General features: G+C 41.0%; 2 protein-coding genes across 2 annotated transcripts; both read left to right on the forward strand.

Moving 5' to 3' along the window:
• Positions 1-34,818: 34,818 nt before the first annotated feature.
• On the forward strand, positions 34,819-51,911 carry FERMT1 (FERM domain containing kindlin 1). The gene is made up of 14 exons (XM_054383543.1): positions 34,819-34,969; positions 35,742-35,975; positions 38,059-38,205; positions 38,785-38,998; positions 39,994-40,096; positions 41,633-41,740; positions 42,647-42,778; positions 42,919-42,968; positions 45,345-45,469; positions 46,759-46,865; positions 47,473-47,694; positions 48,353-48,477; positions 50,359-50,500; positions 51,738-51,911. The coding sequence occupies exons 1-14, from the start codon at positions 34,819-34,821 to the stop codon at positions 51,909-51,911; spliced, it is 2,034 nt and encodes a 677-aa protein (XP_054239518.1).
• Positions 51,912-58,867: 6,956 nt separating this feature from the next.
• Positions 58,868-64,935, forward strand: LRRN4 (leucine rich repeat neuronal 4). Its single transcript, XM_054383791.1, has 4 exons — positions 58,868-59,579; positions 60,734-60,938; positions 62,565-62,702; positions 63,609-64,935. Exons 1-4 carry the CDS (start codon positions 58,886-58,888, stop codon positions 64,933-64,935), a joined length of 2,364 nt encoding a protein of 787 aa, XP_054239766.1. The 5' UTR covers positions 58,868-58,885.
• Positions 64,936-72,089: the final 7,154 nt, after the last annotated feature.

Genomic DNA, 72,089 nt, shown 5'->3' on the forward strand with positions numbered 1-72,089 from the left:
TAGGAAGAAGAGAGAGACTGCTTTCAGTGAGAAACTAGATAACAGTGAAGAAAGCAGCTGCTTTAAAAAAACTGCATTGCTTCTAAAGCATTCAGAACTGTAGAGGCATTTAGTGTTTGCTCTTTTATCAGTGCAGCTGCAAGTGATAATTCAACCTCCAAGTGGTCTGAGCTTTTGTCCCATTTGAATTGAAAAATGCCCTAACAGAAATCCTTGCTTTGTATTGGGATTATATGCTTGAAAAGAACTGAACAAATTGCATTTAGAATGACCAAAATGATCCATTTTTCTTACCACATTGCTAGTAGACAATGGTTGATATTTGAAGAATCACATTTTACCACTATCAATATTCCTGCCTGATATGAGCAGCAAAACCACTTTATCAGTCAAATTTCAAGATAGATTTACCCCAAAGTGTTATCTTTATTATCCTCATCTTGCAAAGTGCAGTTGCCACTGTCACACACTGACAACACTTCATTAGACATCCCAAGCATCTTTATCATCTCAATATCCTAAAATAGAATGCTTTCTGTATATGGATATCTCCACAAGACTGTACTTGCAAATGCTGTTTCTCCTGTACCAACAAAATCACTCATCTAAACCACTGCACCATGAACATTACTTCTTTCACAGTCTCACTCCAGTAACAATCCCAGTGGCCTGCAGAGTAGCCACTGAGACAGCACAGAGCTCCAGGTTGGAGACAGAGAGTAAGGCCCAGCTTTAGTATATTTACAGACCTCATTCCCACTACAAATCAAGCCTTTATCCCAGTTTTCATTCAGTCTCACCTTTCAGGAAAGTGGTACCACTGCATATGTAGACAAGAGCACTCCTGCTGAAGAAATCTACATAAGGTTGGTACTGTATCTCATGATGTAGTGATCTGAACTCACTGCCCACCCCAAGGAAACAGCACAGCTAGTGTTAGGGAGCTGTATTTAGACAAGTATTTGAGTCCATGGAGAGACTCAGCAGGAAAAACACACTGACAGACACGCCTACTGGATGCTCCCCATTTCCCAAACAACAATTTCCCCCAACAGAAATGTTGATTTAAACTATTCATGCTAACATGAGTGCAGGATAAGGTTATGTGATTCTTGGAGCCACCACATCAGGTCATGAATGATGTAGTAATGAAAATTCCTTGCTCATTGCACAGCAAATAAAGACAGGATTGTGAAAACACTTTCTCCGTGCTGAGCTCTGCCTCTATGTATGCACAGAGGCAGATTTTGCAGGAGAGCCCAGCACAGAGGACGGAGGTTTTCGAACATCATCTCTCAGTCATTTCTCTAAAAACTGAGAGCTAAAGCTCACAGTTTCCACTGACTTCAATTAGAACTAAAGGTGCTCAAAGGCTCTAAAAATCATAATAAAAGGTCACCTCCTATGCAGACTTAAGATTATTTAGATTCTGCAATTGCTCATATTACCTTGTCAAGAGGGTATCTCCAATTTCCTTGGCTTTCAATGTTTTTTCTAGGGATAACCCCCTACAACATGGTGGGTTTTTTTGATACTCATGCTGAACAAACTCTTTACTAGGTAGTTTTTATATAGGGAATACAGATTACTTTATATAAAAACTTTCTAAAAAACCCAAAAAGTCTTCATTTTCAGCCTGGCCTTTAGATATGTGCAAAAGCTTTGGTGGATGAAGCACATATTTTTAAAAGGGAAGCATTAGAAAATTGTTGGGGTTTCTTTTTTTTTTTTTTTCCCTTCCCTGGCTTAACTGACCCCAGAGTATAACCTTAGCCAAGCTGATAATTGAGAAAGTAAACTAATTATCATCTATGTCCAGGGCTTGCCCTGCCCTGGTTTCACTGACCCAATGTTATCACACTGCACCTTCTTTTCCACACTTTCTCAAAATTCATGTCAATGTTTCCAAGATGCCCCCAGCCTGTATCACTGCTACCTTTAGACATAGCAACTGTCAGCCCAACACATCTCTGTGCAGCTGGTTTAGAGTATCCCTCGTCTTTTCTAAATAAGCATTTTCATAACAAAAGTTAAGAAATAAATAACAACTTCAAGAAGTTCCTGAAACCTCTATTTAAAGTCCCTTAAATTGTAAGTTCAAGAAAGGCAACGCCTTTGTGACAGCACAGCTGTAGATTAAAAAGATTCTCAGGGCCTCCTAGCTATTCTGGCTCTTGGTCTTTAGAACTATATGAATATAGGCTTAAGACCACCCAATTTCTTTTTTTTTTTTTTTTTTTTTTCTTTCTGAGAGGGAAAGAGAAAGAACATGCACACAAGCACATGAAAAAGAAAGAAACCATTGCCTTCATGTTGGACAACTGTATTTTACAGTAACAAAGATCTGACAGGCGGCATTGACCTGTGACAGCAGCTGTATTTACATTATAGCCTAAAAGGGAAAGCACATTGGAGGAGATGGTATACACAGTGACCTTTAGAGAGATCCTTGAACCCACATGTCCAAAATCCAGTTGCAGGAATTTAAGTTCCCTCCCAAAGCCCAGCGGTAACTGACTTTTGTCTCTTGCTTAGAAAGTACATGGCTGATTTTGCACCTAAATCTCCACTCTCTACCAGGAGGCACTCACACTGTAGCAGGACACGTTCATGTGAAGAGCCAGCACTTGTCTCTGACCAGACAATCCTAGTTACCTCCTCTTTTATTAGGATCATCAGCAGGACTGATGTGCTGGAAGGAAACAGGACAATGGCACACAAGCTAAGCAGCTTCTAGTCTGCATGACAAGTTTAGAAAACAGAAGAGTTTTAAATCCCCAATTCATCCCAAAAAGCTAAACAAACAAGTCTCTTAGCAGAGAGGAAGGAGGTAGAAGTATTTCAAATACTGCAGTTTAGCACTTTATTGAAGCTAATCTCCTTAAGCTCCCTGGCAGTCCATAGAGAGAGGAGGAAAGGTTCTTCTGGAGATGATTCAGAGCTGGAGCCTCCACCACTCCACAGATGACACTGTGAGTATAGAGACTTGAGACAAGCACCTGAGAGGCAGGGACTGTGCCCCTTGTAGATCCAGGCTGAAAGCAATCAATTTGTGCTGGGTCTATTCCAAACCAAAATTCGTTATACAAGCTTTTGACAGCATTTCTTTGTTTTCTAATTGATTCAGGCTTTCTCAGACTGATCTCTCAATACAGATTCTAAACAAAGAGAAACATAATCAAAAGCTTGCTTTTTCAGCAGGGGAAAAAAAGAATCATGAACATTGCTCTGTCTCGTGCTGTAGTCTTCCTGTGTGCTCCCCTCTTTATTTATTGTTCTTCCTTCCCACCATGAGTTCTTGAATAGCAAGGAAAAACAGTTCCTGTCTTCAAGAACAAAGGTTGGCAGGGAAATCAAATTAAAAACGGCAATCACATTTGCAGCAGTGTAGTCAGCTAAAATAATCAATGTTATTTATATTGTATCGAGTAGCTCAGGGCCCTGTTATGCCAGCACCCCGTGAATAACTGTGTGCTAACACAAGCATGTGGAAAGCATACCTGGTCAGTATCTTCAGGTGCTGAAGTTTTAAGCATATGCACATATCCTATTAATTCCTTTATATCAGCTGCTTCTAATCACCTGCCAAAGCAGGTGCTTATTTACATCCCTGTACTATGAGGTTTGTGAGTAAGGGTGCAAGAGTCAAGACATGATAGGTAGATGGGACAGGTTGGAGGAGAAAGAAGGCAAGAGAGGACAAAGATCAAAGTCATAGGAAGATTTAGTATAAACTTGCCATGTGGAAGACTCCAACAAACAGTTCATCAATAGCAGCAAATCCAAACCATGACATCTTTGGATCAAAGTTTTCAGCAAGGGTAACTATTTCGTATGCAGAACTTAAGCAAAGGCATTGGTGGAGTCATAGCAAGAACATGCAGCAGTCTTGGTTCAAGCTTGTTCTGTGCCACAAACCTTTCATGTAACTTGGGTTCAGTTCACCTCTGACTGCTTCAGCCCCGCAAGAATGAGACCATGCTAACACTGACCTCTTACAGGCTTATGTCAGTAGAGGCAGCACAGAGTACCAGGAGCTACTCAGGATACCCAACACTTGAGGTTGTATAGCTTCCTTAGATGTAACCAGCTATCCTCACAAGTCTCAGAGAAAGAGGATAATTATCTCACAACACCACTAAAGCCTCTTCATCAATTTGTGAGCTTTTTATTGCTTCTAGCTGAGGCCCTTCAGGTGAGTCCCACAGAGCTAAGCAGGCACCAAGCTCTCATATGTAATTTAAGGAATGACATTCTGCTTCCCATCTGCTACATCATTCCCCTTGAAGAACCAGGGAAAGCTTTTCCATTCATTCACCAATATATAGTGGTGAAGTTAATGTTGGGGGGAATTCCAACCCACCACAACAGCTCTTTCACATTGGTCCTGGCTTAGGTACCTGTTGAATAAACAATCTTGCACTTCTATTAAAATAAAATAGAAAAGCAGGTTAAGATAGCAGCGATGGTGTGTGAGCTCAAGGGCCCAGTGTTGGTTTCATATATGGTATCAGCAAAAGCCAAAAGCCACAATAGCAATTGCTCTCATCTACACTTTCCTCATGCACAAGGGGTTGGCTGTGCAGGAGGGAGCAAGACAACCTCAACTAAGACAAGGATCCCTCAGACAAGAGCAGTCTTCCAGCAAGCTTCTACCCATCCTCTTCACCTGAACAAACAATTCCCACAGTCTATAATCCCAGAAAGGGCTTAGAAAGGAAAGGAGGGAAACTGCTGCAGCTCAGTCACTGACGTAGGTAAACCCACCAACCCTGCTGCCAGAAAGAACCATTTCAGGGACTCCTTTCTATGATATTGGGAATTCCTGCAAAACTCCCATTTCTGACATGTTGCTCTTAAGTGAAATATCCACAGTGTTTGCAAAGAAGTGATTATGAATGACTAACCAGCCGTGCATATATTTCAAGAAAACTTGGAAGCAACTTTGTTATTTTTGGAAACAGGACCACTTGTTCAGGGCAAGGAAGAATTGATGTGGAAAGTTACCTAAAGAACAGAGAGTCTGTAGTGCCACCTACTGCTTTACTCTGGATTTTAACCTCTGATTTAAAATAGAAACCAGAGATAAAAAGTGCCACCCTGAAGTAGACACAGGCTCAGACTGTCACCCAGACCTGACAACCACCCACCCCAAATTCCTCACCAGAAGGCACAAGAATGCTGCCACAGATGATGGAAGAGCTAATCCCACTCAAGAGCTTTGCAGCCCAAGACAAAAGTGTGACAGCCCATGAAAAAGCATTCCTCATTTTTGTTATAATAATGTTTGGTATCCTTGTTGTGCACACAAATACCAAAGCTGATTTGGATTCCCAATACTTCCTCAACTTCACCCCAGAGCAGCAGCAGTATGTTTCAAAGATACTCCAAAAGATATTCCAAAGATACATTGTATGAAAGTGTGGTTAATTTATATTTTAAATATTTTAACTTTTTTTTTTTTTTGCATAATTTAACCTTTCAGTGTAATTAAAGCCTTTACTGCTACATGGGAGAGAGAAAAAATTCCTGGCCTCCAGTCTGATGGTCAGTTATTACTATATATATTTTCACTAGGTTCAGAACATCTCAGCTATTTGCATATAATTTAACAAAAAACAAACAAAAAAAAATATATATACACACACAAAAAAGTAAAGACTCTTTGAGTGTATTTTGAACTGCTCAGGCAAATATATGACTGTTCCTTGAATATATGTCAATTTTCCTAACCACAGATTCACAAAACAGATTATTCCACATATAAAATAGGTACTGCTTTTGAATTCTGATTTACAAACCAGAAAACAAAACCTGCAAAAACACAAAGGGAAGATTGCTTTTCTGCCCCAGCTAACATAGTATCAAAGAACCATAATTAGGATTTGCTAATATATATTATCAAAATCACCAAAGAGAAAATATCAATTTATTCATAAATGTGGTCTGGATTATACAGGCATTGTAGATGCTTGGTTGTTCGTGTGTCTGGTCTGGTTTGTGTTTGGTTTGGAATCCATTCATTTAGTCCTTAACTTGCCATTAAGGAACTGATACAGCAAGTGTGCACATTAAATATTTACATACGGTGCCCAGAGGCACGTATAGTTAAACAACTGCAAGTGGTTATCGCTGAAAGTTTAAACAAGTGATTTTCCTTCCTCTACAACAACAAGGTTAAAGGTTGGACAGACAGCCTCCAGAGATTCTTTCCAACCTAAACTGTTCTATCATTCAAGGACATGCAAGTGTAAGAATAGACAATCCAGAAGTAGGCACAATGTAGAGTACGATGCTCTAGAACATTGCTTCCTATTCACACCAGGACCAGACAGAGATCATAGTAAGATAGGTTCATAAACGCAGATCTTAGGAGACTTCAGTCTACATCTTCATAAGTATTTAGGTGAGAAGCTGCCACTGATATCCATAGGACTGAAGTTCTTCTGTAAATGGGGGAAGGAGCGACCCAGGGTCTTGTACAAGCTTCCGAACTACAGACCTAATTGCAAACCTCAGAACATCAAGTTCAACACAGTCTCAGTGTCATGAATTCAAGAGTTTTCAGTCATCTGGAGCATAGAACAACACAAACAATGCAGCTATGAGATGTCTGGAAAGCCTGTAACTGCCACAGTGTATTCATCCACAGTAGAAGGGTGAAATACAATGGAGGGGATTTTAATAGCCATCTTACAGAAACTCACGAGTTATGTTTGATTATCTTGTACCTGTATCCTGTAAAAGCTGACCTGAATCCCTCTTGTGCCAAGTGTAAGTCTCTCCACACAAATTAAAGCAAATTCATTATATGGCTGATAAGTTTCCTCTACTTATCTTAGTTAAAAGAAAATCTACAGAGATCTTAATAAACATTGAATACTGTCACACTACTTAGACCAGCACTTTGGTGGAATACAGCAATAAGAAAATGTATCACAAACAATAGTGTCACAAAGATGATTAAGGGACTAGAGCATCTTTCATATGATAAGAAACAGAGAAAACTGGGACTGTTCACCCCCCACAGGACAAGAGTTCAGGAATATCTTATAATGTTGTATAAATACTGAATGGGAGAGAATGAAGAAGAGGGAGCCAGACTCTTCTCACTGATACTAGTAACAGGAAAAGAAGCAACAGATACAAACTGAAATACAGAAAATTTCTTCTGATCATAGCAAAAATATTTCTTTACTTTCATTAAACTGCAATAAAGATCAACGAAAATGCAAAACTGCAGACAAAAGGTAATATATGCTGATGTACCATCGTTTGTCTGCTGTAGCCTCTTCTGCCTGATCTACCTGATCCCTTAGTACATATGAGAAATTGGATTTACTTACTTATATGGCAAGTACACATACAAACGGACTAATGCTTGAATCAAAGGGAAAGAGACAAGTGCTTGTTTGGTTAAGCAGTAGTGAATTCAAGGGTTAGGAATGTGTCTGATCAAATACAGATTCAAAGAACCTGCAATTGCAAGAAAAGTCAAATACTCACCTAACTCCTGAGTTTAATCCTATTTTCATAATTCTTTTGTGCAAAAAGTCTGAATTTAATCACAAAGCTTCCAGAATATAACTTATAATGTCTGTAAAAGTGTTTTGCTCTCATACAGGAACTGGTGCTGAACCTATTCAATAAAGTGGCAGGATATATTAATTACATCCCCAAGAATAAGGTCTGGCCAACTATCTTTAGTGCCTCTGTATAACTAAGCTTTAAATAAGTCTGCAGTATGCAGGCAAACAGTGTGCAAAAGTCAGAAAGTGGCACTTAAAAAGCACAGCACCAATTTGCAGTACTTAGCAAACAGCCATGTTTTCCGTGGTGGTTACAAGGAATTTACCTTTGATTCTGCATTAAATAGCCAATTTTTCTACATCCTGTTTGATGTATTTAGAAAACATCTGTTTTGATTAACTTGAAATCAGTGCAGCACGTTAACATCTCAGAGGAAATTAGGTTCATTTAATATGGATTTTAGGGCCGTGTTCCTCTCACCCTAGTGATATCAGAAAGGGCTTTATATGTAGGAGCTGTGCTTCTGCCATGCCTAGCAATGGTGGGAATGAAGTACTCTGAGCATAGAGTAAGAGACACTGAGCCAAGATGTGCCTTGAGTTACCTTCATGGATGGTGAGGATAAATTGGCCAGATGAGAGCTAAATCTTGTGGGATCCAGATACTTAATGGAGCCCTAAGTGGTAGAGTTTCCCCTTTCCTAGTTTCAAACAGCAGGAAATTCCACAAATCGATCTTCTTGGTTTCAGGTACTGGAGGAAAAGGGTGACACCAGACAATTCTGAGAAGCAAAGGAAACAAACTGAAACAAGCTGCCACTTTTTTGTGGTAAGAATCACTCCAGAGTAAAACAGCTTTCTAAATGTGTGTCAGGGTGCAGCAAGCTGAAAAATAAGCTTTCTCCACAGAAAAGGTATTTTTCTTCTGCAGAAAAACAAAACAAAAACAAAGCCAGCAGTAAACCCATCTGAAAATGCCAGTCCAATATTACAACATGTTGTAATTCAGTTGCCTCACATTGCAGTATACTCCATAGTACTGGTTTGGTGAAAGCTCTCAATACATACCTGTCTCCTTTCAAGGAAAAGAACAGCATGAGCACCTCCTTGAAGACAGGAATCTTCAAGTGTGGTTTATCATGGACATCTGGTTAAGCAAGCCTGCTCAATGGGACCACACGGGCACTGACACGGGCTTCTGAGGTACTTAAGCTAGTTAGTAAATTCAAAATGATGCAGAAGTTGCAGTGTTAAGCATCTATGGAAAAACTTCAGGAGGCTGTGACTAAATATAACAAAGAGAATACTGTAGGAACAGGATGGAAGGTAGGGTCTAAAGCAAATGCTTGAGGATGCCCTTGTGGAGCTAAAATAAATTTTGATTCCCCATTTTCTCAGACCACTCTCTCTCTTTTTTTGCCTATTGGATGTTATCAGACTCCTGCAGCTAATATTTTCAAAGCAGCTTAAAATTATGAATGAGTTTCAGTAAGTTTTGGATAACAAAGTTCCCCCAATCCAATTTGAAAAGCACTCCTGTGCCTGTTCAGCCTTCTGAGGACTAATCTGTTGTGTATTTCTTCACATAGGGTACAGCTCAGCAAAGGGATCTTTGGCTGGGAGGATGTACATGTTGCTGTGATGTGCACTAGCAATGGCTAATCTAAGTTCTCTGAAGAAGTTTATCAGTTGGTGAAGTTTCCAGGGTTTAAGCTTCTTACTGTGGCAATCACAATAAGGCAGTTTTGCAGACCTTAGTTTCGTATTTCCCCTCTCTTTTCAAAAAAGCATCTAGTTTTCATCACAGCTCTAATGATAGCTTCACAAAACTGTGGTTTTGCTTTGTAGATCATTTAAGTATTTTGTCTTGAGTTGCTCCACAGCTCTACTGTGTCAGCTTCAAATGAATCAAAGAAATCTCTGAATAAAAATGGTTTGAAACTGGTAATATTCTTTCGGATTCTCAGTGAAACCACCAATTTTGCCTGATGAGGTTCACTCAAAAGATATCATTGACTTAAGCAAATCTTTCAACATGCATGGCAGAAGTTTAAAGTTTCTAATGAACTATGAAACCAGGCAAGTTTCAGAGGAGCTTTTTGAGAATTCTAGCTTCACATCACCTAGCAATTTTGCCACCAATCTCATGATGCACAAGACCCATAGGGAAGTTGTACAAACTGTTGAGGAAAGCTATGACAGCCGTATTAGAATACACAGCAGGCCCAGGAAGATCACAAGTTATCCACCATCTTGTAGGCCAGAGCTCCAAGGGCCAGTCAGAGAGCAAGATAAGTACTGTTCAAAGCAACACTGATTTGCTGTAACAAATAAGAACTAGGTACTTTTTTCTTCTTCTTTTCAAACAGGGTTTTCTTGTCAAATCCTCATTCATTAATACTAACAATGATGCACTTGGATCCACAATTTGATTTCTAGACAGAGAAGCTCGCTATTTTAGAAAAATTAAAAGCTACAGAAAACAATTCAGCCACTGAAATCCAGGATTGGGGTTTTGCTTTATCACAGTGTTCCCACACAAGTTAGTTTTCTCTGTACTCTATTGCCTCGTTTTCCAAGCAACTGAAACTTCGTACTACATAGAAGTCATGTAAAGATAAAAGCTTTGAAGACTTTCTGGTATTGAGCTGTAACAAGGAGCTGGATCATGAATACTTCATGTACCTTAAAAGAAGGTATAAAGTTCACAATGTGTCTCCCCAGTGCTTATAAAACATACTACTGGCCACTGATCAACATTTTGAGTGACACTGGAGGCTGGATCAGTTTCAAGCCAGGTTTTAGTTTATGCCTGTGCTCCATCCTAGAAGGATGTTAAGCATAAACAGTGTGCTAATAGTTTTATGCTAATTTTGAAATCCACAATATGCATCAGCATATGGCAGTTATCTCCAAGCAAGGAAAGAACATAATTTTTATTTCTAATTGAACTGATGAATTCACATGCAGGTTTGTCCACAATGGAGCAACTGCATTTACATTTCGGTTACAGAAGCGACACCTCCACCACATTGCAGTTTCTTTTCACTTGCCAACTCTGGATTGATCTTACACTTCGTTTTACTGCATTTTAAACATTGTAACCTGTATTTTCTTGACTTGTTTCTCAAAATTCTTCTGCAGCTATATAAGAAAAGATACATCAGAGAAACCTTATGTTCTTTTTAACATATTAACTTAGAGGATAGAGATTAGAAACCTCTTGGTGACACAAACTGGAGTCAATTAAGACAAAATATTCCATGTGCATACTCTCCTCAAGGCAGTATCTGCAGCTAGTATGTAATGCAAACCATGTTAAGCAGCTATGTCTAGCCTGATTTCTGTCCAGCTACCAAGGATTCTGACTGAGTTTCACCAGACAGAAATGTGCAATTGTTTTGTCAATAGAGAGCACCCAGGGAAGTAGCACAACAAAATGCTTCCTGCTGCTGCTAAATGCAGGAGGCTGTGATTTCAGCTCAGTCATCTGCTCTCACATGGAGTAACCCACAAATATTTGAGCTTTCTGGCAGTATAACCTCCCCCCACACACACAGCAGCAATGTTTTTTCCTCTAAATGGTCCAAGCCATTTCCATGTTTGCCTTCTCAGGCTATTGATAGTAAACCGCTTAATAGGAGAAGGCATTTGTGATGCTTTTCCTGATTATTGATAACATCTAGGAGGCTTAAACATGGCCTTTCCTGCCTCAGTTTTTAAAGGAGGTTAATTGAGATCAGATACTTAAAGCTGAACTTAATAGCAACAGAGTAAGTACACAGTCCAGACTGGGGGCGAGAGGGGGGGAACCAAGGAAAAAAAAAAGTTAAGACTATTTGGAGTAGTTAAACATATCTAGATCAGTCACATATGATGGTTTCAGATCACTTCAGAAGCTAAATGAAAGAGCCTATGCCATTCCTGGTTATCTGCAGAGTGCTAACTGAAGACATGTATGAAAAACTCCAGGAGACCAGAAAGTATCATTTTAATGACTTTTAAGAGATAGGGAACAGTTTAGGAACATCTAGTCCAGTCCATAGACCTGATTATAATCCCTGCCTTACAAATAAGATAGTGCAAAATAACTTATAAACACACTGCAGAACAAATGAAAATGTCACCCTTCACAGGACAACTAGCCCATGGCACATAGAGGGACTACACTGTGGCAAGCAAGGATTTGAGTGTAGCCCTCACAACACAGGAGGTTGTGAAAACAAGGAAAATCATGGTCTTTGTCAAATGATAATACAGTAGCAAGACAAGTTGAAAATCTGTGTTCAATGAGTCTGTGTTAACCATTCACTGGGAGACTATTCACTAGGGTATTCATCCTACACACATTTATACGGTGTAATAGCATTCAGAAGCATTTAAGGTGCTTTTGAGAAACATTTTTTCTTCATTAAAATATATCTGTACCTCTCTCTCTCTCTCTTTCTATATATATATACACACACACCCCCCAAGGCAGGAAAGAATGCAAATACTTAGGGGGGCAAAATCAGAATTTAAAGTTACATTGGTCAGCTGGAGAAGCCAACACTAAAACAAGTTAACAGACCTGCTAAATACCCTTGGAAAACAGTAAATCAACTGGAGTAACAGCAAATCTTAGCAAATCATAAGATTCAGAAAGTGGGGGGTGGGGAAGGGGACATCTTGCAGGACACCAAATTTGGTGGTGGAAGTCAATTATTTGTCCTCTCCCTCCCCCACAAGCAGGACAAGAACAAAGAGCTAAATTTTTAAAACTAGAGAAAAATCAGCTGAGAAGTCAAAAATATTAAAATATATATATATATATATATATATATATATATATTTTTACTTGGAGAGCTTGTGGAATCACCTGTCACAGATTTCTAGAACATGTCAGGGTGATTTAAGCTAATTATCTACTTCACTATGAGTATACCTTCCAGCCCCTATGGGTATCTCCTCCAATCTGTCCCAGCTCATCCTGTTGCTGCTCCTTGTCTCTGACATCCTATTTCATTTCTCCTTGCCTCACAATCTTTTCCTTGCATCGCTTCTTCCCCTCTTCCTCCAGGGATGGGAAAAATCAGAGTTTAAGCCTTAAATAACAATGAATTAAGTTATAATTAGCACGACTAATGAGAACATCTTTCAGCATTTATTTGACCAGTGGCTACAGTGACCTCTTATGCTAGGGTTACACAGTTGCTTCTATTCCAGCATCCCTAATTTCCAGTACCGTGAATAACTTATAAACTGAAATTTTCTAGGCATAGGTTCCAAGCTTTTTCCAGTTTGGAAAAAATACTTTGTCACTGGAGAAATAGCTTCTGATCCTATAGTTAAAGTCTAGATGATAATGCATGCACCCAAGGCATCAGAATTACAACTATATGCCTGACTCTGGCATTTCGTACTTCTGAGAGCTTTGCTGTGTAACTCTGGTGCTGTATTACCATCAGCTCTTTCTATGGGATCTATTTTACAATGAACTTACAAATGGCCTGTGTAACAAATGATATGTATTGCATTTTATTATTCATATTTTTCCACAAATTGACATTTGAGATGTAACCAGGGACCTTGCAGAGAACATGTCTGGTCAAAGCAGTGTGTGCTGATGAATGTCCTTTCGGTGCTGATATGAAACACATGGGTTCTATTAGCAAAGCGATGTATGAAATGATACATTGGAAATTACTTACCTATTCCATGAACATGACTTACCAGAATCAGGAATGCTCTAGCAATTTAACTCTTACGAATGCCTGTGAATTAAACTACTTCTTTCTGCAGAAAGGGCTGCATTACCAACTACCAATTGGCTCTAATGGGTCAGTCCTAAAATCTTCTCCAGTAAATGGCTTTGATGGCACAGTTGCAAAATTATATATTCAGGCAATGAATAAATTAAAACAAAAGGCTACTATTATTCCTGTTCAACTTGACAAATTTAAGTTATTTCTTCTTCAAATTTAGGCCATTACTGAAATCCCTACAAAAGTCCTTAGGCATATTCCTCACTCCTACTAAAAGCAACATCCCACTGAAATTGTTAAAGTTAAGCACGTGCTTAAATATTTTCCTGAATCTGGCCATTGGGTACTTACTTGCCAAATTTTTTTTTTTTTTGACTGATACAATATTAACTCCAAACTGCTGTGGACATATAAATATTAGCCACAATTATTAACTTTTTTTTCTGGATTTCTTGGCCTTTTAAAAAAATCTGGTCTGGCTTGGAGATTCCTTATCATTAAACCAACATATTAAATTTCTCTGACAGTAAAATCTATCTATAGACATACAGTAACAACAAATTAACCTCAATCTGACATGAATGAAAACAGTTTCTAAGTGGTTATAGTTCCTAAAACAGAATCTATATGCAATAAATATAATTATTTCACTGAAATTGCTAGCACATGTTTTTCTTTTGCAACAGACATGTTCGCCGTACCATCTTTGTTGCATAGATATGTTCTTTACTAGCCCATTCTGTGCCTTCATCCTTGATTTAAATGTATCATGACACATTTTTAAACAATAGCAGGAAACCTCACTTATGACTTTAATTATAAAATGGTGTTATAAAATTATATCCACATTTTACTTTTGGCAGTTGGCAATCCTCATTTAACATAAATAACCCTTCTTGGCCTCAGCAGCTCTCTTTGGTTGATTTCAATGCTCACTGTATGTAATTGATATAAAAACACAAGGTTTAGGAAGCAGTTATTGGAACTTGTTAAAAGAAGTAGTCAAGTTCATAAACGCAGTCATTTTGCTATGTTACATGCCAGGAGAATTAATAAGGTGCACTTGGGAATAAGGGAGAAATTCTGGCTTTTTAAAGAAAGACTGATATAACTACAGTATTCCACTCCTATGTTAATTGTTTGGCTCACAAACCCATGGCTTTGTTTCTCTTCCACCCACAGCTGCTTCCAATAATCTTCTAAAAACTGACACATACAGACACACGCATCCACATTCTATGCAGACATTCAGTTTTATAACTACACGTATGCACCAATATCAAAATAATGTTATTGTTCTATAACAAAGAACATTAACCTTGCTGTAGAAATAAAAGACAATCACATCACAAGAGGCTGCCCTCAGAAGACCAAAGTTTAGAGATGAAGCTACTTCAAGTCACTTCCTGAAGTTCCCAAGAAGTTCATGTGAAGGGGCTGATTTTCAACTGGAAACCCTTGAATCTGGACAAAGTCATCTTTGCCTGTCTTTTGCACATTGACAGTGCTGTTATCTGTACTTCTAAGAGTTACTTGTCTGCATAAGCAATCAAGTGACTCCAAAATTTAATCCTCTGATGCACCATGGTCACCCAAGTGTACGAAAAGTCATCTGTACGTAATACAGCTAGAGCATCATTTGATAAACTGAAGCTCACCATTAAAACACAACACCTTCTTAACTTGTATTTGACCATCACATAGCATTACTCATGGGATTAAAAATAATCATGTACTTAAAAGACTTTGATGAACAGGACACAAAAATCAGTAACGCTGGTTCCTCCATAACCTTCACTGAGCTGATATGAGCTACTAATCATCCCCCACTTTTGAAAACAAACCGCTCAGGTTAGGCCCCACTTAACATTTCTCCATCTGCCATTTTAAGGGTCCAGTTTCAAAAATTCTAACTTATGAGAAAAAATCCAAAAGCATTGAGGATGTTATTTTTAAGCTGGTTTATCTCATACTTCACACAAAAATAATTTAAAACACAAAAAAGGGACTTTTCGCATTAGAATCCACCACCTCAGATCATTAGAGGGATGCATCCTACAAGCCAAGCCACACAAGAGGGCACAGCCATAGCAGAGGACTGTGTTTGTGGACAGCCAGGGAACCGTGATGCCATAGCTTGTCACTAACAAATGCCAGATGTGGATGGCTGGAAACAGAGGCAGCTGGGGAATTCAGAGGAAAGCTGAGATGCTTAAAAAGTACATGCTGTCAGTAGTATGATGGGAGAGTAGAACAGTGGGGCCAGATGTGCAAGTCTCATACAGAAAGAGCCTAGGCAGACCTGCAAAACAAAGCTAAATAAAATTATTAAGCAAATGAATGTTCCCATTATGACCCATTACCTTGGGGTAAAAACCCAGCTTTAGGAACAAGAAAGGGACAAATGCTTTTCCTGCCTCCTCTGACATACTGAGAGCAGGAAACCACCCCAGCTGATTTCGTACATCCAAAATGTAATGCAGTCAATATTTGCTTAGTCAAGAGCCTAAGTACCTGCAGTCACCTATAAACAGTCTCTTAAGCTCAATCAGATCCCAACGTGCTTCCAATCCCTTTCCAGCAAACAAGTACCACCAACCACGACAAGAAATGTCTCTCATCTGTAACTTGCCACTTCCAGCCAGTGCTGAAAGAGCAAGCCACTCTGTGCCTTTGTCCACTCGTTAAACGACTCAGCCAGGAAAGCTCGAGTGTCCTTCAAAACCTTCTTGCATCCTCCCTTCTTAACCACGCAAGGATGGGTACAACCCAGTCTTTGTGACTTAATAAAGTTCACTAAGTACATCAGTCTTAAAGTTTTAATTCTTCTCTGTCACTGAACTGTAACATTCCTTTCAACCTCTCAAAACTTAACCCTAATCAGCTGAAACCTACTGACTTTAAATGAAGCTCCATCCAGAATAGGTGCCAGATCAGCTCTGCTACCTCTAGAACACAAGAGGTGGCTTCTATCCCTAAAGCCAGAACAGCAGCAGCTGCCAACTCTTCAGCAGTAGTAGTCCTCTTTCTTCCTGAGGCATCGCCAGGTTTGTGCAAGTATTGAAAGCAAACCTGAAAAAACAGTACTAAGGAACACATTGCTTCTGTCCTGACTGCCAGGCCCTGAGGTTGAGCTGAGGAGGCCACACATACTAGCATGTCTCTCTCCCCCAGATGTTACAGTGTTTCTGAATAAATAGGAAGCTGACTGTACCTAGCAGCGGAAGAAATTACTTCAGAGGACTCTGAGACTCATTGGACTTTCACATTTCCTAATATAAACGTTGATTTTGCTATTTTTATTGAAAAGGCAGTGTTCAGCAAAGGGCCTTGTGCTTCCTTCTCACACTTCCTATTGCTATATGCAAGATTAACACTTTAACCTTATAGTTAGGGGTGATCATATTTTGTAGAACCTGAGGTTTTGCAGACCTCACAAACTTCAGGGCAGGTAGGAAAGGGAATTTACAAAGCCTGAAGCTCACCTCATCTTTCCTTATAAACCCATTATTCTCTTTTCCCCTATGAAAGGAGATTCAGATTCTCTTTTTTAAGCCATAATATTTTCCTAAGGACCCATCTCTGATACTTGGTCTAGATATAGTTTTGAGGCAAGTCCTAAGTTGCTGCAAATTTTCAGTATCCCTAATACTTCTCCTACCAGTCTACCAACAATAAGCCCCCATGTGCCTGCCTCCGTGTTTGGCAGAGTAAGGGGAAGATCAGCCTCCACTGAGGAATTCACTCATCATTCTGCAAAGGTCAACTACTACTACTTAAACAAATAAGGCAAACGATTGGCTTTGGCTGCATTTTGGAGGCATCTGGCCACAAAATCCCAAAAGAGAAAACAACCGTCAGAAAGGAAAGATTCAATCAGTTATACTCCTTATTGAAAAGCAGATTCTATGCAAATTAAAAAAAAAACAAAAAAAAAAAAGGCATCACAGCTGAGAAACCCAGAATTCCTGACTGGACCAACAACGGAAATCAAAACCCAAAGCCACATCCTCAGCTAATATAACTATTGTGCATCTGAAGTTGCTAGAACAAGAGCTGTCAGACACATCCCAGTTCTGCTGCCATCCTTTTTAACAGAATCGAGACAGAATCACTTTCTTAATGCACAAGAGAAGGGCACAGCAATAGGAGGCCATGGTTTGGGGTTTTCAATCAAGTACTCATTAAAAACAAAGTAATGGACAATGGCCTGCATTAGAAATGGTGAAAGAGAAGCAGGACAAAGAATATGTTCTCTGGCCCATGCTCAAAGAGTTGAATCTTCCCTCTTGTCTTTTGACAATCTCAGCTGTCAAAAATCATTCAACTGAAGTCATCTTAAAACCATCCCTGCTATCTTAACTTTAAAACATGATAGTGAATTAAAGGATTGTTCTACCAAAGTGAATGACAGAAATATTTTTAAAGCATCAAGTATTTAGCTTTCACATTACTTTTATTTAGCACACAATTTAACAAAATTTAGGTGAATTCTCAAAACAAACAAACAAACCACTTCTACATTTCTAAATTTCTACTCTGACAACAGGGTCAGGGAATTTTGGGGTTGTGTTCTTTGGTTCTGGCAAACAAGATGTTTAAACTTTTCGAGAAGTCTTTAAATTATGGGACCCATCTCCTAGAAGACTCTTGACTGGAGGTACACTCTCAGTTACAGTGCTATTTAAACATAAGCACAGCTTTCCAGGTTCATGAGCACCTAACCGGTCGTGTACAGAACTCAAGGCTGCTCATGTCTGCCATTTCACTTCTTGGCCCAGTAAAGATCCCTTTATACAAACAGGCTGATTGTTTTTTCAATTGTCCCTCAGCTCCCATCTCCACATCAGGTATCAGGGAATGAACAAAACACATTTTTTTCCCTTTCTGAACTATCTGTGTAGCATTAAATTCATAGTACCATTTTGGTTGGAACGGACCTTTAAGATCATTAAGCTGAACCATTAAACCAGCACTGCCCAGTCACAATCATGGTTACCACCACATATTTTAAATACCTCCAGGAATGGTGATTCCACCACTTCTGTGGGCAGCCTCAGGACTCAAATCCTTTTGTAAAAAGGTGAAGATAAAAGGAAAAAAAATTTCATAATATCCTGGCTAAAATACCCTCGGTGCATAAAAATTAGCCAACTGTGGCCATTGAGAGATACCCTCACACAAGGCACATAGAAGTTCATTTTCTTGAAGCCATCAGTTTAAAATCCCTCCTGAATTTCAGCTTCTGTCATGACACCTGCTTATCCCTCACATGCAGGTGAAAGTTGTGCTAATAATAGACGCATAATGTTTCCCTAGATTTCAGATCCTCCTGCTGATTACTTATCCAACCCAGTCTTTGCAGTACTGGTGTCAATCAACAGCACTTCTTTAAGCAGTGCTTTACTGGCTGAAAACTGGCATGACACTGGCACTCAGTGAGATAGCTCGGTTGGAATTCGTTTTCTAGAGTCCCAGGAGCTTTCACTCTTCCACAAAAATAGGCTCTTTTGTAAATGTAACAAATTGTCCAGAACTCTATAAGCCATCAGGCTAAAGATGCACAGCAAATGTCAAAAGCCAGCCTCTTTGAGAAAATTATTGAACAACAATGTCCTCTGCTGGCTGGAACTAAGCTCAACTGGTAACACTGAACTGCAGCACGTTTCCCATTGATTCTGGAGACATCATTGTGAATACATCATTAAATGACCTGAACACGTAGCCAAGAATACAACAAAAATCAACACTGTAATAAAGTGCTATTTGGCTAGTTTTGTCTGGTTTACCTCAGGACACAGTTCAGGTTATATTCAATGCACAACCTTTGGTGGCATAAAACAAATTTTTGTGTGCGTCAAGATAGCCCTATGTGACTTCATGCTCCAGTGAAAAGGGCAGCAACATGGAAACATAATCCAAATTCTCCTCTCAACCTTACTATTTGTCCTCCACTTATCTTCAGTTAAATCAGGTTTCTTCCATCCATTTGTTTTGAAGGCATCAGAAGAGTGAAGACATTTGTCCAAGTAGACCTTACCACAAAGGACTTGAGGTACTTTCAAGAGCACACAGATGACATGGGATTCCAGGATTTATTTACAAGTGTTACACACGGTCTAGATTTTCACAGTACCAAGCTTCCAAAGCAGGCCCTTACCTGACTCAAATGATCCCTGGAAGCCCAGTAAAAACCTGACTCCTGTTACTCCACTTTAAACATAGTGGCATTGATAGATGCTTTGTTGGGTTCCTCCACGTTCCTAAGTGCTGATTCTGAAGAGTCTAAGTTTTGGTAACACTCCAATTCTTGAAATAAACGGTGTAGCTGAAACCCAAGTTTAGGTCTACTGCACCAGATTGCTTTTAGAATCAGAAAAAAAAAATTCTCCATTTTCATTCTTGGCAGGAAGCTGTTCGGTGTTCCTCATACTCCCTCTATGCCTCAAAAGGGTAGTGACACAAACATACAAGGAAAAAAAGCTCATGAATCCCCCAACAACCATCAAAAACAAGCATTGTTACAGTTCTAGTATCTAACCATAATCCTAAAAACACAATGACATGCTCTCCCCATCCACAGAGCTTGACAGTTCTGTTGAAATTCAGGAAGGTAAACAAGGATTATCCAACATATTTAGAAAAACTGTATGAACGTTTCGGCTCAAAGTCACTTTGTCAGATCCCTTGAGGTTCTGAGTTTGTTTTCTCTTCCCAGCTACACAAGCTAGTCTAGGAAAAGCCATCACTTCTCCCAATAAACTTTGTTTCCTTGATATTCTTAGAACACTGTCACTACCCCACCACTGCGATGAGAGGTTTTACAACTGTCTTCAGCAGCCAATAAGACGTCATCAGTGGAAGAAACCTCCAACAACTGCAAAATGAATAAACTGTTGCTTAAGAAAGCAGAAGGCAAGCTGAGAATAAGAGGATTGTGAATCAGTGCAGCAGCTGAGAATTGACAGAATTTAAGCGTCACAATGATGGTATTTCGGTGAGGAACAAAGAGAACCACCATGTAAGGTTGTGTGAGAAAAGATCATCAAAATAAAGTGAGCAAATCTAATTACAGGAAAAAAAAAGGCAGAACTATTCCTAATGATCCTTTAGCTTAGTCATCAATTCTATTTATAGGTTTTAAGGGACCATAAATATTTTTATCTGCACTCAGGTCTCAAAGAGAGTTTTCCACTTTCTATATAAAGAAGTCATTTTGGACAGATCAAAACAATAAAGGCACAGGACTCCTGGATGACAGATGCCAGGATGTTAGCAACCATAAACGGTTTTCAAATATGGCCCCATCACCATCCCCCACAGTAGCCCTTTCAAGTGGGAATTACAAATTGCTTACTTGGAGAGGAAATTTCAAACAGGCCACTTATCAAAAAGTGCCAAATAAACCTGTCATTGGGATAGAAGTTACAAACCATTCCTAAACTCTGCAGACATTTCCTGAGCCTGTGAACTCTGATCTTGGCTTCTAATAAACATGACATCAGCTCCCCAGTACTGCAGACACAAGACACATGACCCACCACTATGTTATCGCTTCCTCTGCAGTTTCTTCTCGGATCTGTTCTAAAGCACAACATCAATGGAAGACTTTCCGCTTACTTCAAAATTGGTTTTGGATCAGGTCCTTAACAGGAGGTCAGAACAAGCACAGCATGGTATCACTGTGTGAGCTACAAATATTATTGCAAGTATCCACTTAAAAGCAATGCTGAATCTGAGACCTTTGAGGAGTTTTCCAGGTATTGAATTAGCAAGTGGGTAAAGACAAGACTCCTGTTGCTGTCAAAGACTTATTAACTGCTAACCTCTCATCCTAGAAATGTAACTGAGCCTTTAAAAACTCTGGCTAACCATGTATATACAGGATGGCTACTGAATAACATCTCAAATCATGTTAAGAATGATTACAATATGCTAGAAGATTTCAAACACTGGAATGACAGCCACCTTAATTTCCAGAGAAATTCTAGGGATGGATTAAGATACACTTTGTTTTTTCCATGTAGGCACTTTCTTTGTGGCTAAGTTTTTCATTTTGAAACTGAAGTTGAAAAAGTAGATTTTAAAGAGGATTTTGGAAAAGTAACTTAAAAATTGTATTATCAAAATAAGCTATTTTTACAAACTTTCCATAAATGAAGCCTCTACTTCTGCCTAAAGGATAGATTTTTTTTTATACTTGGATATTCCTATAACAATCCCAGCTCAAACACAGGTGAGAGCTGGCAGGTTGTAATATGCAATGAGTAAGAAATTTTGTTTAAAAGGTTCATGATTAACACATGAATCTTGCTGTAAAGGACATCTCCAAAAGCCACCATGAATCCTCACAGGTAGTAAATTATAGCAGATGCAGAAAGTTGTCCAAAGTCCTAGGAGCATGACTGCCTATTTTTCATTTCATTTCCATCCTCATCATTTCAGAACCTGCAATTTTTATAACTAGGAAGATCCCATTGGATAGGTACATCAGAAAGGAGAGCTAGTCCTCCACAGCATAAACTGGCCACCAACAGCTCTAGTCAAGCTTAAAGCAGTTGTGAATAAACAGAATTCCAGAACAAGGCTGCTAAAATATCCTCAAGCCACAGCAGCCTTGGCATGTGGCTAGCCTGCCAGCTACAATGCAAATGTTCTGCCCTTCTCATGGCAGGACACCACCTACTGTTCACTGGGACACAAAGAGGAGGTCGCTCTGTGAAACAAATACACAAGAAGACATGAGCATATCTACTGCTATCACAAGGTTGAGGAGGTTCTCATGAATCTACAAAGCTCAAAGTCCCCCCATATTCTGATGAAGGGAGGGGGAAGCTACTCCTTGCTCCTGCAATGGACAAGAAATTCTCAAGTAACGCTGAAGTTACTGGTTGGTGGATTTCATTGCAAGGACTTTTCTTAGGAAGGGAAAGGAAACTCACAGATTGCACAAGACCCTTGGCCTATACATACCGACAATCAAAAGAAATTAATCAGTTTATGTTATCTGATTATTTAGCTTTCTAGTCTCACAGCTGTAAAAATACAGGGATCTCCCAGTACTAAAAAGACTGCCCATTCTACATCAGCATCATGAATCCACAGCACTTCAGTGGGAACACAGAGTAAATGATGAAACTGGACAGCCAAGGAGGGGACTGCACCAGGAGGGAGCTTACTGGAGTCAAGGGTTAGACAGAAGAGGCAGGCAAAGCCATGCTCTTACTAAGGGAGACAAGCAATCTCTAATGACCAGAAAAACTGCAGTGCTTTGGATTTAATGACTCATGGAGCAGTGCAGTACCTCCTACCGACGTGCTGTGGCATTCATACTCAGAAGGAAGTGTGTCAGATACCGAGTCATGCACCTCTGAAGGATTGGCTGTCACCAGTCTAAACACAAACCATGCCCAGCCCCAATCAGTCCTGACATTACCGTAGCCCAAGGTTAAGCTCATCTCCCAAGAGTTTTCTAAAATAAAAACCTTTTTTGTTGTAAACAAAATATCATTTCCAACGTGGGCTTCTGGGACCATGCTTCAAAGCCCAGCAATTTCCCTGCACACACACTTAGCCTTCCAACAGCAAAGCACCTGCAACACAACCTGCCAAAGGGACTGAAAGCAAAACTGATCGGCTACTTAAGAGCAAACTTGAATATAGGAGTAGGACTTGTGTTTTCACACTACTGACCTACATTTGCAAATCCCTGAAGGTAATTTTGTCCAGCCTATAAAAAGGATGAGCTCTAAAGCCAGCTATACTAAATTCTTATGCAATAGAAAGCACAGCTGTGCTGAACAAAAACAGCCTATGACAAGGAGAGCAAACAAAAGCCATGAAGTTGCATGTACGAAAAACTAATACATTTCAGCTAACAAAAGAGACTTTTAATTAACTTGTTCTCATTGAGCGTAGACATAATTAAATTACAGAAACAACCACATTACTGTAATCAGTTTAGAAGAACCCACATACAGAGCCAAAGGGTTTTTCAAGATCTATCTATAAAGAAAAGAAACTCCATTTAAACTGCTTTACTCTTCTTTTGTTACACACATTCACGTGTTTTCTTTTAGCAAAAAGATGATCCTAACTCTGACTCAGTTTAAATCAAACCCTTGAGAGGCTACCACAACTTCAGGTAATTTGTATTTTTAGGATTATTTCTTTCCTGTGTTCATGCAATTACTCATGATTCTCAACTTTCCTTCATCAAAGTGTATCTCACTTCCTTTCAGTTGCACAGTAAAAACTGACAATCTGACTTGTATGTATCACAAGAGCTCAAAGTGACAAATAAAAACTAAGTGACAAAATAATAAAATAGTGCAGAGCTAGTTTGATAAAGCCAAAACATTTGGATAGGATTTCATTTTGGGGAAAGTGCTGCTCACTTGAGGTCTTCAAGGCTTTGACAGTGGAGGGTTGCCTAACTTCAGAAGGGAATATATTTGTTGGGATGAGTGTGTATCAAGGGATCTGTATACAGGGATCCGAGTGCTCGAACCGCAGTTTTCTTTAGCCAAGGCAATAGCCCATCCTTCCAGGGTCAGCCACAGGAAAAGTCACTCATCATTTGATCCATGAAGGTCCAACAAAGAGTTCATGCCAAGCTGAAGCACAAAGGAACACCTTTAATTGGACGATTCACCTGAATTAATTTGTTGAAGTGTTTTGCAGAACCAATCCAGAATATATAATCTCACCCTAAGGAAAAAGGGCTCATGTTAAGAGGAACTCAGGCTAGAAGAGAATCCACAGATAGTGTGCTACTTGAGGTCTATGCAAACATGTTACAGGTGCTCAGAGCAGAGTTTCTCCATGAGTACCTACACAACCTCTGCATGAACCTGCCTGGTAGAGGTGGTAAGATGCAATAGGAAGGAGACATCTTCCATCAGAGACAAGTTGGCTGGAGGAACATCTGCAAGCTTGTAATGCCCCGAACAGAGATGGGTGCAACAGCCAACTCATTTTGCCCTTAATGCATTCCACATGACAGCATGAATGACGTAGACCCACCACCACATCCTCAAGTTCTCCTGTCATCTGCACAGTACAGCTGCACTGATTCTAATCCCAGATACCCTCACCACAGAGTCTTCTCCTAGCAATTTAAGGCCTCTTATGGGGATACATTTTATACAAGCAACATGTTCTGTGTCTTGGCTTAACAGCTACTTTTTAAACATATAATTCCCCAGACAGACTTCATAGTCAGGCAGGTTAAAAATATATCTTGATATACACATAAAAATTAGAAGTACAAAAGAAGCGACACAGCTTATACTATTTGCTTTAAAAAAAAAAGTACATTAAAAATTATCATAACCTAGGAGGAGTTATTGAATAACATTTCAAGGGAAAAATCTTTTTTCCCAAATATAATTTTAAACTTAAAAAGGCACAATAAAAGTCATTCGTACTATTTCAGAAGCATGCAATAGGCAATGTTTATCAGCTCCTGAACACAATGCCAAGCAAACCCACCATGCCAAAAACGTTCAGTGTTTGCTGGCCCCAAAACAATAGTAACCTGGGAAGAAATAGAAATTTCACTCCTTGTTGCTGGGGCTGAGATACCATTACAGATCTCACTTCTACCATAAGACACAGGCAAACAGAAAACTCAGGCAGGAAAAGCAAGCTTTCCAGAGTCCTAAGAAGGAAGTATGTCATCTGTCATGAGAATTAACCATGCCAAAAATTACATAAAGTGTTTTTACTCATGCCTATCCTCCTAGGATCGGGTGGCGTGGCATATACTATCATCAGCTAACATGACTGAGAAGGCTACGAGGTGTCCGCGTCCTACACTACCATTAAATTCCATGTAGCAGTGGTCCCAGTTAATAGGACTGCAGTGGCATCTACTGGTCACAGCTCAGTGAGGCAGGGGGAACTTGTGTCAGCGTCAAGCGCTTCTCACGTGACAGAAGAGCTTTTCAGGGTTTGTACACTTCTTTTCTTTTTTTTTTATTCCTATCTCCTGCTATTCCTTACCATTGTAATTTATTATTGTTGCTGTTAAGTTTCTCTGGAGATGTTAAAGCAACCTGTCATCTCTGAAAAGGTAAGTAAAAATCTCAGGATATGAATGCATCACTCCAACCACCCCACTGGTAGTTTGTGTCCCACCAGCACTACAACAAAAGTTAGTGCTATTTTATACCTGGATTAGCTGTGCTTCTGAAAAGACCTAGAAGGCAAATTATTTCCAGCAACTGTGCTGGAAATAACTCTTTTGGTATTTCTGTTTACCACATCTTGCAGTATTTTTATTTCTTCATGTCCTCAGAAACATCTGAGGATATGATCCAGTCACAAGTAGAGAGGAAAAAAAGCTGAACTCAGGCTGGCATGAATGATTACACAAAACTTGTGTACCTGTGTGTCTGTGAAGGACAGCAGTTTGTCATTACTGAGTTTCTCTTCTATAGATGCTCAGCTGTAACTGGAAAGCAATCTTAAACAAGGGCCAAGTCTGAAGGCTGCAGTTAAGCGGTTTGTGGCAGTTCAAGTATCCGACGTTCACTTGATCTTACAAAGATCAGGTTTTTTCTGTCACAGGAAGTAAAATAGCTACAAGTGCAAGTGCAGGCAAGAAGCTCAACACTGTCAGGGCCAGAAAACAAGAGATGTGAGTAATGCCACCATTACGACAACTGCTGGTTTAGCCATCTTCAAAGATGATTCCCCTTTGAAGAAATACTTAAAGCAATACCTCACGGCTTGAAAACTTTGCTAGTTTTTAAAGACTGAATGTTCTTAAGAGGTTTTTTTCCTTGTATTATTTTTAAATAAGCAATGCAATATTTTCTATTTGTTTTGGAACACACACAATCCTATTTTCACTTTTATTTCCACTATCCTCAAAGTTTAACCTTGCTCTCAGAGCTGAAGTTGAGAAATCATAGAATCACTAAGGCTGGAAAAGACCTTTAAGATCATCAAAACCAACCATGATCAAACTACTGTGACCACTAAACCATGTCCTGATCTACATCTACATGCTTCTTGAACCCTTCCAGGGATGGCGACTCACCACCTCCCTGGGCAGCCTGTTCCAACGCCTCACCGCTTGCTCAGTAAAGAATTTTATCATAACATCCAGTCTAAACTTCCCCTGGCACAACTTAAGCCATTTCCTCTCATCCCATCACTAGTGACTTGGGAGAAGAGACCAACACCAGCCTCACTACAGCCTCCTTTCAGGTAGTTGTAGAGAGCAATTAAGATCTCCCCTTAGCCTTCTCTTCTCCAGACTAAACAACCCCAGCTCCCTCAGCCACTCCTCATATGACATGCCTTCCAAACCACTCACTGTCCATGCTGCTCTTCTCTATACAGAGGCACCCAGAACTGAACACAGTGCTCAAGCTATGGCCTCAACAAGGCCAAGTACAGGGGCACAATGACTTCTGTATTCGTGCTGGACAAACTAGTTTTGATACAGGCCAGGATACTGTTGGTCTTCTCGGCCACCTGGGCACACTCCTCGCTCATGTTCAGCTGGCCACCCACCAGCACCCCAAGATCCCTTTCCACTGGGCTGCTTTCCAGTTTTCCCCAAGTCTGTAGCATTGCTTGGGGTTGTTGTGAGCAAATTTTATTTAACACGACGGTAACAAAACCATGAGTTTGTCACCCAGATAAAGACTGGGCGGGAGGGTTAGGGGAGAGGAAAGAAATACAATTAAAAACAATTAAAAAAACCCACAACCCCAAAATGTCACACAAGGTAAAACCTACTCTTAGGCGCACAAATGTGCAACATGATTTTTCAGTGTTAACTACGCCACAACTTTCACCTGTCAGTGACAACCCTTGTGGGGAAGTCCAGTTGCTGCTCAGCCCTTTGGAAAAGGCTGATGCCAGTTTTGGTGCCAGACTAGACATGTAAGTCTGATTTAAAGCATCTATTTTTAAAAGGGTAAGTCTAGCATTAAAAAAGAGGATTGCATGTTTGGATGGAAACCCCCCATTTCAGCAACACAGCTTTTGCATTGCTTTCACCAGAAATTATTAATTCAGGAGGGTTGCATGACCCACTTCTGCAGAAACAGAAATTTTTTAAAAGTCTGCTACTGCAATGCTTCATAGACAGATGCAGCCTTCCATTCCATACCAGGTCATAAGGGCCAGGAAGGACTCTTCACTTGAGAGGATCTAATGTAGGCCAACAAGCCTAATCCAGCCAAGAAGGCCCACTTAAGCGGCCCCTCAGAGGCAGAGTTGTTGCAACTCTGCTTTCTACAAGGCTGTGACCCAAAAGCAAGGAAAGTGGCAGAAGCAGCTCACGGGGGTGGAGCTCCTCAGAATCCAGCACCACAAGTTTGTAAGCTTCAGGACTGTATGTCCAAACCCTGTCCTGAAGCATCAGCATGTGGCTTCTGCCTGATCCAGAGCTGAGCATTCTGCAAGACCTCCCAAAGTGGAATGGGGGAACATCTGTACGGCTCTGCCTCTATCACTCATAGCTCAGAAACACCCTATTTACAACTGAACCACTTTGTAACCTCCAGTCATTCTTCATGGAATAAGGCTACTTTAACCCTGAGAGGTCCCCCTTATGGCAGCCCCAGAGGTATCAAAGACTGGTTTTAGTCAATCTCTGCCAACATATAACATTCAGTTTCACTTAGATCTTGTAAATACAGCTGTAACAGTCAAAGCATCTGCAAAAGGAGGAAGAACAATTTAGGGTAGTATTAACATGAAGAATTTTAAACCAAAAAGGTCAAACAGAGGTGAGTCTATTTATCTTAAAAGCTTCCATCCAAATAGCCCAAATCCAGCTTCAGATAATATCTTAGAATGTCACTCCAACTGAGAAATAGTATCCTAAGGAAAATGGTTCTAAAAAGAGCATGTAATCAAGCAATTATGTTTTAATTCAGTCTTTTGCATTCCAGTTTTGGACAGAATAGCACCAAGACCTATGTTTGCCTTGGGAAGTTTTTCTTCACCTGTTCCTAGAGCTAAGAGTACAACAGCAACACATGCCCATAAGACATGATATGGTACATTAATAACAGACACAGCCCAGCACACCACAGGATAATACTATATAGTTTTATTCATCCCAAGATCTAAGAATAAGTTTTTAAAATGTAAAGGAATACTATTAGCAAAATTTGCAAGGTAGAGACCATAGAATCAGTTACATGTTTGGCAAGCAACAGACTGTGGATCAGCACGTGTAACCCAAACCCACACACAGTTTTGTAGGATACAGACCCTTCTTACTGCAAATAACTTGTCCTATTACTGATGGCTGTTACAAACAAAAGATGTTCAAGTATTACTTTTAGGCACAAGTACGATACGCATGGCCTTCCAGCTAAAGTTGCAGACTTGAAATCAGGGATTTGGCTTTAGCTCCATCCTCTGAAAGGAGTGTAACTTTGCACAGACCTGTAGTAGCTCCCCTCTTCATACTTCTAATGAGAACTGCTACTTCTTTTCTCACATCTGCCACAAAACTGTCAAGAACGTGTTACAATTTGATTTGGGATCTACAAGAAACACAACACCATAGGAGCACAGACTAAATCCACTGGGCAACATTTTTTATAATGCTCTATCTTGTAGCCTAGAACTTCTATGTACATAGTCAGGCATAATAACCTTTACAACTTCACAGCAGGTGTTTGGTCTCCTAAGGATGGAGAAGGAAGACGTATTTCTCTTAATTAACCATGCAGATATGTATTTAAAGACAGAATTTTGAAAAATAGCCAGTATTCACTTGGTACCACCTCCCGGTCACCCTGACTTGACAGTGTGACAGAAAAGGTAACACCAAGTATTTCTGAAAGTCTTACACTACCTAGCACATTTGATAACCAGGCCACTAATTTATTTATTTTGTTTCACAAGCCTGACTGTCCAAACCACCATTTTTCACTCTGTTGCAGTCTCTGGACAGAGAAGATAAAAGGCTGAACGGTAGAATGAGCTCATTATTGGTCATCAAAAACCAGTTGAATTTGCAAATAAAGCTTTGCAGAGCTTCACTGCTTCAGCTGAAAGCAGTATGACAGAGGTGAGTCATTAAATCAGCTGCCTGGGGAACATACACATTGTTATGGTCCAATTCAGACATTACAGTCTGTGTAACAACTCCTCCCACTCACCCTTCTGTTCCTCATATCAAAGGGATTTTGATAACGCTGTTAAATGACTCAGACTTTGCACTAGACATGTCAATGTTTTATCATGAGTTGCTTTTCAAGCACAAGACAACCAGAGACAAAGGGTCAACTTTTAAAATCCTTCATAAGCACTGACTCCCAGAGGGCAGAGACACTCTTCACAAACTTGACTCAGAGCTGTCTGCTCTGCATCAAGAGAAACCCAGTCACACCAACCTCAGGCCAGATCTGATCTATAATGGGAGCTTGAACTCCCCTAAACTGAGAGTACGACTGGGAGACCTACTTACTGTTCCTTTTAATCCAAGTACTGCTCACAGGACTGAGTTTTCCCAGTTTCAGATATTTAGACCAAAGCCATGGTTTCATCAACTGGCAGGAGAGCCAAGGGATACCAAAAGTATTACCGCCTCTCATCTGGCCATTTACTAACAGTTGATTTTAAATGTGGAGGCCTACAGACATGGTAAAAAATCAGCTTGTCTTAAGAGCTTTGTCAGTATTGCATGGTACTCATTCCAGGGTCTGCAATGATCTGCTGGGGACTTTTTTGGTCAGTAAGGAGGCAGAGGGAAAGGAAATATAAGACATATGTGCATTACTTCTTCACATTGAGCAAATAAATATTTTCATTTAGGACAACAAAAATAATCTGCCTGCCTTCTGTGTCTCAAAGGCAGACTTCAAAAATTACATTACAAAGTAGTACAAATTCTCAATGGGGAGAGGGGGCACCACTCCCCTACATCTCTGCTCATTGGTTTTGATGACATTATGTGAAGAACAGGTCTCTAATGACCAGCTACAGGACACAGGAACGGGACACTAAAAGTTTCTTCTCAGCTTTATCAGAGCCTTCACCTAGAATCTGAGCCAAGATACTCGGTCCAGTGATAATAGCCTTTTACCTTCAAGGCTTTGGTAAATTCAAAAGCGCCACATGGGTATCTCCAAGTATTTTACAAACATCTTTATATAATTTTCAGCTCAGAGTCTATACTCAGAGCTTGCCTACTGCCCTCCAAATTCAGGACACTTACAAGTAGTTACTTGGAAAAATGAAGTAAGCATCGAAAAAGACTTGAGGGAAATACAGCAATTCCAAGAAGTTGACACTGTGCCCCCTCCCCTGAGGTTCTGTTCTGGATCTGCTTTTGACAAAGCCTGACACACCCCAGGTGGGAAAGTCTAATTCTGGAGAAGAAAGTGCCATGGTTATGACACAGAGGATGGGCAGAGAGTCTAACTAAGGTAGGTTAGAGAGTTTTGAGAATAGATGCATCCATAAACTGAAGCAACCCCCAAAAGTACTTGATATTTAACACTAAGCAACTTTTTCCCCATAGTTAAGATCATAGTTAATATAGAGAAGCCCCAAGAAAAGACATTTACTCCACACCTTATATTTGTTAATAGGAATATAAACACAAGAAACAATAGAGCCAGTCCACTTGGTGATAATTCAAAATGGTGGCCTGAAAAACATAAAAGAGCTACAAAAAGTGTACTGGAAGAAGATCGTCTACAAAGAACTATGATACTCGTTATTCTTTGTTGTGTTATATTCCCAGGCTCTCAAAATACACATTTGTCTATTAAGAGACTCTTAGCATATAAATTAATTTAAGAAGGTGCAAATGGGAACTCTGGCAAAAGGCATTGCTCAGTTACAGTTCTCCCCACTCACCATCTCAAAGGACGACAGAATTACAGGTCTCCAAATTAAATTTCCTCAACCTCTCACAAGAAAATGAGCATATTGCTTCCAAGGTGCACCTCGTGACTCTCCTGAATTAATTCATCACTGCCTTTAATGCTGACAAAACCTCCTCACAGCATGCCCAAGTGTGGCTCACAGGTGTTTCACATCCAACACCAGCCAGGAAGGCTTTCGGGAGGGGAGGGGGAAAGTTTTTAGCCATAGTCACTAGTGAGTGCTTTGTACCTACCTAGCTATGTTTTCAAACAGTAATTGGTCTTAAGATAGACTTACAAATATTTGAATCTTAGCCTACGGTTAATGTTTAACTTCTAAATCGTATTTGTGGTATCTTTGCACCAGTTCTCTCTTCCTGAAAGGGAGATATGGAAGCATGTCAGATACGGATTTGCCACTGTTTGTTCTTGAGGGCAGCTATCAACTTCCCCTGGCAGTCTCCACTTGTGGCCCAGCCATCCCCACCGAAAAGCGCGCTCTGCCTTTTCGCCAGTTGCTCCGTACCCAGGTCTGTGGTGGCCACACTATGGTGCGCCAACACTTCTAGCGAGTGACAAGTCTAGACGCTTTGGGAGAACAGGGAGGGCGACCGGGGCCTAGCAGCCTCCAGGCGGGCGGAGCGCCCTCAACGTTCGCCTCCAACGGCCGCCAGCTGGGCGGGCAGGGCAGGACCGCGCTCCCCACCAAGCAGAGCGGGGCGGAGGGCAGGGAAGGGCCGCCTACCTCCGGGGTGCCGGTGGTAGGGCCGGACGGGGCCGCTCCTCCTTTCCCCTCCCCGCTACTCAGACGCCAGGTGGAAGCGAAGGGAGCCGGAGCCGGGCAGGGAGGCGAAGGACGGCGAGGCCATCGCAGACTGCATGTGAGTGGGCGAGAGCGCGGGGAAGGGTTGTTCGCCGGCGGCGGGAAGCGCAGATCTGGCCGGGAGCCAGTGTGTCTCCGGCCCGGCGCAAGCATACAGAGGCAGCCTGCTTGTGGGAACCCGCGGAGGGGCTGTAGGAGGAATGCTGGGCAATCAGGCTCTTAAAGTTGTTTATTTTGTAATTACTATGGAGCACTCTCGGGGAGCCTCCTCCTCGGGGCCACGCCAGCAGCGGCAGCCTGGCACTTCCTCAAACTCTAGCTCTGCTCTGGGAGCCGTGAGGAGGCGGCGCGGGCCGGTGCCGTGCTTGCCCCTTGGCCTCACAGCACTTATGAAGGATGCCCAGGCACTACCTGGCTTAGAAATAGTCAGGGAAACATTACACTCCAGTTTTCCCTCCTTTACCTTAACGTGAATCTGTGCCTGCTCTAGCATGAGTAACAGCCACACAAAATTTGAAGTTTGGGGCTGTTAAGGGGTAAAATTTCCGGAGAACTAAATCTGTAGAGTAATTGTAGCTTTTTATAGTTCTGTTGGCTTAAATGCTCTGCAGAAATACTGACTGGAATCAGAAGTAGCCGCAAGACATGTTTCTGGCCCTTTTGATCTCCCTGTGCCAGGCCATACAGCTGCAACCCACTGGGTGCTAAAGGAATTGGGGTGCGTTCCCAGAGCAGATCCAGACTTGACCTGGAAGTTTTATGACATGGAGCATGCCCAGCCTGCCTTGGCAGTTTGGGGGTTTTTGGGTGTCAATATGTAATAATTAGTTGTCGTGGTTGTTTAGCTTGCCTCTTTGTGCTGCAACCTCTGATAGATTTACTGGGATTTGTGTTTTCCTATCAAACTGAAACCTCTTGGTTTGAAGAGGAAGTGGGGAAGACAGCAGCTTTAGGGAATGTTGGAGTGCCAGCATTTGCTGCACTGAGGCCATGGTTTTCCAAACCAGCATGAATGAAAGTGCTTCACCCACCCCTTGGGCTGCTCATTTTCGCCCATGTCAGCGCAAGTATTTGTATGCAGAATTAACTGGGAAGTTTTAAAAGAAAAAAAAAAAAAATCCAGATTGTCTCCCAAATATTTTTGCTGGCACAACAGGCAGATCAACTGCTTTTCTGTAACAATACTGGCTTATAGTGGACTAAACGTAGGCAAAAGTATAGTTCCTCTGCCAGATTTCATACTTATGCTCCTGAAATGAAATCATGTTGTTCTTATACATAGGCCAGATGCAGCTTTATTTATTTTTAAAGCTGTTACTTGGGAACGTGTCTGGTAGCCATTTGACTTTTCTAAAGTCAGGATTTTTGTTTTTCTATAAATATAGTGAAATAATACCTGTTCGCTATACTTTGTGCTGTAAACCTCATCTGCACAGGAGACCATCTCAGAAGCTGTGTCTTGGATATGGGCTTCAGGAGAGGCATAGCCCTTCCCCTTCACTGGGGTACCCCCTGGTCTAATGCATACCTAAGCTAGTAAATCCATGCAGCACAGAGCAGCACAAACTCAAAAATCCCAGTTCTGACCCAGAGGCAGGACAGCCATAGTGTTTTCCAGTGTCCAACACAGTGTCTTTACTTACCAAGGCAAAACAAGTGAATATCTTTGATTAGGGGTTGTCCTGCTGGAAAAAAGCTCCGTGGAGAAAGACCTTGGAGTCCTAGTGGACTGCAAGCTATCCAGGGGACAGCAATGTGTCCTTGTGGCTAAGAGGGCAAATGGCATCCTGGGGTGGATTAAGAAAAATGTGTCCCTTCTTTGTAAACAGCTCCTAGATAGTTTTTATGTTAGAAGCAGTCTGTGTACAGCATTTTTAACAGAAGAGTCTCTATCTGTGACTTGAGTTCTCAGGTATTGCTGAAGTCTGCAATAAATGGAAGTCGTCCACTTTACTACCTACCAGCTTCAGCTGCAAAGGCATGTTTCTTAGAGTTCAGCTTGACAGGACACTGAGTGCTAATCTGGTATTTTCTCCCACTGGTTAAATATCACAAATCCTTCTTGTTGCATCAGTCACCTTGCACCTACAAGCTCTTCAGTAATTAGCAGAACTCTACTGATGATAACCAGGGCTGCTACTTTGAGCATCCTCTCAAGTTTGGTTTGGCCTGATTAGCGTTTACCTGTCCTAGCAGGGAGGAGCCTGGTGGGATCTCAGGCAATCCACTCAGGTGAGACAGGATACATGCCCACACCTCTGTGCAAGCAGACTATCAGCAGAAACTGCATTATGTGCCAGGATATTTCTGGCAAACAGCCAGTAAAGATTTTTGCCTCCCCTCACATCTACTGAGATAGATAAAACTACTGTCTGGGACCCATGGGACCGAGCTGGCAGAACTGCAAATGTAAACTTCCATTTCCAGTTAAAATTACAGTTTCAAGTGTACACAGCAGTGGAGCTGCAGTGATCACTACACAGATTGCCAAAACACATCCCACTCACAACTGCAGGTTTTGCAACGTCCAGACTGGCCAATTAACTGTATAGTGGGGAAACCCAGGTAAAATTGGGCCATCTCTTTCCAACTGGAGGTCCGGGAGGGGCCAGTGGTGTGTGTGAAATCAGAATAAAAACAAGAACTCCCACATGCCTACCTTGCAAGAGTAATCACAAGAGCAGAGTCTGGTTCAGAGGTAACAAGATAACACATCTGAATTTCCAGTCAAGGCCTCTGTCTAAGGTGGCAGCATGGAAGTGTTTTGAGACTATGGAAAATGCATTCGTTTCATAGACTGGATGAAATATACCCTGTTTGTTTGTCTGTTGATTTTGTTTTTATAGAGCTTTTATAGGCCTTTCAAAATGATTTCCTCAAGCGAGTATGGGTCTCACTCCTGGGAGCTTTTGGTGACAGCTGATCATCAGCATGAAGAGGTACAAAAGGAATTTATACTACAGGTCACAGGGGACCTTCATATTGGAGGACTGATGCTGAAACTAGTAGAACAAATCAGTGAGTAAAGACCTGTTTAATTTACAGTGTTATTAAAGTAATATTTACAGATTTCCTTATACAAAAAGAAGCTCTTGCATATTTTGAAATGGCAGTGCCTCAGTTCTTTGTAACAGTACACTGAGTGGGTGCTGCAGACTCAGGGCTTTCATGTGGCCAGAACCCTCCTGTCTGTGACTAAAACCCCCTATACTATTACAGTGCAAAGAGAACTTTACTTTGGTTTTGTCTTCCAGTTAGACAAATATAATTGCACCAGACTAACTATATTCAACTCCCTTTCCAGACTTATTTTATAGGTAGCTAGTTTTGAGGGGTGATGAAGGTAGCAGATACCCTATTTATCCACCTGTAGCAGTCAGAGACAGGATTAGTTCTCACAAAGTCTGGGTGCACAGAAGATTTAGTGGGAGGATCTTCAGCTTGCAATACCAAGTTGCAAAGTGGATACCCTTGTTAGTAGTCCATATCCCAGCACAATCCAAGCAGCATTGGACTATGTATAGTACCAGATTCAGGAGAGGCACTTTCCCTGTGGATACCTGCAAGAGTAAGACAGTGCCACAGGCAGCACCTAGGTGGACTCTTCAGGGAAAACAAAGTTAGTTCCCAGTGACTGATACAAGTATTCAGCAAATGGGGTCTAGGTCTGAGGAACTGCAGGTGCCACTTTAATGTAAATGAATTCTCTCTTTGCAGAGCACTGTTTCTGATCTAAGTTTTTTGTTTAATTGCTCCATAGTTTTTTAATAACCATTTTGTATCTTCATAGAAATACCACAAGACTGGTCAGACTATGCTTTTTGGTGGGAGCAAAAAAAATGTTGGCTCCTGAAAACTCATTGGACGCTGGATAAATGCGGGGTACAGGCGGATGCTAAGCTACTCTTTACTACTCAGCACAAAATGCTGCGGCTTCGCTTGCCAAACATGAAGACCGTGAGACTGAAAGTCAGCTTCTCTTCCATGGTATTCAAAGCTGTCAGCGACATCTGCAAAATTCTCAGTAAGTAAAGCTAAATCCCCTCTGACAAGTAAGTTGGAGAAGTTTATTAAGTGATTTTGTTTTGATGTGAAGTCCTTACGGAACTGCTTAGCTCAAGGAGAAATTTGACCGAGTTGATTCAAGATCAAAAGACAATTATTTTTTTTTTTCAGTATCCAGTGCATGTCAGTTGTTCTCAGTCTTTGTGACTGATACAGATAGCATCAGAAACGTGTCCTATGAGCTGCAGGAGTACTGGATAATCCAAAGGCCTGTTGATGGTTTTGTAGGAATCCTTGATCTCCTTGAGCAGGACTCAGTCTTGCTTATTGTATGCCATTGACTAAGAGCTTGATCTTAACAATCTCCTACACCAGTCTGTACCAGAGGTAATTTTACTGGTGCCAACTGATTTATCACCTGTTTTCACTAGCATTAATGGTACTCAATTTGACGTATTGGTTGTATGTATTCACTTCAGAAAGAGATGTTTTAAATGTTCAAAGCTTCTATATGCTCAAATCTCTTCAGGTGAAGGTATACCCAACTGCCCCACACAAGCCCATGAGTCTCCCAAGTCTCCACTCTTTCCAGTAATGGAGAGCGTCCAAGTAGAGATGAGGTTTTGGAGCATGCCAGACCTGTGTGCCTGTTATCAACAGAAATAAATTGAGTCTGCAAATAATCTTCAGAATCCCTTAGTTTTAGGGTAAAACAGGGATTAAAATCCTCATTTTAAATCAGATCTTCAAAGCTTAGCCCTTTAACACATTCATCTTCAGAAGGAATTTGCTACCTCATACTGACTACAGTGCAGTTTTTAACTTCATCTAGCAGTGGATTGTGAAAACTATAATATGTCTTTATTATATGTAACAGCTCAGCTAAAAGGATGCCATAATTGTTCAACTGACATTTGGCCAAATTTATTTCTCCCCACATTTCCAGACTGACTTAGTACAGGAACTCTGTAACTTGTCTTATGAATGAATACTGTCAAAAACGTCTTTGTTCACCCCAGGGTAAAAGTGTTTTTCAGAAACAAAGTGCCAGGTTTGCAACTGACAATCCATGTCTGAATCAGTAGTGCATTAGGGAGTAGTGTATAGCCAAGGCAGAATCTTGTGCATGAGTACAGTAAATAATAAAAAGGCATGAACTTCAAATACAGTGGTTCCGTTTCTGTTTGTCCTTATTCCTAAATCAGACGTTTCTTTGAGGTAATTAATCTTCAAAGGTGACTGCAGAGCCACTAGGGAGAGTTTTTCCATGTGTGATGGTTTTAAAACTGTCTTTTTGATTTTTCCACACAAAGTTCAAGCAGACAAAGCAAAATAATGTAAATAAATCACTGTTGGGTGTAAGAAAGCAAAATAATGATTATTCTAAACACTTCCATTGGAGAGGTAAAAATGTTTAAGAATCTCTACTCAAAGTTGGGGCAGTCTGAGTCTGACTTGGCTTGCTTGCTGGGCTTCTGTTTGTCTGGCAGCTTCTTCTTTTCTGGCTGAAGATAACACACTGACCTGGGTGAGCTAAGTCTAAGAGCCTCTCTGCTTCTTGACTCTCTGCCTTCTGCCAGGGGGGTCTGGGGGGATTCTTTCTGGTCTTGGGGGGGAGGCCCCTCAGGGGAAGCAAAGGGGGCTTGGTTGTGCTTTTCTGTTGATTGTACATATTTATAAATGTTGTGAATAGCATATATTTGTACATATTCATTTAATTTCATCATAGATTGTAGATTTGCTTGTAAATACAGCTTTCATTTGCTTCCAGACTGAGCTAGCCTGGTTATTGTCTGGGGGGTGGGGATTTCAGCTCTCACACTGTTACACCCTGGTGTTCTGAAATGCAGAACACTTGCATGCAGAATGCTTGCTATAAAAGCAGGCTTAAATCCTGTCAAAACTCACTCTCACAGCCCAAAGTCTCTTGTTACTGAATTACTGGATTTTCCACAGCTACTGCTTTCAACCTGCTAAAAATAAAATTGAAATTGCAACATGGAGCTTCCTCAAATGCTGTTACCAACCATGGCCTTTTTTGGATGTAATCTGCTAAGTTTCAAATGTTTCATCCTGCTTCACTTCCCAAATTGCCATTGTAGATATTAGACGGTCAGAAGAACTCTCTTTGTTGAAGCAATCAGAAGACACACTCAAAAAGAAAAAGAAAAAAGACAAGAACAGCAAAGAACCACATACAGAAGATATTTTAAACCTGTGCAACTCTCCAGTGAGTTCTGGATTATCAGGTAATGAAAAATCAATATGATTTTGTTGTCACTGAAAATCAAAAAGAGGGAGAAATTCTTTGTTACACAACTAAACCCAGAGAGACCAGTTTAATGGAGGATGGTAGTCAGACACAGTTGGCCTGAAATAGGTGGCTTCAAAAACTTACTGAAGTCTCCACTATATCAATATTTCTCTGTTGTCTTTTCAAATTTCTTCCTTTCCATTGATGTGAAAAAGGCCATACCAGAAAACAGGTAACCAGCCATGGGCCTGCACACATTATGCGCTGCTGTTCTTTGAAAACATGAGACCACTCTTAAAATATTCAATAAGTTTGGCAAACTGCAAGGAAAATGAGAAATAAAGGCTTGAAAATATGTTTCATATCTCTAGCACAACTGAGAGATCTCAGAGAACGAGATCATTTCTGTCCCTGAGGTCACTTCACCCATGAAAGGACAAGACCTGCTGTAAACAGCAGAGATAGGAGACTGTCTTAAAAGAGAAGGTTCAGTCTTTTACGATATAAAGTGGTGGACCACCCAAGTCTGAAGGCAGTTTTTCCTGGAATTATATATTACTCTCTTGACCTGCAGGAAGTCCTGGTTTATACAGTAAAACCATGACACCTGTTTATGACCCAGTCAGTGGGACACCAGCTTCTTCTACAATTACTTGGTTCAGCGACAGTCCCTTGACTGAGCAGAACTGCAGCATCCTTGCCTTCAGCCAAACCAACTGTTCTCCGGAAGCACTAGCAGAGATGTACCAGCCTCGGACTTTAGCAGACAAAGCCAAACTCAGCGCAGGGTAAGATGCCTCTTTGAGATCTTTGTTGGCTTGCTTAACAAGGGTAGAATTAATTCATCTTTTCAAGTGTAAAGCAGAATTTGAAAACAAGCCCCTGGCTATATTGAGACTTTAAAATGTGCTTTGATCTAGGGTTTGATTCAGAAATAGTTACTCTTTTTAACTTTTTTTCCTTACTCAACATTCTTGGTTAGGCAATTTTGTTTGCAGTGATGAATGATGTAATTGTGCAGGCTCTGGACTAAATTCTGTTGTTAGATGAAGACAAATCCAGTTTAACACTGTAGGCACAGCTAAAGGACAGTGTGGATAGGAAACTAAAGGCTTTAAACAGACAGTGGAAATACAGGTGGATAAATTTTAATAAAGCTCTAAGGCATTACAAACAGGTAACTTAGTGAATTATGCACAAGCAGACATTTATTGTACACCACAGAGGAACACAGAGAACTGGGGGGTTTAGTGGTACAACTGTTTGAGAAGATTGTGTCTCTAGCATTAAAGTACGGACTATAATTTTTTGATCTGTGGAACATTTAACAATGACTTTGACATTTTTGTTGGACTTCCCTGCAGAACAGAAGCACCTAGAATGATAAAACAGCAAATACTGAAATGAAAAGCAAGAGTTCTGAATATCACAGGTGCCTTTTTGTCCTGAATTAAATGAACCTCACTTCTATGGAGATCAAGAATAAAGAATCTTACTGGCATAGGTCACCCCACAGCTAGTTACTACTCAGTTTCTGGCATCTACTCCTGATGTTTTGAATAGTGCTGAAGAAAAAAATAGCAAGATTGTAGGTATTCTGTATATACAATGAAAGTGGGAAATCCATATGAATGTTGCACCTTCTCAAGTTATGTGACATTTTCTCAGCTTTGCAGAAATTAGAGCTGTTTGTTCCCACTTTTGTTTCACCATTACATTGGAGCTCTGCAGGTGTGACATTTTTTCCTGTACAGATGAATCTGTGGGTTGTTTTCTTCCACAGCTGGCTAGATTCCTCTCGATCGCTTATGGAACAAGGCATTCTGGAGGACAATCAACTTCTTTTACGCTTTAAATATTACACTTTCTTTGATTTGAATCCAAAGGTAAGAGCTTTGTTTTTATTGCTATCCATTGTTTGCCTGCTTTCATGTCAAAGAGCTATAGCACAAGGATACAGAATTTAAGCTAGGATTTGTTACAGGCCCTTCAGAGATCAAATTAATCTTCTTCCCCTCAGCTAAGGCTGCACTTTTCCCCTCTAGACACTGATTCACTGTTCCTCACCTGAAATATGATCTGAAGAGCACCAGAAATAGTATCCAGATTTCCAGAGGCGATGGTTTATTTTATGCTTCTCTTTTAACAAGAAAATTTAAGGGGAAAACTAAACCAACCAACATATCCTAAATGATGTGAAGATAAAAGCTCTGTTTTTGAAAATGGACTTTAAAATGACATTTATTTTCCACTGCCCTTTACTGAATATTGAGCTTTTCTGGGCTAAAGCCTGCAGAAGCACTCAGGCACTTAAATTCATTTCAGTGTGACTGCTTGATTTGGAACCTTTGGAAACTTTTGGAACTTTTGTAAAGTTCAGCAAAAGTGTTTAAGAACCATTTGAAAAGAAGACTGAGTCTTCAGAACTCACTTAAATGCTTTTCTCAAGTGGCCTCTCATTTGCCTTTATTTCCATTAAAAGTCAGTCATGGTAGTTATGTTAAGCCAGTGTTTTCATGGCTTGGGTGATACCTTTAGTGCAATTAAGGCATGATCATTGAGAAGTGTAAATCAATAAGAATTCAAACGTGAATTTTAGAGGATTTGACCTTCATATTTGTATTTTCTGAAAATTCTGTAAAATTCTTTAATTTCAGGCATCTCAGATAAGGCATTTTCTAGTTCAGGTAGCATGTTTTCAGGTGAAATCCACTAAAACTCACCTACATGTCACTGCTTTAAAAGCCCAGACATTCCCCCTTCTTTGCCCTAGCCAAAGATGAGACAGCCCAGAACAGCTTCAGGCAACTTAATAGCTCACCACTATTGGGAGAGAGAACGCTCTGAGGTTTACCCTCCCATCACCTACCTTTCACCAGCTCTGGGGTTTGAATATTTTTGTGAGTCACTTCAGCTTACTAACCACGTAGATAATATGAAACAGTAATTATCCAAACAATGTTTAAAGCAGTTCACAGCAGGAGCTGACAAATGTCAAGCCTGTGCAAAGACAGAGCCAAAACCAAAAAAGCTAAGAGCAGGAAAGGGGAACTGAGGAAGTTTGTGTCTTTTGACTGTAGCAAGCTGTTGAATGTCACATTCGTATCAGCCATGTCACATTATTTTCACTTTCATAGTGTGGTTTCACGTTTTGGTTAAGCCAGTCCGAGGCCTACTACCACAAAACAGGACATCTTCATCTCCCCTTCTGATTCAGCCAAGAACTTCTCATTGTTGGATCAGCAAGTTGCACACAATCACATGAGCTAGTACAAGAGAAAGATGGGAATGTACAGCAGGGCAGAGACGGGGGAAGAAAGAAGGAACCTTTATGGCTTCAGCCCTGTGTTAGATGAGCTGCAGCTGATTGTGAATCTGTATCTTGCTGGTCATTAATGACCAATGTTGTTCTCTTGCTACAGTATGATGCAGTGCGAATAAACCAAATATATGAACAAGCCCGCTGGGCCATCCTGTTGGAAGAAATTGACTGCACAGAGGAAGAAATGTTGATCTTCGCTGCACTGCAGGCATGTACTTGATTCAAGTTGCAAAACTTGTTTCCTCAAGAGGCAGGCACAAGCTAGGACAAGAACAGGCTAGAGGCCAGGCCAGTAGCTCTATACAGATTGCCGGTTTGCTTTTTGAGCGAGAAACAATACACAGCATCCATCAGCTAAGCCCACTGCATTCAGTAGCAGTACACACCATTATTCAAACTGACACATACAATTATGAAACCATTTACTGACATTATCTAAAGCAAACTGTACCCAGGAAGTACCTGATACCAGCCTAATCTAAAGGGGATTGCTATCAAGTGTTGCTTCCCATACCAGCTACCATCCTTTCACATATTTTTCATGAGCATTTATCTCATACATAAATATATATGCTCACAACAGGCCAAAATAAGCTATAGCATGATGTGAAGACAGGGATGTTATGGAGTACACAGAAATACAACATGACCTAGTGTGGCTTAATCTCTGACCATGGATAATAAGGCAGAAATGTTTATTAATAATTAATTCCTTCATTTTAAATGTAAATGAAGCTGCCAAGAAACGTATGGCTTGCTGCTACAAAACACCACAGAACCTTGGTGCCAGGTTTCCACCTGATGTGGATGGCAATTTTAGCTGACAGTACTAGGTATGCAAATATTAGCAGCATCAGCCTCACAGAACAGGGACAACTATACAGTGAAAGAACACAAACAGTGGCTATTAAAATTGGAAATTGTTATCAGTAATTGCTCTGGAGATCAGTGGAGATTCCTCTTCCCTTGTGAAAAAAAAAAAACTCGTTTCTGTGCTGCAGTATTTTATGCAGTTGTCCAAGACTTAGGAAGACCAAATGGTCTATTTTCATACACTGTGATTGTCTGTGGCTAATTGATATATTAACTCTTTGATATTGATGTTTTATTTTAGTATCATGTAAGCAAGTTATCACTGTCATCAGAGGCACAAGATTTCACCTGTGAGTCAGAAGCAGATGAAGTAGAAGCTGCACTTTCTAACCTGGAAGTGACACTGGAAGGTGGAAATACAAATAACATTTTGGTATGTCCTTTAAGATCCCAGAATTGTGTCAAACACATCAACTCTAATGAGCCTACCTGATTCCTGATTTTTTTTTAACAGAATTAACAGACTTTTACAGAATGCATTGTACTAAAATTATTCCTAATTATTCCTGATAGGAGGACATCACAGACATCCCGAAACTTGCTGATAATCTCAGGCTAGTTAGGTGAGTTATTAAAACTAATAACAAAAAAAAAAAAAAAACCAACAAAAAAAAAAAAAAAAAAAAAAAAAAGAAAAAGCTTAACTATGCAAGAGATCTCTTCAGCTTTTCATTCTAATGTAACAGCACATCCTACAGTTATAAATTAACAAATACACCAGATAGATCTAACTAGCTTAACACCATCGTCTTCAAATCTTTCTCTCACTGCTTCTGAGCAAGATTCTCAGCAAATCCTTCTGGCTCTTGGGGTGCTGGGATACCTATACTTGTGCTTATTAAAAGACTGAGCTCTTTATATTTCCTAGTGTTCATCAATCATCATCTCTAAACAAAAGGGGCTACAATTTTCTTTTCACTTGTATTTCACTGGTTTTTGCCAATGAAACACTGGAAAAAACTTTCAGTGCTCCCTGAGAAGAATTTCTGAAAGGAACCCTGGGGATTTATTTATCTTTTTTAAACAAAAGAAACCAACAAATTACCCCTTTCTAACCAAACACAAGGTGTCTGTTTTTTCCTAATATCAAAAGGAGTTCTTGTGATCCCACTGTAGTATTTTGGTTTATGGGTTATCTAAATAGCTGCAGCAACCTTAGGTCTGTAAACACCTTTTATCACAAAACAGTCTTTGTGTTTTAGGAAGACAAAGATTTCTGTTGCACAAATGTTTATCAGATTCCTTCTGTGGACAAATCATATTTGCAGTCAGTGAGCTGAAAACTGCACCTGAAAATGTTTCACTGTTAAGAATGGTTAATTATTACTTTCCAATAGGATTTTTATTTGCCATTCAAATTACTATAGTGGCTTAAGATGAAAGGGAGTTGAAGCCTTTTAAGTTCTGTCAGTTACTCACCTCTAACAATGGATTGTTTATTTGGCCCAGCAGTAGAGCAGATTTCTTTGAAAAGCATTCAGTGGTTATATTTCATCATGAAAGAGTTCCTATATACATAATAAATCACTTAGTAAACCTAAGACATTGTAGGAACTAGGGAAGTTGTATGACCTTTTTTTGAAGGAACAACAACATTTTGTTACTATCATTTTATTTGCTTAATTGTAAACCTGACTGCAAAGCTCATCACAGCATGCTGCCGACTCTGTTCACACAGTGAACTTTTATTCACATTTAGTCAAATATGTAGCACATTAGCAAACTAATAAGTCCTGCTTTCAGGTGGGTGACAGTATTGTAGAGAATTCCAACATTTTTTTCAAAACCAACAACAAAAAGCTTTCAAAACTTTTTTTTCAGCAACTCTTTTTTTATTAAATAATTTTGTTTAAAAAAAAAATATTTTTTAAGAATTATCACTGCATTGAGAAATTAAATTTGGCAGCTTTGGAAATCTTTTTTTTTTTTAATTTAAACGTAAAAATCATAATTTTCTGGAAATTATTCCAAACTAGGATTTCTAGAAAGGCTCTGAAGAAAGAGGGCATAATAAATCAGTGTTCTCCAGCTAGCAGTATACTCTTTGTACCATCATCTTAGATTTGAAGAGAATTACTAAATAGAATAGACTTTTTAACTTCATTGTTGACCTTTGTAGCTAGTTTTGAAACATTTCTCTATTAAAATACCTATGTTTCTCTCTCCTGAAATATAATGAACCTGGGATTTATTTCCTCTGCCCCTCCTGTGGCTTTGTTATTGTATTCTCAGTAGACTTAATTAAGATTTTAATCTCACTGCAGAGAGGTGGGAGTGACACAATGATTAGGTTTGACCATTAGTATCTATCAGTTTATTCTAAATTCCAAAGTAGATATTTTAAAATTTACTCTGTAAAAGAAATCAGTTAAAAGAAATTAAGTTAAATAATTAAAATGAGGATTGTATCCATCTACTTCCATGTGTGTAGAGCTGGAGTAACACTGCCTTAGAGGAAGAAGGTGATTTAAACTACAGAGCTTCTATAAACTTAGTGAAGGAACAGAATTTTGTTGTGTCAGATACTATTCAGATAAAGCCATAAAGCCAAAAAATTAATACAAGTTAGTTTTATGAGTGCAAATCTAGGCAAGGAGCTATAGGAAAATTAAGCTAATTCTGGTGTGTGTGAACAAACTAGAGGGTTACATTAGTGTTACTGAGTTCCTGTGAAAACCAGAATTAGTCTGTTGGAAGGGAATGGCTTTGATTAGCAGTGACTTTGAGGAGTAAAAACCATATCCATACCCAGGGTAATTTGGGTGCAGTGTGGGTTCCAAGTGTTTGCCACCCCCTTAACTGACACAAGTATGAGTAACTCAACTGAAGCTATCTGTGTAACCTCAAAGCAGTTTGAGACCCACAGTAATATTTATGAATGATGACAATTTGTACATCTCAATATAAAATGTGATTTGTTTGTTTTTTTTTTCTTTTAGGCCCAGGAAGCTGTCACTCAAAGCTATCAAGCCATACTGGTTTGTCTTTAAAGACACTTCAATATCCTATTTTAAAACCAGGGAATCTGCACAGGGGGAGCCTATTGAAAAACTCAACCTAAAAGGTAGGAATGGAATTTTCCTTTCTTTCCTTCTTCTGTTGGATTTGTGAACTGAGTAAATCAAGAAATCCCTGCAAGACTCAGGAAGGGAAGCACAGTAGCATTTAGTCTTGACACTTTCAGTTACTGAGACTCCAGAGCAGGCAGCCTGTATCTTCAGGAGATGCCTGAACAAAAAGGATTCAATAGCTTAGCCCAAACCAGGATTATAAAATGCCAGGCAGTGATGAATTCACTTAAAGACGAGTCAGAAATTGTGATCTGTGTGACACTTTTATTTCCAAATATTTTTACTTTCTCTTACATGGTCCTACTCACCTCTGTCCTTGGCAAATGCACACTGGAAGTAAAGGATGGTGTGACTATACAGCAAACAAGAATGACATAGGTTGTGCCTATGTTCTGCTGTGCAGGGACAGCTCCAAGACCTTCTTTAGGGCTTTCTTGTTTCATGCATGGGGACTTCCACAGCTACAACCAATTTTAGGTACCTCTGGAGGAAAAACCATGGCTGTACACACAGCAAGCACCATCACCACATAGAGCATCCATCTACATTTACTCCTGCAGGGACTTCATTAGTTCAGCATTAGGGAGTCAGTGATGCCCAGGATTCATCCTAGAATAAACCTTTGAAATAGAAAGATTGAACTCTGTGAACAAATGGCTCTGCATACCAATCTGCATATCCTCAGGTCAGATAAATGCATGGTTAAACTAGCCAGGGTGGCTGGAACCTCACAAGCAGCCCACAGCCTTGGTACCCCTTGACGGCAAGGGGAACTGCAGGCATCCACAATCCAGCTGAATATAGAAGGCCTGTAATAGCAACATTGACTTGAAATACCAGGTCCCAAGAGTTCTCTGGGATTCCTGAACTGGCCAGCTCTATTGTAGATGTCACGCATGTATCACTGTCATTACTCAGCTGCTTCTGAAAATAGAATCCAGGCTTTTAATTCATTTAAGGTAAAATTTTTAAGTGTGTCTGTCTCATCAGTTCCTCTCCATTTTAAGTGTTGAGTGTTTCTAAGATCAGGCTGAGGTTTTGAGAGCACTTGCATCCTTGCGCTTCTGCGCTAACATGCTATTTAAGCTCAGAGCATCCATCACCCTGGCAAGCCAGACCAGGCAGTGGACTAGAATCAAAACCTCTCATTAGGCCTAAGGTTCAGAAGTCTTGGTCCTTGATCTCAAAGAAAACCAACCATTAGTCACTGTTCTTTAATATTAATCAGTTATTGATGTAGCAATTAAATAAATTTCTTTCTTTCCAATTCTCTGTGATCTAGGATGTGAAGTTGTACCAGACGTCAATGTTGCAGCGAAGAAGTTTGGGATCAAATTACTGATTCCTGTTGCTGACGGCATGAATGAAGTATATTTAAGATGCGATAACGTGAGTAGTAAGAAAAGGGAAAGTTTGTATTCCAGATTGATTAGCAGATTGTCCAGAAGGCCCACTGCCCTGTCCTAGAATTCGTATAGAAAATAAGGATGCTGCAGAGAGTTTATCTGTATGTTTAGTAAAATTTAAGAATGATGTGGTGGCCTAACAAATACTTAGTGGTTGAGGAGACAAAAGGACAGTAATTCTGTTTTTAGCAGTAGTTTCCAGGTAAAGCTGCTGAAAAAAAAAAAGAGAAAGAAACGTTTTTAAAAGTAAAAAGAAGTAATATATTGTTTGAGGGTTTTTTTTGAGTACAGAGGCTTGGAGTTTCTCTTCTGTTTTCTTAACTAGAACTCTTCCCATTCAGATGAGGGTAGCATGATAAAGATCTTACATTTGTTTTCAATTTCCATTTATTTGCACTGAAACTTACAAAGCCAAATCGTGAAAAAACGTTCATAGTCACACAATAAAATTCCCAAAAGAATCTATTCTGAAGTACTGAATTAAGTGGACTAACCCAGAGTGGGTTTATCACACAGTGAAAGATGTGTGAGCAGCAGCCATCTTCAGAAATGGTTTGTCCAAAGCCATCAAACAGTTGTCTTTGTTGCAGGAGAATCAATATGCTCGGTGGATGGCTGCTTGTGTTTTAGCCTCAAAAGGTAAAACAATGGCTGACAGCTCATATCATCCTGAGGTCAACAAGATCCTTTCATTTCTAAAGATGAAGAACTGGACCATGACTCCCCAGGCTGTCTCCGATCCAGAAAACATAGATATGAAGCCAGAATGCTTTGTCTCACTACGTTACACCAAAAAATACAAATCCAAGCAGGTATCCTGAGCATGGCTTGATGGTTGAGTATCGGTGGTTCCAATGATTTCTTAGAGGTGAGGCTGGACAGAGCAGCATTTCGAAACCATACAGTAGAATCATCTTGCAGCACTCATTTGCCTCTTTGCAAGAGGCTTTCCCTTAAAGTGAGTATGGGGACACTTGGCACATCTTCCAAGCACTCCTATATCCACACCATCTCTTAAGTCACTCTCATCATGTTCTCCTCCTGACAATTCTGTCCCTGAAAGTCTCTTCAAAGTAAGCAAACAAAATTTTTAAGGACAGGAATTACTGTCTGCATGTTGAACATCAGTGTCTTCCTCCCCTCTTGACTGGGGTGCCTCTCCTTCCTCTTCACCAAATTTCTTGCCCACTGCTTTTGCTGCAAAAGAGCCTACGCATCCTCAGGACACAGCCTCCAGAGCAGTGTGCTGCAACTAGACCCAGTGCAGCACAAACCGAGACCTGAGACCTTGCTGCACTGTTCTGCCCTTGTACCTCAGGTTCTGTCCCCAGGTGCCCTCTGTAGTGTATGAATGGTGACGACTAAGTGTCTGAACACAGCATCAGGGCTAATGATGTTTGATTTAGTGAAAGCAACAGGATTTTTGTTCTCCAGTCAACTGAAAGCTTCCTCTCTTCCTGTGTTTCCCAGCTGGTTGCTCGTATTCTGGAAGCCCACCAAAATGTATCCCAGATGACCCTAGTGGAGGCTAAGCTGCGTTTTATTCAAGCATGGCAGTCCCTTCCTGAGTTTGGCTTATCCTACTACGTTGTCAGGTAATCACACTGTCACAGTGATGTCAAGCTGCCATAATATGTTCACGCTCAGTGACTTGCAGGAAGTTCTTACACTTCCTGTTCTGGAAACATTCTTTATTTTTTCCTCACATACCTTATGTAATTCTAGTAACTTTCAAACTGCTGCATTTTTCTTTTTTCTGTAGCAGTAGCACTCAGTAGCTTTATTCCTGGAGTGACATGCTCCATTATGTCTGCCTTCATACTGAACTGTCAGGTTGTGCCTGAAATAACATCTCACTAGGATGTTTGCTTCATTGACATAAACTAAAATGCAGAACATGCATGTCTTGTTGGTGTTCTCAGGCTTGCAGTATTCTTGTTCATCCAGCTCATGCTCATTGGATCAATCTGGTATTTTGGATTTTGGATTCGATTTTATGATGAAACGTTTTTTGCTGAGCGTAATTTATTTGATATTTCATTAAGAAAGCAGCAAACATGACCCCTTTCTTAACTGGATCTGGAAGCACAGACAGCACAAGAAAGGTCCTGTTGTGCTGACAGCAGTTTCCTTGGATATTTACCTTGAACATGGCAGGGTTCTGACCTGCATTATTTCTTCTTAACAAAACACCAAAAAAATTAAAAGTATTTACACAGGCATACTTGGAGGCACCTTCCTTAACTTGTGCTTAACACCTCTTCCAGGGCTACTTGGGAATCATCAGCAGTATAACCTGAACCATTCTTTGGCACAGAGGCCAGGTGATGAAGAACAGCTCATATCTGTACTGTTAAACTCTCTGGTTTCCCAAAACCCAGTAGCCTCATGTGAACTACCAGGTCACATTGGTCCTTATATGTTCCAACTCCTGAACCATACCTGGGAGTCATTTGAGAGCATGCTGCTTGGCTGCAGCCACAATTCTGCCTGAGACTCTTTTCCCAGCTGAACGAAACACAAGTTCAGTCCTTGTCAGGATTCAAGTTACTAACACAGATAGAGATGTTTTACCCCATCTGTCACCCTTAATTCCATTAAACAAACCAACCAACCCAACACCTAAACTGCATTTTTTAGCATAAGCAGAACTCCTGGTGAATTTCTGCAAACTGACAAGCAGTATCTCCGTGGGAGCATTAAGTAAAGCACAGATTTTTGTCCAGGTCACATTCCTTCCCTATGGGACAGCTTCAAAGACACAAGGTTCAGAAACAGGATCAAAAATACTGAAAATATTAACAGCAGACAGATGAGATTTCTTCCAGCCTTCAGAATGAAAGTAGAAGAATATTTCTTTACTAGAGTAATCTTTTCCTAGCTATTCCAAACTCAGAAATTTCTGTCCCCTAAAAAGCTGTGTTATTTCCATATTTATTTCTCATCTCTAATCAAAAGTAAGTTGAAATATTTCAGTATTTTTGTAATTTGATTCATACTCAGTAATATGCATATATTGCTAACAATTGTTTTGATAAGTTAATGGCAATACAGGCTATAAAATATTTAATATGTGAATTAAATATAGATATATAAATGTTGTTGAATACAACTAGAAGAACGTGTTTCACCATCAGTGAAACGAAGCAAGGAAAATTATTTTGGACATTTTTCCAGTAAAAATATAATCAAATTCTTATGTTTTGGCAGAAAAATCTATTTTAGCAGAAAATAATCAACTGGAAAGATTTCAGCCAGATCTACTTCCCTCATTATTTTCCATCTTATACCATGGTTTGCCAGCCTACATTCTGTGCTTTATAACAAATACTGTTCTTTAAAGCAGGGTCCAAGGTCTCCTCAATCCCAGGTCGTTGTGACTTGTCACACATGTTCTGCACTTTCAGAGGGCAGGTGAAATGTTTTTCCTGCAAACCAGATCTGCTCAGAAGTTTGTGGTTGGGTTTTTTTTTCAGATTTAAGGGAAGCAAGAAGGATGATGTACTTGGGGTGTCCTATAACAGGCTCATACGAATAGATATAGCCACAGGAGATCCTATCACTACATGGAGGTTCTCCAACATGAAGCAGTGGAACGTGAACTGGGAAATACGCCAGGTAAAACTGGAATGGCTCTCTGCATTCAGTCACTTCAGACACTGGAAAGTGCTTCCAGAACATCTTTTTAAACCTCAGTGTGAGAAGATTTTGAATGTGTTGTGACATGTTATTAAACAATCTAATTTTTTTTCTTAATGGAGTCTCTGGTCAGAAATCAGAAACTAAAAGATCTCTGGTTTAAAAAGTTCCTACCAAGCTTATTCTTTATAAGATGCCCTTTATTTTGGTAGGGTGAAACACAGAGATGCAATGGTAAATTCCAACCCACTATGTTTATGCTCTGTCACAGTAAAAATGTCATTTTAACTCTGTACAGTCTACCTCATGCATCATACTCCAAATTGTGGTGATTCAGTCTCTATTAAAGACTGAGGGGACAGGAACTCAATTTGTCTTTCAAATCCCAAACTGAGAGTGCAGGGCCAGGGTGGGAACTCCTCTGTGTCAGTATGTGGTCCTCCATGATTTATACTGGGGTGCTCCAGACCCTGATGAAAGCTGCTCAGTAGAGTCAGCCATTGCTCAGCAATCCACTGGAGAGTTTGGGTTCGAAAGTTTGAAGCCAGCTCTGTAAATTGAGGGTTTCTGGGGCAGAACTAGCATGACCTGATGTAAATTCAAGCAGCCTGCTTTTTCTGCTTCCATCTGCAGGAGCCAGGAGAGATCAGGTACAATCCCCATTGCTCTCCTGCAGAACTCCCTGTGTGAGAGCCTGTGATGCTGGTAAAGCTGCTGGGTTTGCTTTAAGTCCTTCTCATTAAAAAAAAAAAAAAAAAAAAAAAGAAAGAAAAGGGTGGGGTGGGGTGGAATCCAGTTCTAGAAACTAAGCTCAGTTTGCTGGATTTTAGAACTGACAGTAGCTGGAAATCAAAACCTCTCCCCCTAAAGCACATTTAAGGTCAGCATGTAACAATTAACAGTATTAAATATTATTAAGTGTACAAAGAGTTAGGAGTGCCATTCCTGTTCTCTTCAGTGTTCATTTCATATGCCGTTAGAAAAAAAAAAATGTAGTTAAAAGCATGGTTTTGTTGCCTTCCTCAACAAGCAAAAAAGATTCTGACCACAAGAGGGCTCTGCCATAGCGGAAAATTAACAAGCAGCCAAACGCCCTCAGCATGCAGCAGACCTGGCAATCTTGGTTAGCAGAGGCAGGTATTTATGGCACACTTGCTCTTTTTTTCCAGATGTAGCTTCTTTCTGTCCCTGATTTTGCCATGTGTATTTTCTTTAGGTTGCAATCGAGTTTGATCAGAACGTGTCCATTGCTTTCACGTGTCTGAGTGCAGACTGCAAAATCATCCATGAGTATATTGGGGGCTACATCTTCTTGTCAACCCGTTCCAAAGACCAGAATGAAACACTGGATGAAGATCTGTTCCATAAATTAACTGGAGGTCAGGAATGAGGTGAAGTAAATTCTCTTCCCTCTGCCCACTTCTCCCGACAGCTAAGAAGAACAGAGACTAAACAAAATCTCTATGACTGTTAATTGCTAAATAATGATCTTGTATATGTCAATTCATATTGTCATACCACTGGACTATTTACAGGTTTTGTTAAATATCAAAGCCAAGGTCACTGGATACATCATCATTAGGAAAATTAAATTGTCTTTGTTTACCTTTTGTACAGCTAGGAGTTTTTAAATAAAAACAGTGCCTAGCCACTTGCCATTTTTGAAACTAGTATTTTTAATTGCAACAATCTGTGTAAGCATCCAGAACAAGTACTGAGGACATCATACAGCAAATTTTGTTCTCTGTTACAGCCATGCAACTCCCAATGTTAAACTGGCCATTGCTAAAAAGGCTGGCGTTTAACAGAACCAAAGCTGAACAAATACTCATTTTAAAGCTGCACGACTTGTCTAGCACTTACCCTGAGAACAAATACATTCCATTAGTGTTTTGAAGGGCTGCAGACTGAGTTATCACAACCCAAGCAGTGATTACACATTGATCAAAAATGTAACACCCATGTCTACCTTCAGCCACTTAAGTAGTTCTCCTAAAGCCAAAGGAAATAGGAGACACCTAAACCAAAGCAAAAAACTGGATTCAAAACGTCAGTCTTTTGTGGAACTTCATTAATTTCCAGGTTGAAAATTAATGCTTTAGGTACTATGTAAAATTATTTGCTGTGACTCTAAACTAAACTAGTTCATGAGTTGAGTTAGGAGCTAAAATGCCAGTAGAAATGATCTTACTCATGTATGTAATACAGCATACAAAGAGATTACTCAGTGGTTCTGTGTCAGAAGAGCCTGGTGTGTGGAGTTTAAATCATACCTAAAGCCCCCACTGAGGCTTTGCAGTCAGGATGATCCTAGAATAGTTTCAGTTGGAAAAGACCTTTAAAAGATTGAGTCCAACCATTATCTAAGTACCAAGCATGGTGATAAAACATGTCACTTAGCACCACATCTCTGCATCTTTTAAACACCTCCAGGGAGGGGGATTCAACCACCTCCCTGGGGAACCTATTCCAGTGTCTGAGAACCCTTTTAGTGAAGTCTCTTCTAATATCCAGTCTAAGCCTTCCCTGGCTCAACCTGAGGCCATTTCCTCTTGTCCCATCACTTGTTACCAGGGAGAAGGGACCAACACCCATCTCACTCCAACCTCCCTGAAGGTTGTAGAGAGCAACATGGTCTCCCTTCAGGCTTATTTTTTCCAGCCTAAACCACCCCAGTTCCCTCAGCCATTCCTGATATGACCTTCTCTAGACCCACTGCAGAACCTCCATTTCCTGTAGTGAGGGCCTGAAAACTGAAGACAGTACTCAATGTGTGTCCTCACCAGTGCTGACTAGGCACATAGGACAATCACTTCCCTGGACCTGCAGGTTACACTATTCCTGATACAGGCCAGGATGCTCTTGGCCTTCTTGTCCACCTGGGCACACTGCTGACTCATGTTCAGCCAGCTGTCGATCAACACCTCGAAGTCTTTCTCTACTGAGCAGCTTTCCACCCACTCTCTTCTGTGGCCTATAGTGTTGCATGGGGATGTTCTGATCCAAGTGCAGGACCCAGCACTTGGCCTCATTTAGCCTCATACAAATGGCTTCAGTCCACTGATCCAACCAGTCCATGTCCTTCTGTAGAGCCTTCCTACCCTCTGGCAGATCAACACTTCCTCGCAGCTTAGTGTCATCTGCAAACTTACTGAGGGTGCATTCAACTCTCTTGTCCAAATCATTGATAAAGATATTAAAGAGAAACGACCCCAATGCTGAGCCATACTGATGGCCTTGCCTGAATTAGAGCTCCTCATTTGGCAATGACCGACCCTCACAAATCGTTTATGGGGAAGCACAAGCTGTACTTGCCCCCCTCAAAGCAGAGCTTCTCACACAACTGTTGCAAGGAAGCCCTGTAGGTGCTACCCATTGTCTAAATGATCTGAACACGTGAACGCAGAGATAGGGGAACTGTACTTCTCATTACCAGTGTGGTGCACATACCTGCCTGCAGTCCAAGTTGTCTGGACTAGGATTTCAGGGAAAGTACCAAATACTTGCATTTTTTTCCCCTGCCCCTCCCTAGTTTCACTCCATGCATCACTGCCTGCTGAGTAAAACCTCTTGCTGCTCTGTACAGAGTTCTGCCAGCTCATCCTAGCTGGCTGTGAGCCCCTCTGTCATTTTAGCTTTAAGGGAATGATCTCTTCCTTGCTGCTGTCCTCATTGTTCCTTTAGATCTTCAGCTATCATCTCTCCTTCGTCCACTCACCTTGCAAAGCTTTTCTATGATAGGTAAGGAACATTTAGGAAAGGAATATGTTTCTATCCAGCTGCTTTCAGGGCTGCATATGACTATGGCTCTACTTCTACAGTCATCTCTAGAGAGGCCAGAGTAGGAAGGCACAACCCAGTGCACTGTACCTCCCTAATTCCATGCTGGATATGGTCAGTGGCTCCTGAGGAGGCCTGCACCATCCTGCTTTTCCTGGCACCTGCACCAGTCCAGCTCAGGGCCAGCCAATCATAGCATCAAGCCATCTTTAATCCCACCGCATCTTACCCAGCATGTCCCTGCCAGATGACAGAGGGTACCCTTAATGTGCATGAGGTACCATACCCTTACTACTCATGATTAGACTTGGCTTTCACTTCCTCACACCACCTGATTTACACAGAGTGTGAAAGACCATGGGCTCAGTGATCTATAGTAATTTAGTATTAATTGCACAGTGCCAGGTATGTGTGATGTTTTACAGAGAGAGTAAAAGCAGGACAAGGGCATCTGCCCTGAAATTTCATAATGCAGAGAAAAAAACCTGACAGGAATGTTGCTTAGATAAAAGCAAAAACCTTTAGGAAACTAATACCTCAGCCTAGCTGCAACCCTATTCTGTCCATCATGATTAATTAAACCAAAGCCAGATCAGGATAAAACACTGCCAGTGTCAGAGGGCTGCTGTCTGTTCTTACTCATCACAAATTCCACAGGGGATTTCACCACTGATTCAGCATATGTTACTGCAGCAGACAATACACACCCCATAGTATTCAGAAACCTCAGGCTAAATAACCCTGTCCTTGCATTCTCTCCCTGTTCTCTGTAGGAAAATGTCTTGTTCTGTGGACTGACCTGCAAAACATTTTTGTTGGCTTTAGAAGTCATTCTCCAGATTTTTTTTCAGGATATTCTCATTATTAACCATCACTTGGATAACAGCCAGTTAGAAACATTCATCTCCTAAACTTTACAACCTAGTACCATTCTCACCTTCTGCTCTCTCCTTGCTCTGCTTATCTGGGTGTCACTAAGGAATGCAAGGCTCATCCCTAGCATTCCTGCAGGCAAAGGGGGTTGGTGCAGCACTTAATCAGGCTTGGGGAAGGGGCATCTTGTTTCAGCTCTGTGTGCATCACCCATGTGAAAAGGCTGACAAAAATGCCTGCCTTTACAAATGTTCCCCCAGGTTCCCAGTGAAGCTTTTATAAAAGTAGAAAAAAGAAGAAGAACAACCTGCCACTCACAAAGGGGAAATCTCTGCCTGCTGCTAGCAGATGATTTCAAGGAAATGGGTGAGAAAGGGCTGCTGTCTGCCCTGGGAAACCTTCACCAACACCTGGGCAGCTGTTTCAGTAGTACATTAGCAGTAATAATAGAGTTTGCAGCTAGGCAAAAAAAAAAAAAAAAAAAAAAGTATGACACTTGCCTCAAAACCTTGGAATCTAAAAGCAGAGACAAAGGTGAAAAAGAGCAAAATAAGAAAAGCTAAGTTTCCAAGCATGCTCTGCTTATTTCAAGAGGTTATTTTATCATTGAGAAATCAAATGCCTCTGGGTGAAGACTCCACCTCCCTTCCAGCTTCGCTGAAACAAGTGGCCCACTTGCTGGCCACTCCACAATGCTGCTTGTCTCAGCCTCCAAAATGAAATCAGTAAGCATGCACACATTGGAAGTATGGCAGCATTTGGCCCTCCAGGTTTCATAGAAGTAGATTTTTAAGAGATTAAAAATGCTACAATACCCAATGAAAATTGTCTGTACACACTGAGCTAGCACCAGAAAACACAAATACTTAACAGCCCAAGGAAAGCGAGGCCAGCACTCTGCCCCTTGGCTTCTCAGAGGAGCTTTGCAGCCAGCAGGTGAGCAAGGCCAGAGGGAAGGCAAGGTTTCCATCACCCTGGCACAGACTGGACCTTCCTATTATACCAAATTCTTCAGATTTTTTTAACCTGCTCCGATTTGCCCTTTGGCCCTAAGAGAGCACAGATCTCTGAAGGTACCTGTTAGTGAGCACGCTGATTGAAGTGCAGGGCTGTGAGCTGCTACACCAGGGGTCATCTGAGGGATTAGCCCTCATTTAGGAATTTATCTTGTCTTAGAGTCATGCCACACAAGAACAATATGTACATCTCCCCAGCCTCCAAGGGAGCTGCAATGGCTCCAGAAAGTCCTACTAAAAGACCGTATCTTGTTCTGTGGATGTTCTGGTGTTTTTCAAGGCTCTCTGCCCATGGAGATAATGAATGACATGTTCAATAGATAAGGTCTGCATACATGCAGATGCAAGGTTTATGAGAAAGCAAGACCTTTATCTGCACTTTAGCACCAAAGCAGACAGGTCTGTGTTGCCTTTTGTCATGAACTATTTTGCTGCCCTGACAAATTAAAAGCACTGACTACTATTCTCCCTGGAAATTTTGATCATTAATTGTCTTACAGTAGCAACTGAACAGCCATCCCTTTGCCATTACTTTGGACTGGTCACTATCAATTCATCTCTTTCCAGTTCCTGGCTTTATTCTCAGCCTTTGACCAGCCTATTTATTATTTGAATTGTGGGAATGCTGAGAAACCCAGCTCAGGGCAGGTCCCTCGGTGGGAGACGTTTCATAATGTTAGCAAAGGAGGAGAGAAAGCGCAGGAAGGGAATTCTTCCAAGCCACGTGGTATGGCTGATGCAGAACAGAGAACATAGCCCACGCACAGCAGGACAGGGAGAGGCCTCCCAAGTCCATCATGTGCAGCTTGAAATGCCACAGGCCCTCTCGGTAGAGAGAATTCCTCTCCGCAAGAGCAGCAGGTGAGAGCTTTGCTTTGGACACTTCCAAGAGTCTTCTAGGAAAAGTCATTTAACCTGCACGAACGCTTCCAGAACTCAGTCCCAAGAGTCTTAGAAAGAAATATAAATACTTGGAGCCTTTTATTGGAAGCCATCAAAGCCCGTCTCGGCAGAGAGAGCCTTAGCTTTACGTCATCTTGACCTGTCAGCAAGGAAACACAACGATTCCTCTCCTTTCCCCGGTCAGTGAAAGACCGCAGAGCGGCTCCTATAGACAATGATCTTTTCCCCTTAACCCCCAGCCCGCCACTCCACCCCTTCTTAGTAAACAAAGAGGGAGCAGCCCGGCCTTGAGTGCTGGGAAATAAGACCCCTCCCACCCACCTCCAGCTAGGGCCAAGGGAGCGGGAAAGCTGCCGGGAGCCACCCCCTCTCTAGGCAGGGCAAAGCTGGATGCGGGGGAGCAAGCCTGGAATAAAACCTCGCCTGCGCTTGTGAATAGAGCCGCAAGCAGGGAAAGCTGGGAGGAGAAGAGGCATTGCAGGCTCTGGGCTGAGTCACACCGAAGGCTATAAAACCAAGGCCAGGCAACTGCAGGCACGCAGAGAGCTGAGGCACGAGGCGCCAGGGCTTCGGGACAGGTACGTGCCAGCGGGTGCGGTTCGGAGCCAGGGACTAAGATTGAATCTAAGATCAGGATGCAGCAGTTCAATTCCTCCTATCCTCTCCCTGCCATCTGCTGGCAATACAGCAGCTCCGGTGACCAGGAAGCCCTGAGGCTGCTCAGCTCTTGCCCAGATCCAGATGACAAAAAGCAGACAGGCAACCCAAGTTACAGTATTTCGCTGGTCCCTACTTCAAACCCGGGGTGGCAGCCACAGATGATGGTCTGGGCAAGACCTGGCACCATTCAAGGAATAAATCTGAGGTATTTCATACTACATGGAGCTTACAGTCACCCCCCTCCACTGTAATGTATTTTCGGATGAGGAATGACCATTGTAATACCTGGCAGCACAAAAGACAGCAAGAGGAGCACCAATTTGGAGCTCTGGTTAATTCCTTGTTCTGACATAGATTACCTGCCTAGGTAAATGACAAAGACAAGGTGGGAGTGGACGAGAAGGGAGTACACTGTAACCATGAAAAACATGCATCTTGGTATGCAGGCCTTTGGGCCCCTGATCCAGGAGTTCACTTTTAGTTCCTGACTACTTTCGTTGAAACGTGGTTCAGGAGCTGCATTTTCAGCACATCCTTTCCACAGGATCTGGAGTGTGTAGTGTATCTGCATCACTCACCTGTGGCATGACCTCTCAGATGGTGGGCACTGCTAGCTGGGCTGGAGCAGAGGAAGAGGGCTTCCTCAAAGCAGCTTGTTCAGTACAGTACCAACTGGTATTTGTATACTGGAGTAGCATAGTCATTCCTTGGTATCACTGTGCTGCACAGAGGCAGCCAAGGAGAGAGACTGGGGAGCCCACCTCCTACGCTGCTGCTGTTCTGGGTGCCAGACTGGTACTGAGGGTACTGGCATGAGAACCAGATATATGATACAATTTGGTTGCTTTCTGCATGAAAAACTGTAGGTATGCTTCGACTAAGATGGCATGATACTTCTGTTCCCAAGAGTTCATGTTTACTTAGGCTTAATTACAGAAGAGACATTTAATTATCACTTCCTTCCACTGTCTGGGTGCAATAGGAAAGCACTTAAAAATATTTCACTTATTAATAGCTTGTACCTGCCTGGAGGGATTTAATTTACTTCCTAATGTTGATGTTTTGTTTTCCCTTCCCTGAAACAAGAAACAAACAGACTTTGAAAGTTAATTGCAAGCCACTTAAAAGAAGGATGTTTTCACAATTGCTCACCCTCTCTCTGCTGCTGGGAAACATAGCATCAGCATCAGGCCAGGTGAGCAGAGCAGAGCCTGCAGCATCCAGGGATATCATCACCTTTTTCCAGCTGGCTCAGGAAGACTCTTGGGAGAATGTTAATCTCACCAGCATGTCTTGTGAGGATCAGAAGAACAGAACCTGGATCACCCTGCAGCTGACCAACTGCAGCCTGACAGCTTTCCCCATCTGCCTTCCAGATGCCCTGGAGACCTTGGATCTCAGCAACAACCTCTTAGAAGAGGTGAATGGCACAGAGATAGCAAACCTCCCACGGCTGCGCATCCTCTCACTCAGGCAGAACCATCTTTGGTCAGTTAGATGGGGATCTGAATCCCTCAGCAGTCTCCTCTCCCTGGACTTAAGCTTTAATAAACTATCATCTGTGCCATCATGCCACAGTTCTGCCTTCCCTAACTTGAAGTGGTTGTCTCTGGCTGGAAATCCACTGGTTGAAATCCAGCCACTGGCTTTTTCTTGTTACCCTCAGCTACAGTTCTTGAACCTCTCCGCAACGCTGCTCGGGCAGGATGACAGCAGAGGAATTAGTGAGTCTGCTTTTGCCATCAGCACATCTCCCAGTGAGGCTACAAATGGGCCTGGAAGCACCATCAACATGCTTGATCTGAGCAGGACCTTTCTTGAGAAAAGTAAGTTTCCAGATTTCCCACTATAAACACAGGGCTTGGTCAGGCTAGAAGGAGCAGAAGCCTTCCTGGGATGACAGCTCCCATCCTTGCAAAGTCCAGGATGGAGAGTGAACACCCCACGCTGAAAGCTGCAATCAGCTGATCCAAATGTGCAAGGTACTCTCCAGCTAGCTGGTCATGTAACTGCTGAGGAGAAACCCTCACAGATACCAGCCTCTCAAAGGAAGGGCAGAGAACAGACATCACCAAACAGGACTGTTTGTCCCACTGTAGCCTGTCACCTTTATCCTCATTCCACAGTCAGCCCTGAGATTAGCTCTGGGACACGCAGGAGGAAATTAACTTCTCTTTCCAGACATGCTGCTGAAATCTTTCTTTGTCTATCACCACAGTTATGCTTGCTTTCTATGGCTGCACTGAAGTAGCATAGAGAAGCTTGTGTCAACTACAACTGGCCAAATACTTCCACATAGGGAGACAGTTGATGCCCCAGGCAATTTACAGCATGATTTTTTCCTTTTGCCTGCCTGCCAGCCTCAGTTTACAAGTAAGGTCCTCAGGCAGACAGATGTTAGATGCCTTGCCCAGCTGCCCTCAGCCTGGAGCAGAGCCAGAACCATAAGGGACTCCTCAAACTACAGGTTTCACCTCAACTCACATTTAACAGATATACCAGATTTCCTCCACACATTTGCCTAATTCCTCTTGCAGCAGCAAGTTACACAATTCAGCACTGGGATGGAAAGCACTCTTGTATAAAATCTATTCTTTCCATTTTATGCCTCTTTTTCCTATGCTAGGAGAAATAAGTTATTTGCTTTTCTCACACCTGTCAGGACTTCGTAGACCTCCATCCACCACTTCATCAAACCACTGTTCTTCTAATCTCACCTAATAGGAAAGTTATTCCACATCTCTTAGTTTTATTGCCCTTCTATCTCCCCTTGTTTTCCTCAGCATGACCTGCAGGTAATTCTACAAAAAATGGGATTGCATGGGTATTTATACACTGTTGTATTGATTTTTGTTCTGTGTAATTCCCAAAGACAACAGAGATATTTGCTATCTCTGTGAATTCAAAACTTCTTTCTAGGCAGAAATCCACAGGAATACTCTATTTAGGCGACAGGTATAAATCTTTTTTTCTGCTTCAGTTCAACCAGAGTGGACCAGAGACTTGCACAACCTCAAATCACTTCACCTGACAAAGATGTCACAATTAAGAAGCCTTGATACTGACTTTTTGAAGTCCACACCCAGTCTCCAAGAGCTGAACTGTCAAGACTCCCACTCACTGAGTTTTGTGAGGACAGAGATATTTGACAGTGTTTCTCATCTGAGTCATCTCTTGTTTCAGAAGTGAGTTTTCTTTTTGTGTTCTTCTTCACATGACATTGCCTTTGCCTCACAGTACCATGGTGCCTGGGAGCTAATTTTTATGCAGAGTTTGCTGCTTGTCAAATACATTTTTAGGAAAGAGAAATGGGTTTAGGTGCCATGGACAAACACTGTCTTGTACTCAAACACGCTTGTCATGTAAACCTGACACAGGAGAAGAGCTGTTAACAGCCCAAAGAGGAGGCACAAGACTCATAGCATAGTTACTGGTTGCTTGAGATTGCATCCATCATGCTCCAACTCTTCTGCCCTACTCCCAGTCCAATGGAATTTATTCTAGTGCTCTTAAGATTAGCACAGATCCACTGAAGGCCACATGTGATACAGGCTGTGCTTCCAACATCCATAATGGCAACATCTCACTAGAGATGAGGGTCACTGAGGGTTCTTTGCTCTATAAAGGACGAATCATAGAATGGTTTGGGTTGGAATCTTAAACACCATCTAGTTCCAACCTCCCTGCCATGGGCAGGGACACCTTCCACTAGACCAGGTTGCAAAATCTGTACCTTGCAAGCATGCAAAAAATCCCGTCTCTCCCACTTCTAGTGTGAGAGATTAATTCCTTGTCCAGCATTAGTAAAAGCAATGGTTTTGTCCTTATTCTAGAGGTAACACCTTGTGTGATTTACTTGGGATGTCACACTTGTTGAAATATTAAGGAAAACAAAAGCCTGAAAGTGATTTATCAAAAGAAGAGTCGGTAAACTGCACTCAGAACAAAGAGTATAAAAGAAAAGATTTGTAGAGCATTTCAGAAGATTTCTATAGTATAGTAATATAGGCCCAGATTAGCAGAATATCAGAAAAGAAACATTAGAGCACTGGCTGTGCTCTAGGAATCAGTTTCAGGAAAACAAACCAAATTAAGCGCAAAATGCAATGGATTCCATCCTCAGCTAGGCTGCCACACTGAATTCACATGGCACTTTACAATACCTGTGGGAAAACCAGTTCAGAGCACTAAAAATCATGATCCAAACGACAACAAAGGAGTAGCAGTTAAGGTCAGATAAAGAAGAACATCTGAGCACTCAGACTGCAGGGAGGTCACACTAGAGGTAACACTTTCTAAAGGTAGGACAGCTTAAGAAGTAAAGATAAGCAAGGTCTTCCTGTATTAGTCATTTGACTTAGTAAGGGAGAGTCTGTATTATGAAAGGCAATTAGTAGGAGAAGGATGTTTGTCACAGAGAAAGTCAAGCCATTACAAGAAGGCTGAGAAAGAAGCTAGACAAATGGTTATTGTGTAAAACAATTGTAGCTGAATGCCTGTTGGCAGAGAGGAGAGCATCTTTCTCAGATGACCCTTGCCAAATGCTAGGTCTTTTCCCTTCCTGTTGCTGTTCTCCAAAGGTGTAATCCCTTTAGCATGCTTTTGTTATGCTTGAACACACAGCAGCCACCCTGGGCCCAGAGGCATTACTCTGGACTTTAAAAGTGCAGAAGGGTCTGTTTGTAACTTGGCTATGTCCAAGGGAACTGAGTATGTTGGTTTGTGTCTTACACACGCTGTAATACCGAGCACACTCCAGTCCTTGGAAACTAGCTCAACGTTTGCTAATTATTGCATTTGTCATCTTTTAGCTGTAACCTGAGTTCCTTTAATCCCTGGAATGCCAATTCACCAGATAGCATCATCGTCAATTTGTATGGAAATCCCCTGTCATGCGACTGCCAGCTCTCCTGGCTGCTCTCCAAACCCAAGAAAGTGGTGCTGCAAATGTAAGTGAGGTCGACGAGATAAAAATAATCCTCTTCATACACAAATGTTCACTACCATCCAAATTCAAATTCCTTGTGTGTTGTTCCCTTCCACAAGAGGTAGAAATGCAAAATAAAGTCCCCTTCAGGGACAAAGCATGGCTGATTTATACTTGAATATGAAGAAATGTGATGGGCACATGTGGAACAGTACATAATGTGTTACTACTTGTGGATTCTACTTTAAGGTGAGAATAGCTTATTTTCTATTTCAGTTCATATTTCTGTTAGCTGGGGATTAAAAAAAAAAAAAAAACAACAAAAAAAACCCCGAGCTGGCATGGTGGCCTTCATGAGCCACCACTGGCAGCAGGAAATTGACTTGGCTTTGCAAGAACTTCAGCTAATTATTTTCTCCTTGCCTTCACAATCCCAAAGTCTACATCTGCACAGGCAGTCAACAAAACCTCTTGCAAATAGCACCATTTTCACCTATTGTTTTTATGCCCGCCTACAGTTTTACAGCCTAATTACAATAAGCTGTAGTTAAAAGAAGCACTTTGCATACAGATGATCTCCCTTGCTTTTGACAGGCCACCAAGATTTGTCACCGCAGAAGAGAGAGCAGGGAAGTAGATTAGATTGTTTCTTGTCAGAATGAGTTTAGCAGTTGGATTCTTTACAACAATGTCTGCATAAAGAAAGAACTTGAGCTTAGTAACTTAAAAGCATATCTCTCATAATACAGCTGTAGCTGGCTTACAGATCTTGAGGACCCTGTTATACCTCTCAGCATGTGTGCATCATTGAGCTGTAATAATAAGCCTGGGTTTGGACAGCAGGTTGACAATTACAATCCAAGCAGCCTTACACAAACCTGTAGTGTTCTCGTGCATCTTTATCTATTCTAACTTGTCCTCTCTCCAGGGCTTCAGAGACGTTTTGCAACACATCCCAGGAAGACTGGAGCAGACCTGCAACATCTTTTTCACTGCTAGAGCTGTACAATAAATGCCAGTCTGAGAGAAACACTACATTGCCTGATTCAAGCACGCTTGCTACTGAACATGATGCTTTCAGCCTTATCAGTTACAATGCCACTGCTGTAGTAACAACAGACTCTGCTCTGCTAACCAAAGACACTTACAGCAGCTCCCTAATTCAGAGGAATATAATGAGCACGACAGCAGCCAGCCCAACTGAGACTATGCTCACAAAGGCAAACAGTTCCCATGAGGCTGAGGCAGTTTCTGAACCCACAAGCAATCCACCTTCCTTCTCATCTATAACCACCTCCCCTGGTTTTGTCAAAGAGCTCTATAGTCAGTCTTCAGATTATGGCTTCACAAGTAAAACTGCAACAGATCAGCACAAAAGAGAGCTCAGAACAATCAATGCAACGATTCCCCAGGAAGGCCCATTCAACCAGCCCACCAGTGAGTATTCTACTAGAGCAACAGAAAATCCCAATGCCACTGATCATTATGTTCACTCCTTTGCCATTCACGCTGGGGAAGGTACGACACAAACAAGCTCATCACAGCTGAACTCCACAAGAACCAATGCTCAGTCAAAGTCTGCACCCACCAGATCGCTGATACACTATGTAGATGACTATGATTATGATGGACAGTCAACAGAAACCCCAGTTCAACTGGCATACATCTCCTGTGACTACAATCCTTGCAGGCACCTTCAGAGGCCATGCAGGGAACTTCAGAAGGCATCCCAGTGTTTATGCCCTGGCATGTCAAGGGAAGATGAGGTTCCAGATCCACCAAGACTCGCAGAGGTGTCTGAAGTTACAGATAGCTCTGCACAGATACGCTGGTGTGCCCCAAATTCAGTTGTTCACACCTATGAGCTGATGCTTCATGTCCAAGGCGAGGAGGACAGACAGTTTGTCCTGGACAATATTTATTCCACAGCAAGACAGTACACTCTGTATAATCTATTACCATACACCACTTACCACATTTGTGTGACTGCTTCAAACAAAGCAGGATCAAGCCAGACAATAAAGCAGGAAGTTCTGGGTAACTCATGCACCAGATTTAAAACAAAACCCAGCTACAAGATTATCTTTGTTGCTCTGTCTGTAGCAAGTGGACTCCTTCTCATTTCCACAATTATTTTGTCTGTCTGTCTGTATAAGAAATGTAAAAAGCCTCAGAGTGAGCAATATGGTACACACTTAGTCTCTTATAAGAACCCAGCATTTGATTATCCGTTAAAACTACAAACAACTGATTAGCTCTAGCTAATTGTTCTCTACAATAACCTAGAGCTCACTGTCTCTATCTCCTTGGTATGATTTTGTGAGACTCTCAAAATGTCTTTCAGCAACGCTATGAATTATCAGACTCATAGTCCTCATGTTCTTAAGGGAGAGAAAAAAACAAGAAAAATTAATAATGGAGGTAGCAAAACAGAAAAAAGCCTTTGGATTCTTGCTTATGTGCTAAGCAGCAGCAAACCTGGACACTAACCTTGGAAAGCTGTTTTTATGGCCACCTAGCATACGTTTCATACAGTCAATGGCTGCCCTGCCAGCTGCCTGCCTCCAGTATCCTCTCATGGATACAGCCTATTGAGAGCCAAGATGCATCTAGCTAAGCAAGATAGACTCTGCTTTATTCCCATCAGTGAAGTCTAGTTTCCAATCTCTTCTAATGTCTATCTAAAGGTATTATCCAAAAAGAGATTGTTACTGGTAGGAATGAAAGAAAGGTCTGCTTGGGTTCTGTGGCAAGGTGCTGTGCAGATCTAACTCTGGTGACTACAACTGCTCAGGCCATCTTTACCTCAGGAAAAAGAAACATGAAGACTAATTGTAAAAAATGAGAGCAAAACCCTGCAGGATCCTTGGGGCAGGAGTAATTGATTTGTTCTGATTTCATATGGTGTTTTCCACAACTGAAGCTTCCAATTGCACCAAAATACCGATCGCAGTCAGTGAGGAGTGTGCAGTATAGCACTATCCCACATACGGAGGGAGCACATCAGCATTTGCTTCACAGTTGGTTTTAAGCAGATGTGATTGCTGATAATTTACCTCATACAGAGGCAAAGATTCAAGTAATGAAGCAATTTGATGCCTATGTTGCTGAGACTTGAAAAATTAATCCCATCCACCAGCAGCAGAGTTATGAAGTAAATTTTTTAAATGTACTTTTGGGTGGTAATCTCTGCTACAAAAAGAATAAGATATGCTGAGAATCCCAGTTCTTCAGCAGCTTTGAGCATGCCATTAAAATTCAAACAAAAGTTTGTCCTGATCAAATACTTCCTATTCAGAGACCTGAAGGTTTATACTCCAGTAGCTGTATGTTTCTGCTGCTGTATCAATACAAATGTAAAATCCCCCAGATCTCAGAATGAAAGGTACTACACAGTGTAAACCAGTCTGTGTTCTGTTCAGTATTTTTTTTAATGCTTACAGTACTAATAGAAATCAAACCTACAAAGTGAGGTTCTAGTTCTTTGTTAAAGATCTTTGTGTTATCTTTACCATCTACAATGTTTAGTCTGAGATATTAACTCAAACATTGTTATGTTGTTTTGGAACAAACTTTCATAATAATGTTTTTATTATAGTAAATTTGTGTTACCTGGTGTCATAAGAACTTTCATTTTGTATGTGCCCTCCTCACCATTACAGGCTTGCAGCCCATTCCTGCAGGTTTGTCCCTTCCTCTACACTACTGCTGGGAATGACACGAGCACTGGTCAGATGCTCATTGCAAAGTCCTGTATCTGTCCAGAGCTTGTCTGAGCTCCAGGACTCAAAACTCACAATGGAGGCAAACTGCAAATGAAAAATCTGGGATGATGTCACCCCTTACTTTGAAAAATCTCTTTTATTTTGATAGTTCAGACCTTTCCTAGTTTGGACTTAAGTTTTTCACATTTATTTCAAGCCTGAGTTCTGCTGCATTTTCGGGAAGGTCTGGTAAACAGGCACACATGATACTTGAACTTCATCTGAAGTGAGTAGGAGCCTTCAGTCTGACTCATTATTCCAAACTGGGGAAGAGATCATAAACTCTGTGTTTCTACCACATAGCTCACTGGGGTCTTTGGTATTATCAGAAACAAAGTGGAGAAACATGAGATTTGTGAATAGCAATTTACATAATCTTCAAGATTAGTTTGAGGGGAGGATGACAAGATACTGCAACTGAAAATATTGTTCCATCTTAACTATGAGTTAGTCAAAAGCAACAACTTCTAAAATATTTTAACTGTGCTTTCAAAGAAAACTGATGCATTCTTCCAGAAAAACTGAATCACCACATTATCGACTCCAGACTTTGTATTGTAGCTGCACCTACTGACTTAGAAAGTAAACTCTAAAAACCAAATATTTTAATTAATGGGGCCCATTTACTGGTTTCTACATAATCCTAGTATAACTGCAGAAAAAAATTGTCATCCCCATTCCCCAACCTCAAACCCCACAGCTATCATTCCTGTAGACACAACTAATAACCACTTTCAATGTTTCCTATATTTCCATCACTGAGGATTGACACAAGCAGCAGAGCCAGCTCTCTCACTACTGCCTTCGACTGGGGCAGTGTAACTTCCCCACCCACACAAAGCCATGTGAGAAAGTTGCCCAGCTCTGCTCTGCCTGGTTGTTCCTCCTCCTCTTCCTGTTTACATCCAACTGCAAATTCAGTTTGTACATCCAACTCCAAAGACATGAACCCTTGGCAGCATGACTGAGATACACATCTCAAACAATTTTAAAAGATAACAAAAGCCAACCCATTAAAAAACTTTCAAAACTAACAACTCACTTTCACAGTTCAACCTGTCCTGTTTGCCTGAGAAGAAGCTGACTTGGGAGAAGCGCAGAGACCATTTAAATACATTTTTGAAGAGCCGGTGTAATTTTTTGTTCTGGCTTTTCTTCCCAAGAAGAAATAATCTGCATTTCTAAGAACCTTCTCCATTCGCACATCAATGTTTTCTATGCAGAACTAAGTTCAAGCAAAGAAAGCCCAGAATAGCCAGTGATGCATGTAGGTACACCTCCTGGGTGCCATGGCCAAAGGGCACACTGCTCCATCTCTAACTCAGCATCCAAAAAAAATCAGCCATAGAGCCTTACGTAGTCTCCCACACAGCAGAAACACTCTTGGAAAGCAGCCCAGTAAGAAAGCAGCTCTCTAAGGGTCAGAACTCACACAAGCAAAGGCCTTGCTGTCTCAGGGAGAACAAAGAGGGATCACCTTGTCTTCAGTCCAACAAATCCAATTTAGAAGGCCCTGTCCTCGGTGACAGAAGCAGTGGGTGGAAAAGCCCAGAGCAGGAGAACAAGGTGCATCAGCCTTATCTGCCTTCATGGCCTGCTTTTGAGAGCTGGCCCTGGCCGGAGGCATGAGGGGCATTTAACAAGCCAGCTGGGAGACAGCACAGCCCAGGGTAGGAAGGTCACATCATACCACTGTCTTTATCTGCCTCTTTATGTTAGGGTGCAAAAATCAAACCCCCACCTCACTTCAGCAGGCACAAACATACTTCTCTGTAGTGATATCCAGAAAAACACATTCATGTGGTGGCAGAAACAAGGATGCCTCTGAGGGTATAGCATCTTACTTGCCAAAAAGCATTCATGCTTTGCCTGTGAAATACAGAGATACTGATCACAGGTGTGGACATGTTCAGTGTTTGCAGAAATAGATATTAATAAAAGAACATGTTTGAACTCCTGGTGCCTTTTCATGTTATCAGCTGTCCAAAGTATGCAGGGTTTGTTCTGAAACAGGGCAGTGTATTACAACAGTAATTCCAGCTTCTTTAAAAAGTAATCAAGCAAGACAACAAACAATATTCTTTTGAAATATATTCAGAAAATTCTACTTCATAGCAAGGCTGGTGTTCTGCTGTCATCTAGAGGGAGAGGGGGGAATCATCTTCCCAGGTACTCTCCCACATGGAAATACTCTTTCAGCAAAGAGCTTTTAGCTTGCACCCTGCCGATCAAGGCTCGTTAACTTACGCTACTCGTGTGTTTGTACGCCCCAGCTATGGCCCCTCTACAGTCTCCATTTTCACTGCTAGAGATGACCAACTCATACCTTCAAGCTGACATTTCTCATGCCACAACACATTTCTAAAAGTTCTTTGACAATGTAGCTTCTTTTAAAGTACAGTCTTAATTAAAAAAAAAATAATAATCCATAGGAATCCCTCGTAACAATTTTTCCACAGAATTAGCAGTGTTCACCCTAGTGTCTCAGCAGAACAAAATCACTATAAACAGAGTCTTTTTCTTCTCTGCCAAACTACAGCATTGTATTTTGTGCTGCTACTTAATCCTCACACTTCAGTGCTGGATGACATTACTTCTAGTACACTTATATAAGCAGATAATACTTCCATGGCACACTGTGTATTTCCTGACATATTACCACAGTGTATAGCCTCACTTTTCCTAGATCCTTTGCCAAAAAGCTGGGTGAGACACCTTCTCAACTGCTTACCACAGCTTTCAGGTTATATATTGTTTTAAAGGAACATCAGGTTAAAAAAACACTCAGAAAATCCTAACAAGAAATGGAGGGAGTGTGAGAAAAGGGACAAAAAGCCTTCACAATACATAGTCCATTTGATAAAGCCAAAGAAAAGAGAAACCAAGAAAATTAAAAGAATTCAAGTAAAAAAATATTGAGCAAAAGCCATGAAACCCATAATCCCTCATTCACTGTCTCCTCCAGAAGGTGGAAGCATCAGTGCAGCTATTCCTGCCACTGAGGCTGGCACAGGCCTTGGAAGCTCCTCAGGGCTCAGACACCAAGACCAGTAACTTCTGGGATGAAACTCCAGACACGGGGAAAAAAAAAAAAAAAAAAAATCTCACTCAGCACTCAGTAGATACTTTCCTCTTCTTTGAGCACTCAAAATCTACTTTATGTGCAAAACATTTTATGCTGTGAAGGCACAAGTTTTGCATTTATTAAATGTTTTGAAGTTCCTCACTCTTATCAGAGCATGATTAAGTAATGGTACTTAAGTTATCTAAGGCCATTATGTGAAATGATGCCACTCTCTTTGGCAGTCATTCATTATGCTGTCATCACCATTGCCTTGAGAATATTCAGCAAGCTATCTCCAGGAAAAAAAAAAAACTACGTGAGCCTCATGTTCACATCCAACGTGACGTACACATCCTAGGCATTTTTCATCTTGCAGGTATTTCCCAGAAATCCCATTCTGCCCCATATTCCATGTGTAGGTGTCTACTGATGATATTTATGCTTTGAAGATTGTTCATGGTATTCAAATTGCAGTAGACTCATTTGGTATTTGGACTCTTCTTTGACAAGAGGCTGCACAAACAGATACTGAAAAAGTTTACCATCTAATTGCATCACACTAGAAATAGTGGGGAAGGAAAATCAAGAGACAGAGAGGAGATGTGATCTGTGCAGAATCCCAAGCACCTTGTACAGCAGTGACCATGAGGAAAGTTTCACGTTGATAGCAGTTGAATGCCTCTACCCAAGTGAAATAAAACACTGAAATCCACAGAAACATCCCAAAAGGAGTCTTGTTTTCAGTGTGCCTTTAACTAAAAAAACTCTTCTGTGAGCAGATGCCTAGTCACTCAAAGCCAAAAATTGCAGTGTTTCTACCACATTTAGTCACAATTGGCTGCAGGTGTGACTCCTATTTGACGAACAGACTACTAAGCACACAAATCTAATTTTTTTCAAGAAACTAAGCTTAAAAACCTCTAAAAATTACAAAACCAGAGTCATGTGCTGGTTTTTTCTGTGTTTGTTATCATGACACTGCTCCTTGGAAATGCTGGAAAAGGTCAGAAGAGACAGAAATTATGATGTGATAAAAACAATGTAAGAGAAAAACAATGTGCAAGAAACTCCAATTCTAAACTCAGCTCCAAAACAAATCTGGAAGGCTTCTGTGAGTGCTAGACCTAACAACAAATCTGGTCCTTTAGGTCTGCTGTCTGAACCTCACCTTCACCCTGACATGGAGCTGAACTTCAATAGCAAGTCTGACCAATGTCAAGCTATCTCAGGTAACTCTCCCAGAAGCAACACCAAATGATTAATATCTAAATAACGCCTCTCCACAACCCTCTGCCTGGATCAACAGTAACAACTGGCACATAGGTGAATGGGAAATGGGACACTGCAGATGCAAACCATAAAGCTGTCCCTAAATCCACACTATTAAAAAGGGGGGAAAAAATCTCTACTTCATATAGACTGGAGCAAAAAAAAAAGAGTAGAAGTCAAAGCCCTAAACAGAACTCAACAGTTTGATAGCTCATCTAAATTACAGATAGCAGACACAAAACAAGTACTAAAACACAATGTGGGTCAGTCACCCCCCACTGACACCTTAAAACCTGCAAGGATCAGATCAAACCAAACTCCAACCCCTACCAATTCTTATCACTAGAGGGGTTGTTTTGGCCAGATGCAGAGTGATGTGTAACAAGATGGCTGTGATGGCATCAGAACTAACCTTCATTTCCTTCAAAATGCTGATAAAACCTTGCTCCTAAGCGTAGTGCAGCACTGAGCAGCTCGTGCTTACTGATGGCAATACACACGATCTGTTTTCCTACCAGAAACAGGGTCTATTTCACCACTGGCATAACCAAAACTGAATTCCCCTTCAGTACCAGAGCAGTATCTGCCACTGCCTAAATTTATACAACACTCTTCAACATAGCTATGCCGCTCATTATATACACACAGGAAAAACCAAGACCTTCTGTGATACCATAAGAAGCCCTAAATGATCCTTAACCTGAGGCAACAGAGATAGCTGGCTACGGTGACCTGAACATACCTCAACAGCTCTTTTAAGAGGTCGTCTCTTTACTGATCCTAGCTTTAACACTGCGTTAGTGTTAAATTTCCAGTATTCAGTACTGCTGCCACTGCTGCTTGATGCACTTCAAGATCAGGGTCAGAAACCTCAATGGTGTTAGTCATTTAGGATGTGTTTCTGCGGATCTGGAGGTGATATAAATCCAGGCCAAGACTCTTACTAGTAGATCTTTCTCCTACGATTGGAATGTATCCCTGGCTTTGTAATTAAAACTTTTCTTCTCTGTGTGTTAAAAAAACAATATAAAAAGGTAAAGACCATTCACTTCCAAAACCTCCTCTCTAGAAAGTCTTCAACAAAGAGCAGTTAATCCATGGTGCACAATTCAATGGTGCACAAATCCAGAAAAAATAAAAAACAGCTGTTCAAAATGTTTGAGGCATGATGAAATCCTTTGACTATAGTCTCCTTTTCCTACTTTCTTCTGTCAAAAAAATTATCCAAATGCTTGATTTTTGCATATCACCATACAAAGCTGCTGCTGGCACTAGAAAATTGCTCATCATGAGGACATATTTTACTCCAAGT

Source organism: Indicator indicator, chromosome 9, assembly GCF_027791375.1.
Source record: "Indicator indicator isolate 239-I01 chromosome 9, UM_Iind_1.1, whole genome shotgun sequence".
NCBI classification, from domain to species: Eukaryota; Metazoa; Chordata; class Aves; order Piciformes; family Indicatoridae; genus Indicator; species Indicator indicator.

What these genes read in the sequence shown, in the direction of transcription:
- FERMT1 (XM_054383543.1), top strand. Translation starts at nt 34,819, where the DNA reads ATGATTTCCTCAAGCGAGTATGGGTCTCACTCCTGGGAGCTTTTGGTG. An exon ending in TATATTTAAGATGCGATAAC is followed by an intron (nt 46,866 to 47,472) that starts GTGAGTAGTAAG and finishes TCTTTGTTGCAG; the next exon opens with GAGAATCAATATGCTCGGTG. An exon ending in TGAACTGGGAAATACGCCAG is followed by an intron (nt 50,501 to 51,737) that starts GTAAAACTGGAA and finishes TATTTTCTTTAG; the next exon opens with GTTGCAATCGAGTTTGATCA.
- LRRN4 (XM_054383791.1), top strand. Translation starts at nt 58,886, where the DNA reads ATGTTTTCACAATTGCTCACCCTCTCTCTGCTGCTGGGAAACATAGCA. An exon ending in CAGGACCTTTCTTGAGAAAA is followed by an intron (nt 59,580 to 60,733) that starts GTAAGTTTCCAG and finishes TTTCTGCTTCAG; the next exon opens with TTCAACCAGAGTGGACCAGA. An exon ending in AAGAAAGTGGTGCTGCAAAT is followed by an intron (nt 62,703 to 63,608) that starts GTAAGTGAGGTC and finishes TCCTCTCTCCAG; the next exon opens with GGCTTCAGAGACGTTTTGCA.